This window comes from Coffea arabica, chromosome 1e (genome assembly GCF_036785885.1).
Source record: "Coffea arabica cultivar ET-39 chromosome 1e, Coffea Arabica ET-39 HiFi, whole genome shotgun sequence".
In the NCBI taxonomy this organism is placed as follows: Eukaryota; Viridiplantae; Streptophyta; class Magnoliopsida; order Gentianales; family Rubiaceae; genus Coffea; species Coffea arabica.
Window position 1 is genome coordinate 33,120,837 of NC_092311.1, and position 72,089 is coordinate 33,192,925.

At 35.5% G+C, this 72,089-nt stretch overlaps 1 protein-coding gene, 3 long non-coding RNA genes and 1 pseudogene across 5 annotated transcripts; 3 read left to right on the forward strand and 2 right to left on the reverse strand.

The window, feature by feature from the left end:
- The first annotated feature begins 376 nt into the window (after positions 1–376).
- On the forward strand, positions 377–1,003 carry LOC113689067 (uncharacterized). Of its 2 annotated transcripts, none has more exons than XR_003448167.2 (3): positions 377–579; positions 663–721; positions 819–1,003. It is a non-coding gene; the product is annotated as an uncharacterized lncRNA (long non-coding RNA). The 2 variants fall into 2 exon arrangements; XR_011825166.1 differs by having other exon boundaries at positions 828–1,003.
- Positions 1,004–2,300: 1,297 nt separating this feature from the next.
- Positions 2,301–4,746, forward strand: LOC140021433 (uncharacterized). Its single transcript, XR_011825167.1, has 2 exons — positions 2,301–2,607; positions 4,414–4,746. It is a non-coding gene; the product is annotated as an uncharacterized lncRNA (long non-coding RNA).
- Positions 4,747–6,220: 1,474 nt separating this feature from the next.
- LOC140009273 (uncharacterized) lies at positions 6,221–19,009 on the forward strand. The gene is made up of 2 exons (XR_011816687.1): positions 6,221–6,364; positions 18,830–19,009. It is a non-coding gene; the product is annotated as an uncharacterized lncRNA (long non-coding RNA).
- Positions 19,010–20,319: 1,310 nt separating this feature from the next.
- On the reverse strand, positions 20,320–52,133 carry LOC113693229 (peroxidase 1-like; annotated as a pseudogene).
- A 5,230-nt stretch (positions 52,134–57,363) lies between these two features.
- On the reverse strand, positions 57,364–59,167 carry LOC113693235 (peroxidase 1-like). Its single transcript, XM_027211800.2, has 4 exons — positions 58,883–59,167; positions 58,223–58,414; positions 57,890–58,055; positions 57,364–57,761 (listed from the first exon to the last, which is right to left on the reverse strand). The coding sequence occupies exons 1-4, from the start codon at positions 59,138–59,140 to the stop codon at positions 57,364–57,366; spliced, it is 1,014 nt and encodes a 337-aa protein (XP_027067601.1). The 5' UTR covers positions 59,141–59,167.
- Positions 59,168–72,089: the final 12,922 nt, after the last annotated feature.

Here is a 72,089-nt window from a genome sequence, read left to right on the forward strand (position 1 = left end):
GCTGCTGTCTTAGATCCCCGACAGAAAATGACTGCTATAGAATATTGCTTTCCTAAACTTTTTTCCCCTAGTGAAGCTCAGCAAAATATTGAAAAGGTTAGAAATGCTGTCTTTGAATTATACAATGAATATTTGCAAGCAAATGAACTTCGTGAGGGTGGAAATAAAAAGGATTCTCAGGTTTCTTCAAGTAGTGTTTCTGAAAGCAGTGCTTCTGGTTCGGGTTGGGATGATTTTGATGAGTATGTGAGGGAATATCAAACTGGAGCGCCTCAAGAATTTGAATTACTCATATATTTGGAAAATGGTCCAATCAAGATTGATTCAAGTATGCCGCGACATGAATTTGATTGTTTGAATTGGTGGAAGAATAGCAAGCTCACATTCCCAATTTTATCCAAGATGGCAGCCGATATCCTTGCCATTCCTATTACTACAGTTGCTTCTGAGGCTACATTTAGCGCTGGAACAAGAGTAATTGACTCTTATAGAGCCTCACTAGCTCCTGAAACTGTAGAAATGCTTATGTGTGCCGGAGATTGGTGCCGAAACATTCATGGAGTGAAAAAAAAGATAAAAGTAAGTTTATTTCAAATTCATGTTATTGAAACAAAATTAGTTTATTATTTATTGTTATTGTTACTGTTATTATTATTTTGCAGAAATTGAAGGCAGCAAAAGAGATTCTACTTCCCATAAAATGAATGTGATAATTGGAAAGGTACATTGTTTGTGTTTAACACTTCGATTCCTCTTCAAATATCTTGTTTTACATTTTACAACTACTATTTTATTACTTAAATTATTTTTTTTGATAGGGCCTGCAGTTGAAATTGGAAAGTTGGAAAGGATTATTGTGGAATGGACAAGAAGTTGTTGTTTTACTGCTTTAATTGTAAAATTTGTTTCACTTTTTTAAGTATGGTTATTTCTTGACAATTGACATTGCCTGTTGAAGACATTCACTTGAATGTTGAGTTGTTGACACTTTGTCTTTGTTGTTTCTATTTGTGTGACTTGGTGGATGTTGGTTGGCTAACTTATCTTTGAATTTGGATGCTGGTTTTGATGTTAAAATATGTATGGATGAATTTGGATATTGGTTGACAACTTGGCATTAGGCTGCTAAATTTTTTGATAGTTTGACAAGTTTGACAACTTGGAATTATGTATGAATGAAGGACAAATTCTGCTTAAGGATATTGCAGACTTACTTATTTGTGTTCTGTGTCCAGGCATTAGATGTATGATTTTAGCCTTAACATGTAACAAATGTCAAGGCCAAAAAAGATATTGCTAGCGTTCATTTCACTGGCAAACTTGTGTATCCTGGGATCCCCCCATAGTTGCCTCCTTTGTATCTTGCTTAAAATAGCACCTTGTTATGTACAAACCATACCATTGTAGGGGTTTTATTTTCTTTCTTGATTTCGTGGCCTTTTTTGGGCTAAATAACTGAACCTTAGTGGAGTATCAAGAGATGTTAACTGCCTTTTTAATGGACCTTCGAGCTCGAGCTCGAGCTCGGATGCTCGAGTTCGAGCTCGAGCTCGATCACGATTCGAGCAATTTCGAATTCGAGCTCGATCGCTCGAGCTCAAGCTCGACCGCTCGAGCAATTTCGAACACGAACTCGATCCTCACGAATTCCTTACGAATCGAATTCAAGCATGTAAAATTAATATTCGTCGATCTCGAGCTCGATCTCGAGCCTTAAGCACTTTGTCGAACTCGAACTCGATCAAACTAGTATTCGAGCTCGATTCGATTCGTTGACACCCCTAGTCATGAACATCCTTCCATCAAATCTTCAATCAACCATCAAGTTATTGTCTCCTTGTATCTTTCTCAACCTTCTTGAAAGCAAGAGAAATTGGCTAGGGTTTGCTAGAAGAAGAACTAGGATTGCCTCTCTTTTTCTTTTCTCCAATTATGCCCTCCAAGTTTTGGATCATCACATATTTATAAGAAGGTTGGAGGCGGCCAAAAGGTAGATTCTTCATGCTCAAGAAACTCTAGAAAAATCAAGTCTTGTTTAGACTGACATTAGAGCTGTTAATCGAACCGGACAGCTCGTGAGCCGAGCTCGACCCGGCTCGATAAGAGTTTGGCTCGGCTCGTTAAGAGAGACAAACGATCTGAGCTCGAGCTCTACTCAGTACTTGTTTAATACACGAGCCGAGCTATGCTCGGCTCGTTTAAGCTCGTTAGGCTCGAAGGGTAGGGGCATTTTCGTTATTTCAATGTATATGTGGTACTCTAACGTAAGTCATCTCCCGTCTCCGTCTGTAGACCTAATTTTCTTTCCTCTTTTGGTCTTACATTTTCCCGTCCCACAGCCGTCACCCTCCAGCCGCACCCCGCAGCCTCCATTCTCACGCCTCACCCAGCAGCCTCCATTCTCACCCCGCAGCCACCATTCTCACGCCGCATCCGGCAGCCGCAATCGCACGCCTGCACCCTCCATTCTCACCGCCAGGCGCTATCCTGAATTTTCTTTCCTTTTTCTGCCAACTTTTTTCCCGTTCCACACCCGCAGCCGCAGCCATACGGAGCCACCTCGGTAGAGCCAGGGGCCTCTACCATATCCCGATTCGCTGCATTCTGGTAACCATTTCTTCTCAATTTTTGCAATTTCTTGATCATAGGTTGGCATATCCAAATCGTCTTCTTTTCAAAAGATACCAACAAGTATGTTTAATTAGTTTTTCTTTTTGTGGTAAGAGATGTGTGTTTAATTGATACCAGTTCCTCTGATTTCCGTCTACTTAATTCCTTTTTTAATCACTTCTTTTTTTTTCTTTTCTTTTCAATTAGCTAGCAAATTTAGTAGTATATATATATATATATATATATAATATATATATATACATATACTGGGACCATTATATGAAGACGTGGGAGAAATTGCAGCTCCGATTGCTATTCGATTATTGGTCTGGACAAAGCCTGAGCATAGCAAATTATAACAACCTATGGCTTGATATGCATCGCTCTGTACATCATTCATTGAATTAGCTTGATGAATTTGGTCAAGTTAATTACGATTAATCATAAGTTCCTTAAAGAAGATGAATGAATGGCAATAATTAATGCCACTGCCACTTAGACACTTACTGTCCAATATGTAAAAAATCTTGGATAGTTGTCCCCATACAGCTCTGAGCTAACCTGCGGGAATTAAATGAATTTAGGATCTATATATGGCTCCATATACCCAACAAAAAAAAATCAATGAATTAGAAAGGTGGTTGAGTATGTAATAAGTGCTTTTGTTATCAATTTTGAGCAACCAACCATTCACGTACACTACCTTCTATGTATGCTTTCCAATCAAAAGAAGTAGACTGACTTCCCATTTCAATTTGAAAAATGAATTATGGTAAATATTTGTTTCTCTGAAAATAAATCAGGCAGATTATTTCCTATGTTTAAAAACCATGGTACGTAATTGATCCCTTGTGATCATTAAATGTCATCTGAGGTATTTGCAGGATATTTCTAGGCAGTTAGCAAGATAGATGCACTTTTGCTTACTAAATAGCAATTAATTTACGTAATTTGAAGTTAGTAATTAGCAAAAATCTGCTTACACATGTAGGTAGTACATGCATATATATTACTTCAATAGCAGATTAAGTTGACAATTGCATCTTAACGTTAGTTGTTTGCATTCAAAGTCAATTCCCACTATGTTTTTCCTTGGCAAAGCACTTAGGAAAGCTGCCATCTTTAAATTGATTCATATATTCAAAGCCATCCATTAAGCCAGGACTTGTTATGCACCAAATCATGAAAATTTTGATTTTAAAGAGTTCTCATCTCTTCATGTCACATCAGTATGTTATACTTTTGTATCAAAAGAGATTCCAACTTTAGCTTCCACTTTCATTGCCCATGCTCATCTTTTGTTTTTCCTGTTTCCTTAGTTTAGTAATAAACTGCTTTGCTTTTCGATTTCTGATGATCTGGTTGAGTTTCATTCGAGATGGTTGGCTACAGTCAGACCACTAGAGCGCATGTGAATTGTGTACTATCTTCAGATGACACTATTCGTATTTAATTTATTGGAAATGCCACTATACTGTCCTTTCATCACTGTCTGCATGCACAAACAAATTGGAACTATGGATTCAGTATTTCCCCGTAATTCATCACTGTCCCTTGTTTGGATTGCCATTTTAAGAGTTTTTAAGAGCTTTTCTCTGTTATTTCATTCATCTGAATGTAAGCTTGAGAATTGAGATAGGAGATAGGAACAAGTTAAAGAAATGTTAAAATTGGCTTGAAGTGGGCATTATTTCTTGGAATCTGTTTTATTACTTTTGTATCTTATTTCTTAGAAATGTTATTCTAAATTTCTGTTTTGGCTAATCAAAATTTGTATTGGTTATTAAATGTGTTTTGATTAAGGAATGTACAGCTCTCCACTCAACTCATTTCAAGGTTCATCATCAAGTCTTGTGATGGAGCAAAATATTGAAGACGTGGAACAATTGAACTACAATGAAGAAAGAGCCGATGAGATGAGTGAAGAAGAGATAGAAATGATAGAAGATGATGGTAATGAAGGAGGACAGCAAGTAGATGGAGATGGAGGAGTTGGTCCTTTGGAAATGTTGTTATCTGATCTGTTTTGGACATTTTGGTCACTGATATGTTGTAATCTGATCTGGTTTGGACATTGTAATCCGAGTTTGGACATTTTGTTTCTCCATTTGATGGTTATTGCTGTAGTTTTAACTTCTTTTTAACTCCATAATTATTAGGTTCTGGCTTTTTATATTCGAGCTTGCTGAAGTATTAGATTCTGCCTTATATTGTCATTTGGCATGGCTTGACGAATTGAAGATGATAAATCAGGGAATGTTTATCTTCTTTTGTCAGGCTAAATATGAGTGTGCCAGGACCTGATATGTTGTCTCCCGTAAACGAGCTCGAGCTCGAGCTTCGAGCTTGAAAAACTCGGCTCGAGTTTTTCGCGAGCTCGGCTTGATTTCAAACTCGAGTTCTAGCCCGAACTCGAGTTTTCTACCAGTATATCGAGTCGATCTCGAACGCCTTGTGAAGCTCGAATTACTAATCGAGCGAGCTCGAGCTAGCTCGATTAGAGGTTCGAGTCGAGCTCGATTGTCCTATGCTCGAGCTCGACTCGGCTCGTTTAACAGCTCTAACTGACATCTTAGCCGACCATAGAACCGGCAATGGTCTAATTTGAACTGGCGGTATTGGCTTCTAACCGGCCTTGAATCCTTAGTTTCTGCTCCATCTTCATCTCAACTAGTCTTGCAACCAGTAGTGTTCAATTTGAAGCCAGCCATGTTTATTTGGAGTCGGTCCTGACTTCATTCTTAGTTTCTTTTACTTGTCCATCCACTTTTTATGCAATTTGACTTGATTCCATGCACTTGCATTCTATGATCAATGTAAATTATCATCAATTCTTCTATTTAATGATACATATGTTTCAAGTACCTAAAATGCATGGAAAATTCCAACTAATCTGCTAAAGTTTACATGTAATAACAAACCTCACGTTCATGCATATATGTAAACCCTAGTTAAAAAAACTATAAAACGTTACAAAAGACACTAAAACATACGCAAAATAATTCACTTAATTATGTAAATCATTCACTTGTCAAGGAAAGTGAGGATCAATGATTTCTTAACAAATAAGTTATCTAACGAACCTCTATATATCATGACCAACAATACAACACCCAAAATGAGAAGAATATCATTTCATCCAAGCATGGCTGCTATTTGAATGACAAAGCAAAATGAACGGACTTTTAGAAAAAAAATATTTTGATATAGTCTTCTCCGTTTATTGATAATTTTTCCTGTCACAACACAAAAGCCTCGACCAAATGCATATACATATACATTTTTCTGAATTTGGACAACTCAATAACCCCAAGAATAGCTAATAATAGCAAGTAATATAAGAAAATGAAAAAATAAATCATAGTTCCCAATAAAGGATACAACTATTAGCATCTCATCTATTCTAAAAAAATAGTGCATGAATACCCTAAAAAGGACCACAAGCATTTGATACCAGTGTCTCTTAGTGAGGGAATTTTGTGAAGAAATAAAACTTTGTGGTAGAATATAAAAGATCTGAAAAATTTGAGTGGTTAGCGTGTAAATATGTAAATTTTAGATAACTATAGTAGCAGTGGATTTTTACTATTCGTCATTACCAAAACACTTTTTCTTCTCTTCCTTCTTTTGTCCTCCCCTTTCATCAAAAACACTCTCTTATCTCTTCTATATTTCCTTGCATCAAGATGGGTTTTTGGCAAATCAAGATCAAGCAAGAAGTAGAAAGTTAGAAGATTCCATTTTGCCAATTAAGGTAATTTCTTATGATTTTGAACTTGAGTTTGGGTTTTTTTTTGTTATAGTGATTGGGTTATTTTGGTTCAAATCTTTGATTTAGATTTCTTGATCGTGGTGGTTGGAGTTGCTTTTGGTCTTTACTTGTATATGGGTTTAGCATTTGCCTCGAAATAAAGATGGATAATCTTGATAGCAATCACATGATTTGGATTTAATACCTTGCTTGGAAGTTGTTATGTATAATATGATTGTCAGAGATACAGATTATGGATTTTGATGACTATGTAAGTTGAGAGATGATTTAAGATAGAAATGAAACTTAAGACCCAAACTTGAAACTTCATTCTGCCTCAAATTCGTGGTAGGATTTGTGGTTAGATCTAGCAAGGTCTTCGAGTTGGATTCGGTTCATAGCATTATCGCACTTCAGTGTTCTAGGCATATCTTGGTATAGAGAACTCGGAATTGAGAGTTGCTTACTACATTAGAAACTAGACTTAAGAGAGCTTTAAGTAAATATTAAGAGATCGTCCTAATTCCTTAACCACAAATATTGGTGAACCTTTAAATTTGACCCTTGTGTTCTACTAGTGTGGGATGATGATGTTTACTATAGGGTATTAGTTAGGAATAGTGTTAAGCGTCTATGTTATGATAAATTAGTATGGATAAGAGTTTTCAGAATTTAATTAAGTACCTTGTTTATGTCTAGGTAAATTCTATTAGGACAGTTCAAAGTTGAACTAGATGTTAGCTCGCTAGGTGAAAATAAGGGGTGTGTATATTCTTTATCTTTTGAAAATGCATTTATCTAAACTATTTTGACTATGAAAGCTATTTTATATATGTATAAAAGTGACATGAGCATGTATATGTTATTGATGTACTATAATTATATAATTGTTTTCAATTAAGAAGGAATAGTTTTTAAATTGTCAAGCTTTTGTATAAGGTGACTTTTGATGAGACTAGTTCCTTACATTTCTTTGAAATGGATTAACCATGTTGTAGTTAGCATTATCAAACGGGCTAACTATGTTGTAGTTAGTATTATGAACCGTGTTAATCAGTCAAGTTAACAATTGGATATTCAGGGTCAATGGTTAATTTTGTATCTTGAACTCAATATAAACCTAGACATTGTACTTATGATATGCAATTGGATTGTGATATTATGCATATGTATGAGTGAATATTTGAACTGTATAATGTATACTAACATGCTCAAGCCAATAAAGATATACATGTGCTACTTATTGAGTAAGTTATAACTTATCCCACTTATTGACATTTTGTAGAAATTATAGCAATTGCATGAGGCATTACAGGGAATGATGGTTGCTAGAGTGTGATTAATATGAAGGAAGAAGATGTTGTAGTTTAATCATTGAGTTCCTTGCTTTGTAAGGCGATGTTCAATGTAGACTCATTTTTTTTTGTATCAGGTTTGATTCTTGGGGTTGAAATTTTAAGTTTGCATTTTCTTTTAGTTGCGAAGAATACAAGGTTCATTATTTTTATGGATCATTGTTGATATTTGATGAATTTTAAAATAGTGCAGTTTTGTTGTTGTGTACCTTGTAGGTTAGCCACAGGGTATGGCAGTATCATATCTTGAATACGGAACATAACATTTTAGTTGTATCAGAGTTCAAGTGTGGATCTTTCTTTAGGAGTATGAATGAATATTTGATGTGGTTTATGGAATCTAGTTGGTATGTTTGGCAAGAATAGTGATTGAGTTGATTTACACTTTCGGTGGCTAACCTTAGTATGAATTGACTTTATTCATCTTAGTGGTTGAATACAAAAAAATTGTCAGATTTGAGAAGTTTGGGTAGTTTGTCAACTATACTTGTCAATTAGGATAGTAATTATGACTTATATCAGTAGGTATTTTTCTTAGGAAAGTTAGATATTATAACTTCTTGAATATGTTTTGTGTGAATATACCTAATAAAATGAACCAGGGTTGGGATGAAGGGACTAGGTAAGCTAAGCTAATTATCATAACCTTTGTGTGATATTATTCAATATTTTAGTAGAAATGTAGGATTTTGAACAATTTGAATTTCATGGGAGTTTTAAATCGTAGGTGGATACCCTTGAAAAGTGTTATTGGTTATACTTAAAAATTCTCTAATAATTTTCTCAATGTACTTGTACTATCTATTATCCTTCTACCTGATGCAACTTACAAATGACGTTCTATCAAAATTTCATTCTATAACTTTAGTTGTATATGCTTGTTGGGTGCTATTGGACCTTTTCACCCTAAAATCTAATTCATTGATATTCATATTTAGATTGTTCATTAGCTACTCCTGATAATGATGCCTTGCCTTCAACTTCACTATCTTTTTTTTCCTAATAATGATGTTTTGGATTCTGATTCATCATTGTAATGATCAACACCAAAAACATGAAACAGGAACATGGATTTCATTGCCATCATCAGTACCTTTAGTCCTTTCTTCTATATTTTTTGATCTAACTACAATAAAAGCTAAACAAAGCTCTTCATCTATATCAATCCTAATAGCCAATGACTACACTATTTGGCTTTCTTGGAGCTAGTTCTCTGTCAAAACTTATCTTCAGTCTCTCTTTAACACATAAGATGCATTGGCCTTGTCAAATTTCTTCTTCATCTCACACCTACCCATACTCAATTTTGTACTTTTCTAATGGCTCAATAATATTTACCTTCATTGTCGTACAATGCACTCTATCAAGGGTAGACTTTTTAAGGAATTCTGGTTTTTCAAAGAGAAGAAATTCCTCTTTCATTTGGCTTATTAGAATGGAAAATCGATTTTGCTAGATTTGAAAATAAGTTCTGGTTAGAGTCTTTTCTATCACTTTGATCTCTTTGCCTACTATCCCATCTTCTGCGAGGACCCAAATTTTTACTTACTTTAATTCTATTTCACTGGCTTATTTAAATATTTATTCATCCGTTTTCTCTGAATAATTTATTTCAATCATTTTAAATTTATTTATACGAAACAATGTCTCGTTTACATTCATAAAATGTCTCGTTAGCAAATTTAATTTTTCTACGGCTCGTTTAGCGAGAAATAGCGAATACACGTTTTTTGAGACAATATTCGATTCGAGAGTGCAATGGTCTTGGAGATTTAAGGACTCATGTTTATTCTTAAAATAGTTATTTTTATCATTAATTACCCTAGAGTTAGTTAATTATATTATCGTTACAAGAATTTCTTTTAAGTTTCGCTTTATCGCGCGCGAATTGGAAGTTCGCGTAAATCGAGCTGGAGCGGCTAAGTGGAGATTTAAGAAATTAATACTAGACTATTAAGAGTGAATAATTATAATGTTAAAGGAATTCCATTAGAGGTTTAGTGCACAAGTGTAATAAACCCGAGAGAAAATGGATAAGAAACGCGCGCGCTCGAACACTATTTATGGTTGACTTTTGTACAAATTATAACCACAAAACCCTTAAGCTTCCAAAGGAAGCTTCTTTCATCAGCCACACTCTCTCTCTCCTCTCATCTTGGCTGGCCGAAACCCTCAAGGGAAGAAGAAGAGAAAGCTCTTCATCATTCTTGCTCCATTCTTGCACAATTTCACTCCAAAATCTTCACTCAACTTCCATATATCTTGGAGATTAGCTTAAGCTAGAAGAAAGACTTTATCTTGGAGCCTTTGGTGGCAAAAATTTCTGGTTTCTCATAAAACTAGGAGATAACAATCCAACACCATCCAATCTTGCATTCTTGGCTTTAATGGGTTTTATCCTTGGCTTTGAAGCTTGTAGCTTCATTATTGTTGTTATTACTTGGATTGGATTGGCTAAAGTGGGCTCTATGAATTTCCACCTTGGTTGTATGGGCTGATACGATGATATAATGCTTGGTTTGAGTTGTTTAAGATGATTATGGATAGAGAATCGAAGGAAAGATCAAAGGAAATTGCGTAGGACTGCTGGCCGAAATCTATCCTGTTATTGCCGTGCCTTTATTTCAAATTTCTGATGCTCAAATGACTGTGAAACTGATGTATATATGTTGTATATGGTGTGTAGAAAGTTTCTACCAAAAATTATTTGAATTGGTTGAGCAAAACTTGAAATTTCGAAATGTAAAGAAATCTGGAATTGTGTTTAGGCAGCTTGAATAGCATCTCTTTGAACGAACATATCTCTTTGTACAGAGGACAAAATCGAGTGCCGTTTGCATCATTTGAAACTAGACATTTGTAGCATTCCAACAGTACACAATTCACTTTCTAGTTCAAAATGAGTGAGCCGTAGTGAGTCAGCAAAGTTGCTACCCTGTTCTGATGGCCTATCCGAGAGAAAGGTAGAAGCTGCATTTTGTGGCTCTATTTTCTCTCAGTTATGAATTGATTTTGAAAATGATTTGTTCTGATAAAATGTAGCATTATGATTCTAATTTCCAACAACACCAACCATTCTCAATTCCAAGTTGTATTGAGTGAGATATGGTTCAATTTCCAAACTGCGACAAAACTGGAAAACCCTTCTTTTTGCTGGCCGACTGGTTTAGTTGTTTGTGAGATGTTTTATTTTGAAATTTTGATGTCAACCAACTATCAATTGCTTATAAAATATTTCTTGGACCTTGGTTTCTCAAATGAACCAAAATGGAATTGATTTCATGGTGCAAAGTGTTTGAAAAGGGAAAAGAAAACAAGAAGACAGATTTGCTTTGGGAATTTCTTGAACTTTGGTAGTTTTGTTAACTACCTTCCCGTACGAGTTTTTATGTGAAATTTGATAAAGGAGTATTCCTCCTATGGAAGTTGAATTTTACCAAATTTGGTGTTATTATAAGATCATTTTGATATCCAAATGATGTCCCAAAGTTTACTTTCAAATCTGGAAAATTCACTGTTTAGTAGTGAAAATTTACCAAATTTGAGATTCTATATCTTGACGCTCAAAACCCTGAATTTAGTTCCGCTTGTCGTGTTTGAAACTTTGTTTAAAACTCTTATTGTATTACGAATTTCAGAGGTTAGTTCACTTTTTGTGAATTTTTCCGAATTTCCAAAGTTTGCCAAAAAACATGACCGAAACTGTCTTGTATGCTTATATCAACCACTTTGAGATGAAATTTGAATGTCTTCCATTTAGAATTTTGGAAAAGTGTCTTCTAGGAACTTTTAGTACTTTGAACCAAGTTTCCAACGGTACTAATTTTTCTAATTTTGGACCTATAGAGTGCAAGATCTGATTTTTCTAAATTTGACGCGCAAAACTGAAATTTGCCGATTTCTTAGAAAATGAAAATTTGGGAACTTGACTTCTTATCTTGATATTGGTATATTGTTTTGAACCCGATTTTGTGGGGAATACTAGTTTCTTTAGTAACTTTAAAATCCTCACTTTTGAATCTTGATTTTCGATAAAGTGAAGCTCTTATAAGTACATTGACTTGAATTTTAAAGAGTGTGTGCATTCTTCCTTATTTAAAAGGAATTTGTGAAAATGGGTGAGGGTGATTGTTGGTCGTTTTCTTTAGGTGATCAAGAAGGTTTCGAAAAGAATCCCGAAGCGGATCATAAAAGATCTTTTGCACTTACTCCCTTATTGTGATTTGGTGAGTGTCAAGTACGTGAATTGTTGATAAATGCTTTAAATGTTTAATTGAGTATTATGAAATTGTTGAGACGAGTGTCCTTAATCGTACTCATTCTCCCTTAAGTGATACTACAATTGAATTGTGCTATGTGAATTGATATTCCAATTGTGTGAAGTGAATTGCTATGTGAATTAAGTGAAGTGTTGCCATTGCAAATTACATTTGTGTTGACTTGACGTCGATCGAAATAAATCTTATCGACAAATCATATTTTACTCGTGGGGACGCCCTTGTCCTCTCAATTTTTAAACTACGTGGTACTTAAGACCTGAATACATATGATTGGTAATTGTACATGAACATGTTTAACTCGTGAGCACTGAGCGGAGGCATGTACCACACCGATTCGGGTGGGAGGTGCCTCTCATACCATTTCAGTGCTAAAATCGGTTTCATGAGCGATAGCATGTACCACACCGATTCGGGTGGGAGGTACCTCTCATGTCGACTGAGAACCATAAACAATGATTAGTAATTATACATGAATATGTTTAATTTGTGAGCTTTGAGTAGATAGCATGTACCACACCATTTTGGGTGGGAGATACCTCTCATACTGTCTCAGTGCTATAATTGGTTCTCGAAACGATAGTATGTACCACACCGATTCGGGTGGGAGGTATCTCTCATGTAGACTCAAAATCCTAAACAAATAATCGATTCTCTGTGTGATAGTATGTACCACATCGATTCGAGTGGGAGGTACCTCTGATGTCGACTCAGAACCATAAACGTATAATCGATTCCCTAAGCGATAGCATGTACCACACCAATTCGGGTGAGAGGTACCTCTCATGTCGACTTAGAACCATAAATGAAGTAAGTGAAGTTCTATGGATTTAATTATCTACCCGGGTGACGGAATGTCATCACGAGAAGGTATTGGATTGAATTTTGGCAAAGCAAGTAGAAATTAGCTCTTGAGAGCTCCTGTATCCTCATTGAATATGTTGAATTGAAAATTATGAATTGCTTGAATGTCACAGCTTTCTTTCTCGCTTAAATGATATTGTTATTTGAACTAAGTGTTTTGCATGTTTTCTTGGTCTCACGAGCATTCGCTCACCCCGTTAGATTTGTTTTCCTTAATAGGAGTTGAGATGGAAGGAATTATGGAAAAACCTACTTGATGGCTCTTTTGATTAGAATTTTGGTTGTACTGATTAGACGACTTTTGGAAGTTGTACATTTTGAAAACATTGATGTATTTTGAAAACTTGTGATGTAAGATTGAACACTTGTGTATGGAAGCGACTTTGTTTTTCAGTTCGATTTTTTTTCATTATTTGGTTATTTACCTTAAGTTTGGATTGGAATGGTATCGAGTCCTGGCGAGAGTTGGGCAAGCGTCCCGCCGATACCCTGGGGTTTGCCCTTGAGAGAAGTGGGGGCGTCACAGTTGGTATCAAAGCTTAGGTTTCAGATCTTTGTAGTCTATCTTAGGCTAAAAGTTTAGGATACCGGACCGTGGGATTCACTTGAACATTAACCTATTGTATTTCAGTGGTTAAAGATAATTGGTACTCGAGAGTTTCTTAAATGGCATTGGTGGTAAAGAGACCAGATTAGAGATCTATTTTGGAGATATACTAGAGACTTTACCTCTAAGAATAGGAATGAGATATCTTAATTATACCCTAAGTAATACTTGAGCGAGTTAGTAACTCTAAATTCTAACCCGGAAATTGTGGTTATTTTGCAGGGATGGAGAATGAAAATGGGGAACCTACTGCTAATGGTAATGGTCAGGCTAATAGCCACGTGGAGGCCCTTAGGTCTATTTAGTATCGAGCACAGGGTGGAGGAGCTCGTGTGCGTTACTCACCTTCTACTAGATTTCCTCGATGTCTCTGTAGGGAGACATACACCTACTCGAATGATCTCGTATTTGCTATTGATAATGAGCGTCACCAGTTGGTGAATACCAACAGAGCTCTACTTCAGGAGGTGGAGGAGCTAAACCTTATGGTGAACGCTCAGGGTAACAGGATTGCAGAGTTGGAGGGGACATTAGTGGACGAGGTGGCTAGGGTTGAGGCCGCTCGTGATGAGTTTCAGAGAGGTAGAGCTCGACTTACTAGGATAGGCGAGAAGATCCGTGATTGGGCTTCCGGGATCTTGGCCGATGCTACTATGCTGATTGATGAGGTAATGGAGGTCGTGCAGAGTCCAGTTCAGGAGGACAATGAGGAGAAGCTTTTCGAGGTGGATACGGAGGAGGATCCTGAGGAGGAGGTTCTGCCTGATAGTCCTACAGTGGATTAGACTAGAGTGATAACTCTCTTTTGACTTTTGTAGCTAGAAATAGTTAGGGTGATGCTAGTGCAAAGGCCATTGTATTTTGTTTAACTGTGTGGCCTACTTTTGAAGCACTTGAACTTACTTTTGACGTGCATGACTGATTGCACTTTTATGACACCTGTATGCCATATTTTTGTAAATGCCCCGTGACTTGCTAATTTTACAAATCTTGAAATGTTAATATATGCTAGTTATTTTTATTTCAAATATTTTTCATGTTGTCTTTTGTTTTTTAAAGTGTTCCCTCGCATAATTGTTTTATTTTGCATTTAGACATATTTAAGACTATGAACAGCTGTAGAAGCGACAAGGGTCGTGGGCGTGGGTTTAGGCAACCCCGCACTCCTGAGAAAGATGAGGGATCACAGAAGGAAAGATTGATGGATGGTCTTATGTAATTCAATGGGATCCTAGTGTTGGATATGAGTCGGAAATGAACAAGAAGATTAGACCTACCAGTGTTATAATGGATCGACCTAGTTGGGTACCTAGTGAGTTTTTTCCCCTCTGTGGGATTTTAATAATTATTCCTGTATAAACTCTAGTTTCATGAATGGTATAAGTAAAGTGTGATCGCTTGCCCTATGACTTGGAGGTTGGACTCCTACAAGGAATCAGTATTTAATTGTTGTTGCAAATTATAGAAAGTGTGAATTTTGGCAGATCTAGTGGACCTAGCAAATAAGGGGTATGATATTATCTTAAATGTGAATTTCAAGGGCGAAATTCTTTTTAAGGAGAGGAGGATGTGAGTACCCAAATTTTTACTTACTTTAATTCTATTTCATTGGCTTATTTAAATATTTATTCACTCGTTTTCTTCGAATAATTTATTTCAACTATTTTAAATCCATTTACATGAAACAATGTCTCGTTTACATTTTTAAAACGTCCCGTTAGCAAATTTAATTTTTTTACGGCTCGTTTAGCGAGAAATAGCGAATACACGTTTTTTGAGACAATATTCGATTCGAGAGTGCAAGATCTTGTAGATTTGAGGACTCATGTTTTATTCTTAAAATAGTTATTTTTATAATTATTTACCCTAGAGTTAGTTAATTATATTATCGTTACAAAAATTTCTTTTAAATTTCGCTTTATAGCGCGCGAATTAGAAGTTTGCATAAATCGAGCCGGAGCGGCTAAGTGGAGATTTAAGAAATTAATACTAGACTACTAAGAGTGAATAATTATAGCGTTAAAGGAATTACATTGAAGGTTTAGTGCACAAGTGTAATAAACCCGAGAGAAAACGGATACGAAACGTGCGCGCGCGAACACTATTTATGGTTGACTTTTGTACAAATTGTAACCACAAAACCCTTAAGCTTTCAAAGGAAGCTTCATTCATCAGCCACACTTTCTCTCTCCTCTCATCTTGGCTGGCCGAAACCCTCAAGGGAAGAAGAAGAGAAAGTTCTTCATCATTCTTGCTCCATTCTTGCACAATTTCACTCCAAAATCTTCACTCAACTTCTATATATCTTAGAGATTAGCTTAAGCTAGAAGAAAGACTTCATCTTAGCGGTTTTCTTGGAGCTTTTGGTGCCAAAATTTTCTGGTTTCTCTTAAAGCTAGGAGGTAACCATCCAACACCATCCAATCTTTCATTCTTGGCTTTAATGGGTTTTATCCTTGGCTTTGAAGCTTGTAGCTTCATTATTGTTGTTATTACTTGGATTGTATTGGCTAAAGTGGGCTCTATGAATTCCCACCTTGGTTGTATGGGTTGATACGATGATATAATGCTTGGTTTGAGCTGTTTAAGATGATTATGGATAGAGAATCGAAGGAAAGATCGAAGGAAATTGCGTAGGACTGCTGGCCGAAATCTGTCCTGTTATTGCCGTGCCTTTATTTCGAATTTTTGATGCTCAAATGACTGTGAAACTGATGTATATATGTTGTATATGGTGTGTAGAAATTTCTACCAAAAATCATTTGAATTGGTTGAGCAAAACTTGAAATTTTGAAATGTAAAGAAATCTGGAATTGTGTTCAGATAGCCTGATCAGTGACTCTTTGAACGATCATATCTCTTCATATAGACGTCGAAATCGAGTGTCATTTGTGGCATTTGAAACTAGACATTTTTAGCTTTCCAACGGTATAAAATTCACTTTCTAGTTCCAAATGAGTGAGCCATAGTGAGTCGGCAAAGTTGCTGCCCTGTTCTAATGGCCTATCTGAGAGAAAGGTAGAAGCTGCATTTTGTGGCTCTATTTTCTGTCACTTATGAATTGATTTTGAAAACGATTTGTTCTGATGAAATGTAGCCTTATGATTCTAGTTTCCATCACCACCAACCATTCTCAATTTTAATTGTATTGAGTGATATATGGTTCAATTCCAAACTGCGACAAAACTGGAAAATCCTTCTTTTTGCTGGCCGACTGGTTTAGTTGTTTGTGAGATGTTATATTTTGAGATTTTGATGTCAACCAACTATCAATTTCTTATGAAATGTTTCTTGGACCTTGGTTTCACAAATGTACCAAAATGAGACTGATTTCATGGTGCAAAGTGTTTGAAAAGGGAAAAGAAAACAAGAAGACAGATTTGCTTTGAGAATTTCTTGAACTTTGATAGTTTTGTTAACTACCTTCCCGTACGAGTTTTTATGTGAAATTTGATAGAGGAGTAGTTCTCCTGTGCAAGTTGAATTGTACCGAATTTGGTATTATTCTAAGACCATTTTGATACCCAAATGATGTCCCAAAGTTTACTTTCAAATCTGGAAAATTTACTATTTAGTAGTGAAAATTTACCAACTTTGAGCTTCTATATCTTGACACTCAAAACCCCGAATTTAGTTACACTTATTGTGTTTGAAACTTTGTTTAGAACTCTTATTGTATTACGAATTTTAGAGACTAGTTCACTTTTTGTGAATTTTGTCGAATTTCCAAAGTTTGCCAAAAAATATGATCGAAACTGTCTTGTATGCTTATATTAGCCACTTTGAGCTGAAATTTGAATGTCTTCCGTTTAGAATCTTGGAAAAGTGTCTTCTAAGAACTTTTAGTACTTTGAACCAAGTTTCCAACGGTACTAATTTTTCCAACTTTGGACCTACTGAGTGCAAGATCTGATTTTTCTAAGTTTGACGCGCAAAGCTGAAATTTGCCGATTTCTTAGAAAATGAAAATTTGGGAACTTGACTTCTTATCTTGATATCGGTATATTGTTTTGAACCCGGTTTCGTGGGGAATACGAGTTTCTTTAGTAACTTTAAAATCCTCACTTTTGAATCTTGATTTTCGATAAAGTGAAGCTCTTATAAGGATATTGACTTAAATTTTAAAGATTGTGTGCATTTTTCCTTATTTAACAAGGAATTTGTGAAAATGGGTGAGGGTGATTGCTGGTCGTTTTCTTCAGGCGATCAAGAAGGTCTCGAAGAGAATCCCAAAGTGGATCATGAAAGATCTTTTGCACTTACTCCCTTATTGTGATTTGGTAAGTGTCAAGTGCATGAATTGTTGATAAATGCTTTAAATGGTTAATTGAGTATTATGGAATTGTTGAGACGAGTGTGTACTTTATCGCACTCATTCTTCCCTAAGTGATGCTACAATTGAATTGTGTTATATGAATAGATATTCGAATTGTGTGAAGTGAATTGCTATGTGAATTAAGTGAAGTGTTGCCATTGTAAATTACATTTGTGTTGACTCGACGTCGATCGAAGTAAATTTTATTGACAAATCATATTTTACTCGTGGGGACGCCCTTGTCCTCTCTCTCTTTGAACTACGTGGTACTTAAGACCTAAATACATATGATTGGTAATTGTACATGAACACGTTTAACTCGTGAGCGCTGAACGGAAGTATGTACCCCATCGATTCGGGTGGGAGGTGCCTCTCATATCATTTCAGTGCTAAAATCGGTTCCCTGAGCGATAGCATGTACCACGCCGATTTGAGTGAGAAGTACCTCTCATGTCGACTCAGAACCATAAACAATGATTGGTAATTGTACATGAATATGTTTAACTCGTGAGCTCTGAGCGGATAACATGTACCACACCAATTTGGGCGGGAGGTACCTCTCATGTCGACTCAGGATCATAAACAAAGTATAAGTCGATTGGAGCAATGTCTCATCGACCACTAAGCGATAGTATGTATCACACCAATTCGGGTGGAAGGTACCTCTCATGTGACTCAGAACCATAAACGTATAATTGATAACCTGAGCGATAGCATGTATCACACCGATTCGGGTGGGAGGTATCTCTCATGTCGATTCAGAATCATAAATGGAGTAAGTGAAGTTCTACGGACTTAATTACCTACCCGGGTGACGGAGTGTCCTCACGAGGAGGTATTGGATTGAATTTTGGCAAAGCAAGTGAAAATTAGCTCTTGAGAACTCCTATATCTTCATTGAATGTGTTGAATTGAAAATTGTGAATTGCTTGAATGTCACACAGCTTTCTTTCTCGCTTAAATGATATTGTTATTTGAACTACGTGTTTTGCATGTTTTCTTGGCCTCACGAGCATTCGCTCACCCCGTTAGATTTGTTTTCCTTAATAGGAGTTGAGATGGAAGGAATTATGGGAAAGCCTACTTGATAACTCTTTTGGTTAGAATTTTGGTTGTACTGATTAGACGACTTTTAGAAGTTGTTCATTTTGGAAAAATTGATGTATTTTAAAAACTTGTGATGTAAGATTGAACACTTGTATATGGAAGCGACTTTATTTTTCAGTTCAATTTATTTTTATTATTTGGTTATTTACCTTAAGTTTGGATTGGAATGGTATCGAGTCCTGGCAAGAGTTGGGCAGGCGTCCCGCCGATACCCTTGGGTTCGTCCTTGGGAGAAGTGGGGGCGTCACACCTTCAATTTTGACTTTTATCTGCTTCTTGAATTCTTTAGATAGTGGTGGAGAATCAAAACTAACAATAATTTACTTTCCTTTTCTGCTTTAGACCATAATGATCATCATCATCATCATCGTTATCATTAACCTCCTTATTTACTTTCCTCCTCTTTTTTCTGACTTATAACTTTCTTAAATTATTCTTCTACTTTCTTTTTTTTTATGATGGTTAGTTTCTTCTACTATTGGGTCTAGTTCTGGCTTATGAAGATTATTTGAAGCTTTTTGATCATTAAAATGCTCCATTGATGTTGTGGGCTCTCATCTAATTGGTTTTTTACTTTAAATTTTGTTATGGATTCAAGTTGGATTCCAATTTTGGGTAACAAGAGTACTTGTTCTTGATCCCTTTTTTCTTCTCTTCTTCTGCTTCATCTAACTTTATCTTTTTGCTTTAGCTACTGTAGCTAATAAATCTAACAGGTACATCATCTTTTAATGCATGTTTTTTTATGCCAACAAGTGGTATCAGAGTTTTTTATTTTGATCCTTGGTCTAGTTTCAAAATTAGGAGTCACAAAATTGAAAATTTGCCATTGAAAATTAGGATACAAAATTGGTTCTAATTGAGTAATGATTAAAAAATTGAAATATTGAGTTTTTCGATAAAAAGGATAATGCCAAGAAATTTTTTAAAAGTACTGGTTTCATTTACTACCACCAATGAAATTGAAATTAAAGATCAGTTGTAAGTTGGTGTTCTACGCCATTTATATAGCGACAGAATCATCCATGGAGATTCAAGTTTGAGATAGCATTGAAAATGACCACAATAGCTAGTTTAGTTTAAGGGAGATAACAAAGAAAACTAAACAAAACTTTATTAATTCAGGGATTGCCAAATTGCAACATGGCTTGTTTTTAGCTTGTGTTCATGTCCGTGCATGTTTATACTAGTTTTGCTAGTTACCTTGTTTAGTTTATTTAATTAGTTCAAGTTAGGATTTTTTTTATTGGCAATCCCTGTACACGGGGTTGGGATTTTAGCCTAGCATTTTATTAATAAGCATAGAAGATACAAATTTCAAGTTTGGCCAAAGCCTACAAAGAGCTGTTTAGAAAAGGCTAATGCTAACACTAGTCCTTGACACGCTGATTATGACAAAAAAGGAATTCTGAAATATCTAATCTCAACAAAGCCTAAACTAAAGATGGAAGTTCTTGAATATTCGTGCAGATAAAATCCCTCTCCTGGCGTTGCAAACCTACTAACTTGTCTGCCGTTGAATTAGCTTCCCTAAAAATATGTCGAAGTGAAGAGTTAAGGGAAGTCATTAATGACCTAATCCTGCGAAGAACATTACAAAGAGGCCATTTAGTTCCAGGTTGGGACTCAACCAAATGAACTAGAACCTCTAAGTCCACCTCCAGCACTAAAGGAGTGAACCCTCTTTCATAGCAGATGTGTAATCCATGAAGCAACACTAACGCTTCGGCCATCAAGACGTCTACATCCCCAAACTCTTTGAAAAATGCAAAAACAAGAGACCTACTATGATCCCGAAGAAGTCCGCCACCTGAACGTTGTTGATTAACTTTACTAGCATATGTGTTAAGCTTCATTTTAGGATATAGTGGCTTCGTCCACCAAACTGAAATCACTCTCCGAGTAATAGATACCCATCGGATGTACCTAGACCAGTCACAGTCTAGGTCACCATGAAAATGAGTTAACTTGAAACCCATAGCTCTTCCAAGTTGATGCAAAAATTCATCAGCCCTGGAAATAGTATCCTGAGCAGAACAAAACCTCCTTGAAATCGAGCTTGGTTACTTGCCTTCCATAAACACCAAATAACAACCATAGGTACAATGGCGTGAACAAGAGTTATTGAAGCCCCAGGTGATGAATGAAGCCACGAAGTAAGCATGGTTGACACTGATGAACTTATAACGTCAAGAATACCGAATACAAATGACCGTTAGGAGGATAAAAAGGGGGAGAGAATGAGATAGTGCGTGTTGGGAAATTCTGTACTCCTAGTTTTATGTCGCTTCAATAAAGAAAACCCTTAAAGTTAAAAAAAAATACCGAATACAAATGAAGTTGAGAGATCACCTTTGCAATGTTTTCGGAAACCCACTCACCCAACTTTTGTGAATTCCAACCTTGTTCCAAATAAAAATCGGCAAGAAGCATATGCGGAGGGACCACCTTGTGCAACAAATCCATCAATGGAACATTAAACAACCAATGGTCATACCAAAAATCAACAAAACCCTGCCCTATGAACACCCGAATCTGGCTCTTAGTAGTTTCCCTAACAGCTTGCAACTATCGCCATGTTAACAAAGAGAGAGAGCATAAGCCCTCGTTGGATGAACACCTCGCACATATTTTGCATGCATGAAGGCTATCCAAATCGAATAATTAAGACAAAGCGTCTACCATAACTTGCAAGCGAATGCCTCACACATATCATCAAAGCCGTGAAACCCCAAATCTCCTTCTTGAACAAGGTAGCAAATCTTATCCCATGCCAACTAGTGTATTCGATGAGAAGCTATATTTTTATCCCACAAAAAGCTATTAAAAAACCTTCCTAGTTTAAGCCATACCACTTTTGGAGGTTGAAGGGCTTGTAATAAATACATAGGCATGGAAGAAAGAACATGACGTAGCAGAATAATTTTCCCTCCAGTCGACAAAAGTTTAGAACTCCAATGTTATACCCGGGATCTCATTTTAGCAATAAGACTATCAAACAAATAGATCCTATTCCTTCCTTTCGAAACAGGTACTCCCAAATAACTAAATGGAAGGGATTGTTGCTGAAATCCTAATTTGGACGTCACCAACTCTACTTGTTCATCCGTAGCTCTGTTAGAAATAATGAAGGCACTCTTTGATGCAATTCACCTTTTGTCCAGAATAAGCCTGGTACCGTTGGAAAAATTCCTTAAGAGCCTCCAAGCAGTCCTCAGATCATCATGTAAAAACCAGCATATCATCAGCAAAAGCCAAGTAAGGCACTCGCGTCCCAGATGAAGCAAAATATCTCCTCACATTTTGAGAAAAAATCTGTTGTGTGCCTTGACCGAAAAATTCAGCAACCAGTAAAAATAATGCCAGGGATAGTGGATTGCCTTGGCGTACCCCTCTCCTAGATTTAAAAAAGCCCATAGGTTTCCCATTAACAAGCACAAAAAATCAAGTATTCGCCAAAGTACAAAAAAGTAAGTCCACATTCCACTCATCAAGTCCAAATCGACGCAACATAAAAATTAAGAAAGCCCACTCTACTCTATCATAGGCCTTCTCCATGTCAATTTTCAGCATCAAGTTGGGATCCCGGAGCCTCTTATCCAAATCCAATGTCAATTCCTGAGCGATTAAGATATTATCAGTTATACTCCACCCTGGCACAAAACCTGTCTGCCACGGCGAGATTAACTTGAGGGGCAATTGTGACGACCCGGCCGGACGCTAGGACGTACTCTGAGGGTTAGCGAACCGCCTATCTAGCTCTCATCAGGACTTACTCACTCACATTAAGTTCAGAGGTAACATTTCTCATTAACTATCTAAACATTCATTCTTAAGTACATCACCAACTAGTGTAAAACACAAATCTGTCCATTAAGAGATACAAAATGCAAGTCTTAACATCAATATATAACATTGGACCTCCCAAAACACTCTAACTCTACTCGACGTTTCTTCTAACTTCAACTCTTGTAAGAAAAACAAAACTAAGAGGTTGAGCGAAACCTAGTGAGGTTTTTCGAATGAGCAACATTCTATAAATATTTAAACCAGTAAAAATTAAGCAAGTAAAGAACACTTCATTGTATAATTTCTTTCAAAAGGATACGGTGCTCATTAGCATCAACTTATATATAACGCTGTACATTTCACAATATAATAACTCATTCAATATAAAAGGACACAAGCTCCTTCTGGGAGTCATTTCAATATCATTGCACACTCTGCCATAATCACCCCCTTACATCCTCCAAAACAATAAACAATTCCCTACATTCATTAATCAGTTCAATAATCCCCAAACTTTAGGGCAATACTCGAGTATATAGAAACACTTACCCAAAGCTACCGGCCTATGCGACCAAGCATTTTTGCTGGTTCAAATAGTCCGTTGAATAGAGGGTTTTGGGGCCTAGTTCAGTCGGTGTGGTAAAGTACACATACGACTTACATTCATGTACACTTAGAGTAACATGTGATCAATTATCAACCTTGAAACTCAACTAACCTGAGTGCAATAAAGTACACCCTTCACTTAGAAAGTGAGGGACAATTGAGATACACTTTACAATGAATCGCTAGTAATATTCCATAATAAGCACATTTATCACATAACTTTACTTAAGTAAAACATAAGTAGTTTAGACACATAAATCTGAAAACACTCACCTAAAGTATTTTAAGTTCACATCTCGGTACTTGGATCCTCTGCCAAATCTCCCTCGGCTCCTAAGATATTTATAAACTTGTTAATTTTCCCAAATGGTGAAGTTAGGGCTTACATGATTATTTTGACTACCATATATATATATACGTGTATATATATATATATATATATATATTTAGAAGGAGTTTTAGGGTGATTATCTATCAATAAAAGTTGGGATTTAGGTTCTAAGGATCATTGAGAATCGACGTGTACAATAAGTAAGTTTTCTAGGATTTGATAGCTTAGGGATCTTATGAAATTCCTTGATTTTACCCTAGATTGTTGGATGAGTTTTATACGTAAAACTTTGATAAGGTAACTTAGAGGAATTTGATCGATTTTGGTTCGTTTCTACCTTAGAAATTTAAGGTTAAAAGCTAGAGTTTAAATACTAAGTTAGGACTATTCAAAACGGGTTGTAGCAAGACATGCTTCATGTTTTTGGTCCAGAGTTCACTATTTCTTGGTTCAAACCTCCTAAAATCCAATATGCATTTTACCATTATACCTAATGGGTTGTTCTTAGTCCAAAGTTTGGTCAAAATTTCCAGAGAAAGTTTAGAAATTAGTTTGAAATCCTCAACCATTCCAATCAGCTCAAAAGGGTCTAACTAGTTCAAACATCTCTAGTTTTAGATACCTAAAATCTTAACATTTAGTTTTCTTTGAATTGGTTCTATTTAGATGCAAGGGATTAATTTAACTCCCATTCCCCTTTTCTAATCATTCAAGTTTAAAAGTAGCTAATTTTAATGTACTCTCTTTGTCCCACAATTCCATTTTTTATTGGCCAAAAACCACATGCATGACTAGATTATTACATTAAGGTGTATGTGCAATTCATATAAAGCCAATTAAACCCGATAATAGTTGAAGATGCACTCAAATAAGCTACAAGGTCCCCCTCGAATCCTATAGTTGGTGCAGCAACCCTTTCCTTTCAATTCTTACCATTTTAAACTTTATTTCCAGCCACAAATCACACACCAACAAACTCATAACACACAAACAAGTGCGAATCAAGAATTTTCCAGCCAATTTTAATCCAAAATATCCATTCAAACTCCAAGAAATTTCCATCTGCTAAGCTGGAAATTGGTATAACAATCATGCAGCTCCCAATCAAATTTCCAGCCATAAACGATCAAATTTACACCATAAAATTCACATGCATGTCAAGACCAATGTGTTATAAGATGTATAGAGCCACAATATGAAAGTTTGCAGCCAGAATTCATAGAGGAAACTAGAAAATTCTTCCTCTCTCTTTCTCGGCTAAAGCTGGAAAATTCTAGCAACCTCTTATAATGATTTCAGCCAAATTTACCAACATTTCACTAGTTTCACAGATAAATATCTTATAAGACCAGAGATGAACATATTTCATGCATTCCTAGTGAAATTCCTCCCAAAATTTTTGAATAACAAGCTGCATCTCCAACTTTCCTACTCTCAGCCCAACAGAAGATTTTCTAGCAAGTGTCTAGCCTTTAATCAAGTTTTTCTTCAGCAAAGTTCACTTTTCTTAACTAAAATCTAACATGCAACATGAATAATTAGATATATTAGAAGTATGAGAGGTTTTATAGAAATTTTACCTCCATTTCTTCTCACAAATCAAGGTTGGAAAAAGAAAAAAAAATGCAGGTAGCTTGCTTCCTCCCCCTCCTTTGTTTCCTCAAGAAAATCACACCAGGCTCCCCCTTTTTTTTTCTACCTTGCCCTCTCACTCTCTTGGTTGTGGCTGGAAAGACGAACTAGAAATATGCTCTCTCTCTCTCTCTCTCTCTCTCTCTCTCCCGTGCAGTTTTGAGATGAAGAAGAAGAAAGTGATTCAGTTTCCCCCTTTTCTTTCTTTTGTTCCTCTCGGTCAAGACAAATGAAATGAAATTGGTGGCATGGTCATTTTTTAAGCATTCAATGGCCATTTGGTCATTTAACAAACTCTTGAACATTTGGCAAAAAAAAAAAAAAAACCTAGACATTTGTCTTTTGCATGATTTGTCTTCAAACATTATTCTACTATAGCCAAAGTAATTCTAGTAGTCACACCATTACCCCATTAATTTGTTCAAATTGGCATAATTTCCATAAAGATATTCGTACAATAATCTAGAGTATTCCCATACACTTAAATTATAAGGAGTCAATCAAAGACTTAAATCAATCAATGATATGGTATATGCAATACTTTCGACCTTTTGAATAAAATGTAAAATGTATGAATAAAATTTCGGGCTCTCACAGCAATTCATTAATCCGGTTCGCTAAAACCTTTGAAATGATTTTGGAAGAGAAGTTACACAGGCTGATGGGTCTAAATTCTCGCCAACAACATGCCCCAGGTCCCTTTGGAATCAATATAATTAGTGTACTAGTGAAACCTTTAGGTTGTTGTACACTTCTAAAAAAATCATGAACAACCTCCAATAAATCACTTGAAATCGCCACCCAAGCACCCTGATAGAATCCCACACCAAAGCCATCAGGACCTGGTGCACTGTCACAACTTATAGAGAAAACCACCGCCCTTACTTCCTCCAGCAACGAAAACTTGTGAAACTCCTCATTGGCTACATCATCTTGCAGCAGGTCAAAAAATAGTTGGGGCTTTGCTCTCCCTTCCCTTTTTGATGTAAATAAAGTAGAGAAAAATGCTGCGGCTGAAGATTTTATTTGATCAAGGTCATGGATCCACTGGCTGTCCCTCTCCTTGATTCGAGTTATGAATCTGAGCTTCTCCTTTGCTTTACCACCACATGAAAATACTTTGTGTTGGCATCACCCGCCTGTAGCCACTTAATTGCTGATTTTTGTTGCCTGTATTCACATTGTAAAGTTAGTTCTCTGGAAAGAAGAGCCTTTGCCTCACTCAACCTCACCTTTGACTGCTCATCACGACCTTCGTCAAGTCTGGGGAGGGATTTGGCAAACATTAGGAACATGGATGAATTTAACAAGACTATGTTTAGTTGTAATATGTCACGGGCTTTCGCTATAAGTTCAAGTTTAATTCCGAATTTTACCCGTTTGGACTGCAAGTATACAGGTCAATTTAGTAGTTTTGGGCAAATATCGGGTCGATCCCACGAGGAGCAACTAAAACAAGTATTAAGTCCTTTACTTACTCTATTATTTAGACTACAATCAAATTAAGCAAGAGAATCTAAAATTACTACTACCTACAAGTCTTGACTAGACAATTGCAAGATAACAAATGGAGAAAATTCACTAAATACTTGAGTCTAGGGATGTAGATTCCACTTATGGTATAAACAACACAAATGAATAGATTTACCTCTTGTACAACCCTTGTTTGACTAGGGATTCATTTCCAATATTACCAAATCTCATTCTCATGATGCAATGGCCTAGAATAATCTAGTTTTCCCTATTCTCATGGTGAATAACTAGTCGTACTCTTGTTTCCTTCATGAAATGCAAGTTTAATCCACTTAAGTGTACCTCTATTCTCATGAGTCTACTACTTAAGCTCTACTCATGTTGTTCCATCATAATTACTAATTTTCATTGAATAATAACAACTAAGAGCTTGTTATTGGTGATCAAACAACAACAAAGGCTAAGCATGCACAAGTAGACAAGTTAATACAAGGTGTAACAAGTGTAAATCATATCCACTTCATATCAAATAGCCATAAGTTTCATCTACTTCCTAGATCTAGAAGTTTAGTTACTCATATAAAATATAACAAGTAAACTCATAACTTCATTAATAGAATACATCATAAATTACAAGTAAAAGATAGATAAAGAAAGCTTAGCCAAGTTAATGAAGAAGCTCCTAAATATCTCCAATGTCTTTCACAAAATGATGCTAAGATGAAGTCTCCAAGTGTTTCTGCAAAAATTGCTAGCCCTTGGGAATATGACCAGCCTCAGTTTTATGCTAAATTCTGATGTCCCTTCCCTCTCCTACCGTATTTCTCTTTTCCCCCCTTGATTCTCCAAATCTAAGGTGTTAACAAAGTCAACAAAACAATGTTCAGCCTCTTGATTCTACCGTAGTTTTTTGACTTGACAATAAGCTATTTTTCTTCCTTTGTGTATCAGAAACATGTGTAGCCTAAGTTTTCTCTCCAACTATAGCTGGAAAGTAGTGTGAAAATGAGAAAAATGGCCTAGCAAATTGCAGAAATTCGGCTGTCATACGCATATCACTTTTGACCTCACTTCAACTACAATTTTCTCTATGATAGCCGCCGAACTGGCTGTTGTGCAAAACATGAAAGTTGTAGCCCTTTGAATTAGCGTTCCAATGCTTCAAGAATCATCTAATTTGAAGATCGGTGGATGGAGATATGGTCGAAATACCATAGACTGGTTAATTTTGTGTTTCAGCTCTCGACCATACAGATAATCTTCTGTGTTTCGACTTTTTAACCAGGAAAACGGCTGAATTGGACTTTGATGTTTTCATACCAAATATAGATCTATCTCTTAACTTCAAAATGTTACCAAGATCACCTCGATCCGATCATTGTGGCTCAAGATATAGTCGAAATACTAAGATGTATCGAAACTATCTTCACTTGCATTCCCTCAATTGAATGTTTTGCACTTCATGTCTTCTTTAAACCACTTCAAATCATCAATTATCATCCAATTCTCTTCTCAATTCACTCCAACTAATAATTGAGTCCTTAAACCTACAAAAACATGAAGTTCTTTCCGTTAAAATCCATCGAAATGCAATTTTTGCCAATTAAACCACAAAATAGATATCTTGACCAAAACCCTAGTTAATTAACTATAAAACTAGATAAAACACACCAAAACTAACTAATAAAGCACACTAAAAATACGTAAAATATCTACTTGTCAATATGTTTAGTTGTAATTTGGCTGAGGTAGATTTTGATGGTCCGACTTATACTTGGACTAATGGGATGATGTGGCGACGGTTGGATTGAGTCCTAACAAATGTGGAGTGGATGGATTTTTCTGAAGTTACAAAAGTTTCTCATTTGTCACATGGGCGCTCTGGCCATGCGTCTTTGTTGATTAAATGTGGGACTATGAATTCTAGGAGGTCCTCTTTTCGATTTTTAATATTTGGATGAAGCACCCTAATTTTTTGGCAGTAGTTAAAGATGCATGGGATGGGCCAGTTGAGGGAGTTGGGATGGTTAAATTTTTTAGGAAGCTAATGGCTACGAGGGCGAAGTTGCGAGATTGGAACAAGGTTGTATTTGGAAATATTTTTAAACGTGTAAAGTTCAAGTTAGGATGTTTAGTGGTTTAGTAGTTCAAGTCCTTATTTATTTTGTTTTTCTTAGTCGATCCAATTTCTAGTGTGTTTAGATATTAGGAAATTTAGTTGAGCTATATATCTGAGTAATGGTGCTAGATTAGCACTTAATGAGTAAGAGAGTTGAATCTTGAAGAGTGAGTTGAGGAATTCTTGAAAACTTGTTGAATTGAGTTGTGAGATAGAGCAAAAGACTCTAAGAATTGTTATTTGTGAATTGTCATAAGTGAAAGGTTGCAACTTGATTCTGTTATTGTTCAAATTTGAATTAATAAAATTATTAATTTTTGTCATATGTTTATTCCTCTTATCCTACATATTTTTATATGTATTAAAATTACTTTTGTTGTACTCGTATTTATTTATGCCAACGATATTAATTTTAATGACTCAAATGGTTTAAGACTTCAAAAACTTCAAATATTACTTGAAGCTATCTCCGCTTTGTATTAAATCCAATTTATGAATTTTATACAAACCAATCATATGGAGGAATACTCGTATCTAGAAAGTTATTCAATAGAATTAAAACTTGAGAGTCATGTATGAGTTTATTGTTATTTGTCAAGAATAAGATGTTGAAAGAAAATGTAAAAAAAAAAATTGATGATATGCTAATATCGACCATGACTCTGTTTAATCTATAATATCTTATAGAGATTTTATTAAAAATTCTACAAATAACTTAACAATAAAATACTCAAATGCTAAATGACTTGAAGGAGATTTTAGTTAATTTTATGATAAGCAGGGTCATTTAAATATTCAATTCTTGCAAAAATTTAGAACCACATAAAAAAAAATACTCAAATATGAAACTTTTGTGTCAACTCTTGAAATGATAAACCACACTATGACAATGAAACCTTATATCATTCATTTCCCATATAAAGAACTTCTACTTCAAAATTAATATCAGTGGTTCGCTAGACAAAAGATGCTTAATAATTCTTCCATCCAAGAGTTTTTTTTATTAATCATAGAGATGGAAATTCTTACTTAATTTGGAGTATAAATAGGTTTAGAATAAAATGAATAAATCCCTATAAAAGTATATCTTCAAGCGATCAGTAACAATTAAGAATCATAACAAAAAAGTAACTATTGTGGTTCAAACATCAATAATTAATAGTTCAGTTCTCACTTAAATTAATCACATACCCAAATATTGTCTAACATTACTCTTCTAGATGGCAAAGGCTCTTGCACTTAAATATTACATCCATTTTTCTATAATACTTCTAAATGAATATATTATTGCAAGAATCATATTTAGTAAATACACGTCATTTCCTCGAAATGTATCAACATTCCTTTAATTTTTTCTCTAATCTTTGATGATAGGTTCAATCTTACTAATCTATTATCATTCTCATTTAGTATCATGTGAACTTCCTATGAAACTATATGAATAACTTTTACATTTGCCGTATTCCTAGCTCATTCAATTTTTGACCATGCTCTACTAAATAAACTGAAGTATCTAGGTTCATATTTTGGTTACTAGTTAAACTCTTTAGTTCGATAAAGAACCACAAAACTCTAATAATTCATCATTAAACTCATTTACACACACACACATATATATGCCTTAAAAATACAAACATATTTATGAAAAGTTTAGTTATAAATGTTCCCCATTTAGATTTAAAAAAAGAGAGAAAATTTCAATTCAAAATGGTTAAGACTTAAAAACTCTATAACACTCCCACTTTATTCTTAATACTTAACTAAGTTACAACTACTCACATTTTTTGCCTTATCAAAACACTAAGTTATACTTCTAAAAATTACTTCAATTGCTCAATCTTACATTGTTCTACATTTTATTTCAATCATTACTTGTTTGCTCATCTCAATGAAATAAAAAAAAAACACTAAGATCCCTCACTTTCTAGTGTGACCTTCTATAATCACAAATCCAGATGATCCTTTTTTAACTTGTAGGAATTGACATATGTATGTCATTAAAAAAGTTTAGATGTTATAAGTCATATATGGAAGGTGTAGAAATTACACATGCAAAAGATCAATTGGTCATGACCTTGATGAAAAGAAAAAAGGATGTTGGTAAAATTGAAAACTTAGTATAAATGTGTGTATATGTATAATTAGAGTGCGCAATAGAAGTTTGGTGGGGCTCATAAGGAACTTGAACTAGACCACATAATTTGCTACCATAATGTCCCGATTAGTATTGTATTTGATTGCAACTCGAGATTCCATCCTTGATTTTGGGAGAGTTAGGAAATGAATTGAATCCTAGTATAGCATATCATTTTTGAACTGACAAGTAATCAAAAGATACCATTAAAACGTTAGAAAACATGCTTAGAGAGTGTGTTATAAATATAGAGGGCAGCTTGGGGGATTCATTGGTGTTGAATAAATTTTCTTTCAACAATAGCTATCACAATAGTATTAGCATGTCACCATTTGAAACTTGTATGAGAAAAGGTGAAATCACTCTTGTATTAAGATGAAACTGGGAAGAAGACCATTACCAAACTCGAACTTGTTCAAAATATAGTTGAAAATGTGGCACCATGAAGGAAAGATTGTAAGCAGAACAAGATAGACCAAAAAAATGTTGAGCTAAAGAGTGTAATGCAATTTGGGACAATCAGAATGTTAAGCACAAGGTATGTTTGACCTTAAAGGGGACAATATAGAGTTTCAGCAATGAAGAGTGTAATGCGTTTTGAGACAAGCAGGATGTCAAGCACAAGATATTTTTGACCTTTTGAGATTTTGTATAAAGTTGGTGAGTTGGCATATACGATTTTGTCAAAGATCCACATTGTATTCTATGCCTCACAGTTGAGAATATAGATATCCAGAAATTATCAAAATGCATGTATTAGTGGATAGTTATTTAGAATTAGATTTTAGTTATTTAATGGACAATGGAATTGTATAAGAATGGCAGTGACTTAGCAATTTGTAATTTAATAAATTTTGATAGCGTATAGTTGTGAATTGATTGAAGATCTAGTTAGTGTGTAATTTTGGAGACAATGATATTCGGTTTTTCAATATAGGATTTTTTTTGGAGGGTTTCTAATAGGTTCGAACAATTTTACCTTATAATTAAAGATATCAAAGAAAGTTTAAAAAATGACCACTGTATTTTAACACCACACAATGGTGCTTCCACTTTATATGCTATGTTTTGAAACTTGGACCGGCCATCGACTCGGTCAAGGTCGAGGGTCAGGGTTCAATGGGTTCGACCCCGGTCGAACCCATTCAAGAACCGGATGATGTCATAAATATATTTAATTTTAAAAATTAATATATTATGTAAATTTTCTAAAAATATACTAATACTAAGAAATATAGGTTCAATATATATTTGATATTTCTAAGATACTTTACAAGAAAATACAAATAAGGTAGTATAATTAAGTAGCAATTTATACAATTTACAATTTAGTGCATATTCAACAGGTTTAGAACCAAATTGGAGGGCTTATTTGAAAAGTAATACAAGAATTTAGGGCTATAGCTATAAGTTCTAAAATCTTTTTAGATGTAATAATAGTTTTCTAGTACTCTAAGGGTCAAATCATAAAATTGATAAAATATTTCTAGGTGAATTTTTTATTTTCTTTTTTTAATGTTTTATCCCTTTTTTAACCTAGACCTTCCATTGGAGTTGTTTGAGAGAGATTTATGGTAGGATATGTAAAGAGATTTGAGAGTAATTAAAAGAAAGAATCAAAAAAGGAAAACAAAAAGGGTAAAACAGGAAAAGATGGAAAAAATTAAAAAAGCTCAGAATACAACAACGGTCAAAGGTCAGAAATGGCACACAAGACAGAGATGTTAATTCTTGGCGGCAATTATGTATAGCACATGTCCCGTGGCTTTAGTTTTTAAGTGGTCCCCACACCATCCGTCTTTACTCTTCTTTAGACCTCAGACTCCGGTTGAAGCGGTTCTTCCGGTTTTTCGGTCAAACCCAGATTTTGACCGGGTTTGACCGAGTTTTTGTTTCCCAGTTTTTTAAAGCAACTCGGACCGGATGCCTACCCGATTCTCGATTCAACCGGTTGAACTGGCCGGTCCGATCCGAGTTTCAAAACACAGTTTATATGTGGTATAGAATTTTCCAATGGTTGAAGTTCTCTAATCTCTTCTAGATATCATACCCTCAGATTAAATTTACCCACGGATGGTGAAATAAGTGTTTTGGTCCTTAAATTATAGCAATTTCAATTATTTAAAACATGGAATACTATCATCATCAGAAATACAAAATGAGAAATAGTTCTCTAAAAAGATTATAGACTTTTCTAATGCATATGATGCTTTTTGAAAGATTAGATGAAACAAAACTGTATACACACGCACACTTTAATTATTAACATGTCTCTATAATAAATACATGGATAAAATGGTGTTATCCAATTTCATATTATTCAATATACATTAAAAGACTAATTCCATGAACAAAATATCCCAAACAAGAGAGCTACAAAATGGGAATAAAGATCATAATCTCAAGTACATTATGGGAATGATTATTTTCTTTAATATATTGAAAATTCTAGAAAATTACAAGTTTGAATTCACGACAAAGTGACACTATCATTCAAAGTGTTAGATAAAATTCTTATAGGACCATTAATGGGTCATTTTATATCTTATTTCGTCAAAGGGGATGAAGTGAGCATTAGATATTTGTTTGATTAGGGGTCATTCTAAGAGATATATTCTCAAATTCAATTTAAATGATGTGTTCTCATAGGATTAACATGTCTAAAAGGGGTAATGAAATGTAAATTTTAGATGATTTAATTGGTAAAGAATAAAAATTAAATTACAAATAATATATTTGTGGAACAAAGAGTACAAGATGGTACAAGTTTTTCTAGGTCCTAAATTTTTAACATAAAATTTTCACTTGGCAGCAACTAAGACAGATATATTTCCAGTCGGTGACTTTTTGAGCATTTGATTGTATTCTAAATGGATTTTAGGATTTCCTTCAAAAAGTTTTTGAACATTGAAATGATTCAAAAATCAGAATTAATGAGAGGGAAAGAAATCAAATTGTCATATTGAAAAAATTTCAGATGAACTAGAAAGTTAATAGAAAGATTTCAGAAAAAATACACATACAAGAATATCACTCTGACTCTTGTTAGCAAAAGTTTTCAATTTCCTAAATCTAAAAGACATAATTAAGGCTCCTAAAATAGTCTTCTGCTTCTTTGTTTTACCACTAAATGACCATAAATTAGTGTAAGAAAAAGGCTTGCTTTGAATATTTTCAAAATTTTTTCCTTTTCTTTTCTTTTGCATGTGGAAGTTGGGCATTTATTTTTAAATTGTAGATTTAAATACTACAACAAAAATGTCTAAGGATTGATTTTTAATATAATCCTTTATGTTGTGCTATTTCCTCTTCCTTTTTCATGGTTAAAAGCTTTTGATCCTTGTTTTGGGATAACTTTTAGAGTGAATGGCCAAAATAGTCACTAAATTATTTAAAATGGTATAATTTAGTCATTCAACTTTTTTTGTAGGCAAAAAGGTCATTGAACTTGAAAAAACACATCATTTAGATCATTTTGTCAATTTCTACCGGTGAACCATCTGGTAAAATGGGCATCTCAGCTAGAAGAATATTTTCGCGTGGGCAAATATGGCCTTAAATCTCTTCCACCTCAATTTCTTGATCGCAATCACAACTAGTCATCAAATTTGACATCAGAAAGAACAAGCGGATGGAACATTGTAGCTATGCCTTTGATAAACCTTTCCTATGACGAAATTGTTATACTCAGCACTTGAGGAGTGAGAATTTTTAGAACTCCTCGGCTCGATGCTCTTCTAGACCTTTTATTCATCACCCAGCATTTCATCATCTTTTACCACGTCATGAGGTATATAAATGCCAATGGCACGGGGCCTCATAAAACTGAATTTATTCATTGTTGCACTATTCATACTGATTAGTCTTTATTTTACCTATTTTTAATTAGGTTTTAGGTTAAGTTTTTGGTGTGTTTTAAGATAAAAGTGAAAGAATTGAGTTCCTTTATAAGTTATATTTCATACTAGTGTTACTTAACCAAAACTGTCATGCCCTATTTTTTGAATTAAAAGAGAAATGGTGTTTACAAATGAATTTTTGGATTTTAGAACATAAAGAAAAAGGGTCTAAAATGGGACTTTAAATAATGCAACGGTTTGGATTCAAAATATTAGTCTAAAAAGGGTTTTTAGAAAGAGAGTCACCACCTAGTATCGAATTTAGATATAGCAAGTCACCCAAAATATTTTTTAAATGAAAAAATAAATAAAACCCTTTAGATGACTCCAAATCTTTGAAAATAAGATAAAAGAGTTTGGGAGTCATGGTTGAAGAAAGGGAAGGCGAAAATTAAATCTAAGGCACCCTTTCAACCTAGCAGAAACTAGTTGTGAAATTTAGTCAAAAATTTTCCTAATCTAACCTATAAAACTTAGCACATTTGGATGTTTCTATATGGATTCAAACTTAGATCTAGAGGGGTATCGGGAGGAACGAAATGTCTTTTCAAAATTTAATTGGTGCAAATCACATTAATTATGAAACCCAAGAGTACTATATATGTATGCATGTGTACACACACACACACATATATATCATATATATATATGTATGTATGTGTATGTATATAATGTATGCATGTATGTACGTATGCAAGTGTGTGTGTGTATGTGCGTGTATCTATACATACAGGATGAATATGTTTACTCAAATTTTTAAAATTGATGGTACTATCGAGAAAACTACAGCATATAATTGCACTTCTGGGCTCTCTATACAATTAAAAGGATGGTGGGATCACTATTTAAATGCATCTCAAAGAAATTACATAATGGAATCTAAAAGAATTATAGGACAAACAAAACATGAAGTAACTGGTCAAATTATCAATCAAGTTGAGTCTAATGCTATTTTTGTCCTTATAGCTGCAATTATTAAACATTTTATGGGACACTCTTTTGATCAAGCTCATGCTCATAAGGGATTGTTAATGAATTTTAAATGTCCAATATTATCTCATTTTAGATGGCATAAAAAGTTTTTCCTTTCAAAATTAATGAGCAAGGATGATGCTTAAGTAGCCTTTTGGAAAGAAAAATTTATTTCTGGCTTGCCTTCTTTGTTTTTTGAAAAAATTAAATCAACACTTAAAAATCAAAATAGTATTAATTATGATGTTTTAACATATGGTGATTTAATAGTTGTTTGTACAGATGAAGGATTAAAATTGTGCAATGATATTAAATTAAGAGAACAATTAGAAAAATAAAAGCAAAGATCTAAATTAGATGATTTTTGTGAACAATTTGAATATGATAAATCTATACCTAAAGAATTAACAAAAAATCTTACAAAAATTAAAATATATAAAAAAATTTTATAAAAGAAAAATAAAATAAAACACAACCAATGATAGGACAAAAAAAATACGAAAGAAAATTTGGAGAAGAATGGCTTAGAAATGTCACTTGTAGTAAATGCAAGAAAAAAGGTCATTATGCCAAGGGTAAAATACACGGAACCCCCCTATGGTTTCACGAAAAGACACGAAACCCCCTATCGTTTAAAAACCCCCACATAAACACCCTAACTTTCATAACTAAAGTGGAAATTACCTTTTGAACCGGCTGAGTTACCGGCAGCAGGTCAAATACTCTCGTCTAACCCGTGGCCTGCTAAATTAGTAGGAATTGACAATCCAATGTATATCCAGAAACGAAACGTAAGCTTGAAAGCTAAGTAGCCGAACCAAAAAGAAGACCGAGAGTTCTATTTGTGGCAGAAAAACAAGTTAGCAAATCTATTCGAGTTACCTTTCAAAGAGCAGGGCAGATGATTTCACAGTTAGCAAATCTTGCCCTCACTTGTTTAATAATAAGGATGTTTCCATTTGTCTGCATCCAGTTGTGTATTGATTAGACTTTCCATATTCGGAGTCATTCCAGACGATTCCACGCAACTTTTGGAGATATATTCCGAATAGTCTCCCAGACGGCAGCAACTGCAAATTTTCCTTTAGGATCAGGTTTCCAAGGAATTTGGATATCTTTGATCTGATTAAAAGGCCCATTAAGACTCCGAATATCAGGGAAAATCTATCTGCTTTCCGAATATCGCTTTGAGAGATTTTTTGAATATGCCAAGATCTGCAGCGATCGAGGTAGAATTCAGCCAGCGGTCGAACAAAAAGTGAATAGATTGCCCATCCCCAATAACCCAGTCCCTTTGAGTTCTTTATAAAAGAAAGGAAAATGCAATCCTTTTTTCTGTGAAAGAAAGCCCTTACCGAAGATGGTGGAGAAAGTCACTTCGTACCCTTCCCTAGCTCTTGAGTTAATGAGTTCAGGAGTAGCTGAGTTCTGACTTCTTACCGAGCTATGTGACTCTATACCCGAACGAGGAGAATTGAAAGGAGAAAGAGAAAAGGGATTCGTCTTGCTTCTTGAGATGAGTAAATTAACCTTCCTCAATCGAAGGTAATGCGTCTACGCGAATGCAGACATGGTGTCTTTCGGTCAGCGCGACATAGACTCTGAGTCCTAAATAAAAGTTCCAGTTTCCAGAAGTGGTTCTCCATAACAGAAGGAGTAAAGGGAGTTACCCCAAAAGCGAATGCATTATGCCCGGTTGAATCAGTTACACCAGCAAACAAACTCAGAATAGTCGACCTGCAGCCGGTAACTTAGCCGGTTATAGGTCTATTTTCACTTTAGTTATGGAGTTTAGGGCGTTTATGTGTATGTTTCTAAACGATAGGGGGGTTTCGTGTCTTTTCGCGAAACCATAGGGGGGTTCCGTGTATTTTACCCTTATGCCAATCGTTGTCCCTCAAATAGGAATAATAGAATAAATGAATTATTAGAAAAGATAGAAACCCTAGAAATTAGTGAAGAAATAAAAAAAAATTTATCACACCAATTAGTAGAACAAATGAGTGCTTTGAATCCCAACAGTATGAAAATTATAAAAAAAAAAATTAGAATAATCTAGTTCAGAAGAAGAAGAATCAAATCATGCATCATGTAGTAATTGTACACTAGATTCGAATATTACAAAGTAATAATACAAGCAAATGGATTAAATAAGGGATATGAAATTTTTACAATATCTAAAAATCAACAACTTAATTTAGAGTTAATAGATCAAATATCAGATGAATCACAAAAATGAATATACTTATAAAAATATTTTAATATGGCACAAAATGAGAATAAGAAAAATACCTCTAAGACATATGTGATCAAAAAATAAAACAAGAATTAGACAAAGAAATTTGTCCTTTACAATTAAAGATGCTTTAAATCATATTCAACAAGAAAATGTTTTTAAACCTTTAATAATACTAATGTTAAGACAGGAAATTAATGAATTGAAAGAAGAAACAAAAATAGATAAATAGAGATTAAATAATATAGAATAATTAAACTTGCTATAAGAAATTCAAAAAATTAATTCTAAAGAAAAACAAAAAGTAGAAGAAAATGCTAGTGCTTCAAATGTACAAGAAACCAGAAAATTTCTTCAAATTAATGCTTTAATTACAATACAAAAATATTATATTAATGTAAAATTGGTTATCAATAAAGAACTTGTTCTCTCTACTGTTGCACTTCTAGATTCTGGTGCTGATTCAAACTGCATTAGAGAGGGATTAGTTCTTTCTAAATATTTTGAGAAAACTTCAATTGTTATGCATGCCGCTCAAGTATCTAAGTTGGATATTCAACAAAAATTGTCAAATGTTTGCATTATTTATTAAGAAAATAATTTCATTTGCCTTCCGTTTGTTTTAACAAAAGATTTAGGACAACATGTTACTTTAGGCATACCCTTTCTTAACATGATGCATCCATATGCGCACAGACACATATATACATACATACATACATTCCTACGTATATACATACATACATATATACATGTTTGTATGTATACTTATATATACATATATATATGTATGCAATATGTATATGTATATATACTTATATATGTGTGTGTATAGGGTGAATCTTTCATGCACTAATGGTATATATATTTGCAAGTCTAGATGTATGTCATATATACAAAATTCGATGTTCAAATTTAAATTTTGATGATGTGGTATTTATCTAATCGTGCCAGTGTGTACATTGACCATGTAAAAAAGTTTAATATGCCTAAAAAAGTATTACTATCATGCACACTAAAGGACACAATTTGATTCACCTATAAAAGTTAGCAGCACAAGTAGTAACTTAACAAAATAGTGTTTGCTTTTCTTCAAACATGATAACAAGATTCATTATGAAGATACAATTCATGACTTGTGCATAGAATTACAATACCCTTTTTGGAATTTTTTTCCTTTTCCTCTCTGTTTAATTTTTAAAATTGTCAAAGAAAAGCAGAAAAAGCTTGGAGAAATGTGTAGAAATTAACTGGAGAAATGGCTGCTCTACACATGCACATGCATGACAAGGCATCGAGATCAGGAATTAACGACTCTGCAATTCTTCAAATTCTCCTGTGAGTACTCCAATGGCTCCCATGTTTTCCATGGAGCGAGCAAACTCTATTCTGAATATAAATGGATTGCCAAGACTATTCATAAATACTCTTGTGAGGGTTAGGAGCACAGCATCAGACTGAAACATTCCCATGTTCTGCTTGAGGCTAGCAAAATAATGGGGAACAAAATCTTGAGCGCTTCCGGGAGCATTTAGCTTTCAAGAATACAGCACATGTTGAGTTCGACGAAGGGTCCTGATCTCCTCTCCTTATAAAGTTGCACAGCCTGTTGCTGAATAGATTGCAGAGCCCGATCCCAATTGTGTGTCCACCTACAAAATGATGGATTTTAACATTACATTCATGATAATTGATTAATGATAATCAATTGCCAAGGAAAATGAGAGTGCTGGTGTGGAATTGCCAAGGTGCGGGGAGCCCCTTGACAATTCCCCAGCTGAAGGAGGCTAATAACCTCCTCTCCCCAAATATGATCTTTCTCAGTGAGACTAAGAATAAAGCAAGGTGTATGGAGAATGTTAGGAAAAAACTTGGGTTTGATGAGAGTATAATAGTGGAAGCTATGAACAGGTCAGGTGGCATGGCTTTGATGTGGAAAAGGGAAGTTAAAGTGGTTCAGGTTCTCCAATCAGCTTTCACTCTGGAAGCTCATCTGAACGACCAGGAGTCACAACAAAACTGGTGGTTTATAGGTCTGTACGCTAGCTGTGATGCTCTTATTAGGAAGGAACAATGGAAAGTTATCAAGGAAAGAAGTAAATTGTGGGGTGACAAGTGGATCATTGTGGGGGACTTTAATGATATCATTTCAAATGATGAGAAGTGGGGTGGAAGAATCAGAGAGGAGTGGACCTTTAGGGACTTTAGGAACTTCATTGATACCAACAACTTGGTGGACATTGGTTTTGTGGGCAACCCCTGGACCTGGTCGAACAACTGGGATAGGGAGGTTGAAGTCAAGGAAAGGTTGGATAGAGCTTTGTCTAGTACAGAATGGTTCCAAGTGTTTGAGAGAGCATTGTGTAAACATGTGGAAAATATTGGGTCTGACCACAGTATGCTGCTAATTGACTCATGCCCCCCAGTTGGAAAAAAGAAAAAGAGATTTTATTTTGATAAAAGATGGTTAAACAAGGAAGGCATGGATCAGGTAGTGGAAAGAGCATGGAACGTGGAGTGGGAGGGATCCAGGATGTTTAAGATTAAAAAAAAGATCGCCAATTGTAGGATAGAGTTACTGAAGTGGAGGAATAATTTTCAAGAGAATTCAAGAAGGAGAATTGAGGAGGTGAAGGATAAGATGGAGAAGATCAGAAAGGGGTCAGACCAAAATAGTCGAGAGAGATATAAGGAATTGAAAAACCAACTGAGGCTAGCATATGAGGATGAGGAATTGTTTTGGAGTCAAAAGGCTAGAGTAAATTGGTTAAGGGAAGGGGATCGGAATACTCAGTACTTCCATGCATGTGTCAAAGGCAGAAGGAACCGGAATAAGATACTAAACATAAAAAGGGAAGATGGGACATGGACCAAAACTGAACAAGAGATTGGGGTAGAAGTTGAGGAGTATTATCAAAAGCTGTTCACTAGTCCTGGAGGGCAGTGTTTGGAGGAGATACTTGATGGAATTCCACACTCGATCACTGATCAAACAAACAACAACTTAACCAAAGCTGTAGATGAAAAATAAGTAAAGAAAGCTTTGTTTTCAATGAATCCTAATAAAGCCCCAGGGCCAGATGAAATGTCTTCTCTTTTTTTCCAAAAGTTCTGGTTAAGGCTATCCAAAGTTTTTTTCATTCCTGCCACATGCTTAAGGCCAAAAACAGCACAGTCATTTCCCTCATTCCCAAAATAGATAATCCTACTGATCTGAAGCATTATAGACCCATCGGCCTTTGCAATGTGATCTACAAAGTGATATCTAAAATTCTTGCTAATAGACTGAAAAATGTTTTGGACCTCTGCATAAGAAAAAACCAAGCTGCTTTTGTTCCAGGAAGACAAATACTAGACAATGTGATTCTCTCACATGAATTTTTGCACCATCTGAAAAACAAAAGGCAAGGAAATTTAAGTTTCTTGGCTTTAAAGCTGGACATGTCTAAAGCATATGACAGGGTGGAATGGAGGTTCTTGGAGGCGATAATGAAGAAAATGGGTTTTGGCAACAAATGGATCACTTGGACATGAGTTGTATTGCCACCATCACATACTCCTTCAACATCAAATGGGGAGCACAGAGGCTTTGTCACTCCAAAAAGAGGTATAAGACAAGGTGATCCACTGTCACCTTATCTATTCCTCTTGTGTTCAAAAGGAATGTCTAACCTCCTCAAAAAAGCTGAAGAGAGCAAGAAAATCACTGGAATGAAAATTAGCAGGAGAGGTCCATCAATCACCCACTTGTTTTTTGCTGATGACTCATTAATATTCTGTAAAGCGGAGGCCAACCAAGCTAAGGAACTAATGCACCTTTTAAAGATGTATGAGGACAGTTCAGGTCAAGTGGTCAATATAGAGAAGTCCTCAGTTTTCTTTAGCAAAAACACGGCTGATGCCAAGAAGGATGAAGTTTGCAGGGAGCTGGGAAAAATTCAGAAAGTCAGCAAAGGGAAGTACTTGGGGCTCCCAATGGTGATCACTAGAACTAAGGAACAGGTGTTTGGGTTTGTGAAGGAAAATTGCCAAAAAAGAATTAACTCCTGGAAGAACAAGTTCTTGAGTGCTGCAGGAAAAGAGGTATAAGGCAGTGACACTGGCGATGCCTACTTAAGCCATGTCGTGCTTTAAGCTGTCCTCCAAATTGTGCAAAGACATTAGCGGTATGATGTCCAGATTCTGGTGGGGGGAGACAGAGGGGAAAAGCAAACTTCACTGGTGTTCTTGGAAAAAAATGACACAAGATAGGGAAAGTGGAGGTCCGGGATTTAAGGACTTGCAGTGTTTCAACAAAGCACTATTGGGGAAACAGGTGTGGAGGCTATTAACAAGACCAAACTTATTAGTGAGTAAGGTTCTCAAAGCCAAATACCACCCCAATGAGTCAATTTTCAGATGTAAGGTGCCTAAAACATCCTCATGGATCTGGCAGAGCATGATGGGAACAAGACAAGTGGTGGAAGAAGGAACTCGAAGGAAAATAGGAAATGGGAGAGGAACAAGGATATGGGATGACAAATGGATACCAGATAATCCACAAGGGAAGCCAACAACTGTGAAGCCGCAAAGCTGTAATCTCAACACAGTGGACTAATTAATCTCTAATTTCAGGTGGAACAGACCAGTGGTGTTCAAGATCTTCAATAGTGAAGACGCAAACAAGATATTAAAGATCCCTTTAAGTCTAACAGGAAGAGATGATAGCAACTTTTGGATACATAGTGGGTGTGGACAATACACTGTGAGGTCTGCACACAAAGAACTGAACAAGAAGCAAAATCAGGAGAGGAGTGGCTGTGAGAACCCGTAATTTCCTATTTTCTAGGTTTTCGTATTTTTCATGGCTTGTTTTCTGCATTTTCGTGATTAGAAAAATTTCTAGATATTTTTAAGGAGCAGATATAATTTTTAGATGATTTTTCTAGTATCGAATAGATTTTGAGAAATTAAGAGCGTATACCGGACGTGGGACCCACTAGTGCGAAAAGTTCGGAAAAATTCGGCCAACTAGGTTAAGTTTTGGATACTGGGATTAATTTACCGGGGGTTAAGAGATAATTAGAGGTTATCAAATGGATGAGAGTTGGAGAGACAAAAGGATAGCTATGCATTAATAAGAGTGACAAGTGTCACTTTGTGATTGGACTTGGAATTTGACCATAAGACCATCTTACCACTTTTACCAAATAAATACCAAAAAAATTGACCAAAATTCCTTATTTTCTTCTCTCCTTGGCCGATTCACTTCAAGCAAAAAAGGAAAAGAAAAGCTCTCCAATTTCTTTGCTCCAACCTTGCTCAATCTTCCACTTCAACCGGTTAAATTTGGAATTGCTCCATAAAACTCCTCCATTTAGTGATTTTGAGGTGATTGGTGAAGTTATTTGGAAAGCTAAAGTGACCAATTGCTCTCTCTCTCTTGTTTTCAAGGTAAGTTGTGAAGAACCACCCTCCTCCTTTAATTGATGCTTAAATCATGCTTAGTGGTAATATAAGATGCAAGTTTATGGATTAATTCTTGATTTGTGGTTGAAATAATGAAGTTTTATTATTTTTGGGGAATTTTCTGTTTTAAGATAAGCATGATTGTGTGGCTATCTATGATGATTGGAAATGGTCTATAATGACTCTAGGAGGTGGGAAAAGTGTTTAATTGCAACCAATTTCTGTTTTGGACCAAAAATTGAAAAGTGAGGGTTTTGTGATGAACATTCTGTCCGAATTTTTAGGTCATATATAGAGGCCGACTTGGTATTAGCTCAAAACATGAAAGTTGTAGGGAATGACATTTTAGAGGTACCTACAAAATTTCAGGTCAATCGGAGTAGTGTGGAATGAGAAAAGTCGAAATTACTATTGCTGTTCTGGTTTACCCGAAATTGGGATTTGCGACTGTAATTGGTTGTTTTGGCTGGAATTGCTTCCGAATTGGTTGTTGAGGCCTTCTGATGAAATTTAGCCCTGTTTCTTAGCTTTCAACTGGTTTTGGAATTTCTGAATTTGGACTTGTAGAGCCTGAGTTATGATGTTTCCGCTAGAATGCATTTTGGTGAATCTGTTTTACATTGTTGATGAAGTAGCTTGCACTTTTGACCTGTTTGCACTCAAAAATGGGTTGAGTGACCTTCTGTGACGTTGTACCCTCTTATGTCCTAAATATGTCTGCAAAATTTCAGGTTAAACGGATCAGTGTAGCCCGAGTTATAGACAAAACACTAGCACCTGTTTTGGTACCCTGGATTGTGTTCCGTTTTGATTTTTGCTTCTGCCCATGTTTTATCCGTTTTGATAACATACGATCTGGGTGTTGACTCCTTCATAAGAAATGTAGATCTTGGTTTTAGATTCGAAACGGTATAAAGTGCGTCGAAATCCGAGTTCCGTAGCTTCCGTTATGACCAAAACAAGATTGATCGTCAGAACTGCCTTTGATCTGGACAGTTCTGACGGGTACTTTGGCACTCAATTTTCGTTCTGTTCTGAGTGGATTCAGGTCTCGGCTAAAACAACAAAGTTTTAACCTTATGTCTCAGCTTTCTAATGCCTTTGGAATTTCCTGATTTGGATTTGTGAGCTGGGAATTATGGTCCAGCAAACATACCCTGTTCGTCACTCTAAAGTGCAAATTTCTGGAACGATTTTCCATACTTTCGACCTATTTCTTTTCAGATCCGGACTTAGGTGTTTTCATGAAAATTGTAACCCTTCCTCTTAGCTTCGTAACGGTATCTCATGTACCTTGATCCGACATTCCTAGCCTAACTTTTGATCAAAACGGTTTGAGAAGGCAGATTTGGCCATTTCCGTTTGAAGTTTCGCGCGGGCGCGTGTGCCCATTTTGCCGTTTCCACACTTGCATGTGCCGATTTTGCCGTTTTGCTTGTTTTAAGTATGTTAGTAGCCGTTTGTGATATATTGTGACATAATCTTCAATTTCAGACGTTGGTGAGCTAGGTGGAGCCGGTGGGGTCTACTAGCTACTACTCGCGGCACGAATTTCGTACTTTTGCTCTTTTGTTCGTTGTGTAAGTATTCAGGCCGCTCTTGTGTGTTAGTTGCTTATGTGTTTCGATATGTAGGAAGAGGGTACCTAGGCGAGGGTGTACTTTATCGCACTCGACCTAAACTCTAACTTGTGCACATATTTGTACATGGCTTGTGTATATGAGCAATTTTAGCTCGGGGTGACTTTTGAATAAATTTTGTGAAGTTTGTGAGTTTGGGGTTGATCTTCCGACCTAGATGGACTATTCGAGCCGGTCAGGGATTGGTCGAAGCCAGTCCAACTTAGTCTGAGGTCACCAAGTTTGTGAATCCGGTTCACCGAGAATGTGGACCAAGTTTGTGACCCGAGCTTGTGACTCAAGCTCAAATTTGTGATTTCGTTCGCCCGGGCAAGTTTGTGAGGTGACTGGCCAAAGAGGGTGATAAGGTGTACGGTGGGAGTACAAGTGAAGTTCTACGGACCATTATTTGAGGTCGACGGAGTGTTGGCAGGAGGTCACACATGGCAAACGATCTGGCTTTGGAGCCACCTGTATCCTTATTATGTGATGTTACTTTTCTGCTTTTGCTTTACTCTTATTGTGTAATTGTTAATATGTGAGATTTACGCTTTTGCCCCTGTTTACTTACTAAGCATATAGCTTACCCCTTTCCTTTTGTTTTCCTTAGCAGGGGCCGACGCGGGGACTTTTGGCACATACACTAGCATAGTTAGGTTTGATTGTAACAGTCGGACAGTTGGGATGTTTGTTTGTTTTTGTTTTGGTGGTTTGTATAAGAACCCTCCTTAGGGTCTATCTTCTGCTGGTTGTGGTTATATTATATTAGAGTGATTGACTTGATACTTTTGAAGATGTAATTAGAACTCTTTTGGCGTTAGATATATTGTGAATAGTACGCTTGTGGGTTTAGCTAGTTTTATTGTTTTGAATTTTGAGTCCCGGCGAGAGCTGGGCAGGCGGTCCGCCGAACCCTCTGGTTCGCCTTAGGGGGAGGTGGGGCTGTCACAGTGGCCATAGGAGGGAGGATAGCCCAAGCGGGGGTCACGAAGGTAGGCAAGGGTGGAAGCAGTTGTGGAAGTTGAATGTCAAACAAAAGCTAAAAGTCTTCATCTGGAAAGGCATGAACAATGCGCTACCAGTTAATGAGTTAATTTTTGCGAGAACTAAGATAGGAGATCCCATGTGCACAGGCTGTGGAGAAGAAGAAGAAACAGTGGAACACTTATTCTTTCGATGCAAGAATGCAGAACAAGTGTGGAATATATCACCTGTAAAATGGGATGGGATAGATGATCAAAGAGGATATTTTAAGAGATGGTAGAATGCATTAGTAGGAGCAAGATACAGGAAGGAAGGGCTGGAGCTTATAGGACTAACGGTTAACATACTATGGCAGCTGTGGAAAGCAAGGAATGAACGAGTATTCCAGGGAACTGAAAAGCAACCGTTACAAGTAATACAAAAAGCCATACAAGAATGGAAGGAACACTTGACGGCTATGGAAGGGAACAGGAGTCTGAGCATTCCGGAAACAATTGATGCAAGTGACAAGTTAGGCTTTTTCACAAGCGAGGAGGAGAGCGTCAATGTCGAAGTGGCTATAACTCACAAAGGTGAAGGCCAGGTGGTAGGGGTTGGAGTGATTGCAACAGATAACAGGGGCCAGGAAAAAGCTACGTGGGCTATGAGAGAAAGGAGTATGGGACACTGCCTTTTGGACTATGCAGAAGCAGTGAAAATAGCAATGGTAAAAGTAAGAGCACAATACTGGTCAGCTATAAATATTGGAATCACGGACCAACAGTTGCTAAGACAACTACGGTCAGGAAGGTCCAAAGATATCAGGTTATTTGCACAAGTGGAGGAGATTAATAGCCTAAGATCAATGTTTAGGCAATGCTCATTTTATCTGCTCCAAGATGAACAAAGACTTAGGAGTAGACAGATCAGTTTATATGCTACATGCATTCTTTTTGATGAGGAACGGCTGGTTCCTTAGTGTCTCTGTACACTATGTATAGTGTGATTGGGTCTTTACCCATACTTTTGTAAAGTTACTATGATTATCAATATAACCTTCTAACGTTTCCGGAAAAAAAAAAAAGATTAATGATAATCTTCATATACTGACCGGCAAGATGCGTTAGAGATTTCTGGTACCTGATAATACTACAAGGTCACGAACATTAAGTCCTTTATTAGCAAAACTTTGCCGGAGGGTAGAGAAAACAGAGAAAGGAGAAGGAAGGTTTGCAAGAGCTTCGGTATCTCTGGAAACATTGCCATCTTTTCTCCCAGTTGGCGCTTCCCACAATGACTTTTTGAACTGCAATTGACCCAACATAGTAGGTTAGTACAATTACCTAAGCCACATTTTTTATCTTTTAGGAAATATATCCAATTCAGCCCAGTTAATATAATGTTGTAAGAATTATACCAAAATTATATAAGTTTATATCAAATGCTGTAAAAATAAGAATTACATCAAGTATAGAGGCCCTGGATCCGTTCTTCGAGTTTGTCCTATTTTATACACTTATGTACTAGCTAGTATCGGATATGTTTAAAAAACAGAAAAGGAAAAAGGGAAGACAAAGAAGGTTCTAGCAATATTTGGCCTTACTCTAAAAGAAACAGCATGTCTAGCTGCCAAAAAAGAAACAGCATCCCTGGCTGCCAAAGCCAAAATGTCTGCACAAGATACAATTCGTTTGACATTGTTTTTCTAGCTCTGTTTTGGACAGCATCCCTGGCGCTCTGTTTTCATGTCAATAACCTCCAAACCCACAAGAGATAGATTTGGGATTGTATCCTTCTCTGCAGTATTATTTTTTGTGGAATCTAGTAATATTGAACCATCGCATCCCTGAAAAAGGAGACAAAAATATTCTATAATGGAGAGGCACATGCAAATTTTCTTCCTGTTTATTTCTCTTGAAACTGTATTGATCAATTGTATGAATAAAAAGAAACTATGATCTATACTCTAAACATGAGACTAATACTTAGAAAGACGTTATTTACCTGCTAGTGATATTTGTTTGTATTATTAAAGAACCTAATTCAGCACTTAAACTTAATAGATTCAAATCTTAATATATTCAGACCATTTGATAACCAAAAATTGAACATCTGAACTAATTAAGTTGCACTAAATTTCCTAGACAAAATTTGCTCCCAAAATTAAGTGATAAACTATTTACTTATCACTAAATGTGATACGTACTCAAATGTATTACATTTAATACTTAACAATCCAATAACTTAACGGATTCAGATTTTAAACTTCAATTTTTAGACTTCAGTTTTAGTGACAAATCAAAGTGCTGTGGGGAATAGCAACTATATTGTCTTTTATAGAGATCTATAATGGCTTCATTTTTCATTTGAGATCCTGCGCGGGATATATAATAGACCCCGGATCAGAATAACAATATAGTGGAATTCCATGTATATGACACCACTCTCAATTTTCCTACCTAATTCAAACTATGCAAATCATGATTTATTGGCTAATAAGCCAGAAAAAGCATACGAGGATTAGTTAAGAGTAAACTATGTTGTACCAGGACCAAGATTTCTTGAAAACCATCCTAGTTCTGAGCTGTCTGAAATGATGAAATTCTCTATCAGATGACAGATGGCGGCCTGGTTGAAATTGCGGGATCGTTGACTTGCTAATTAGATATATATCTAGTTAAAAAAGCTGCAATCTCACAAGGAGACAAGAAAATCAGCATTTCATGCTCGTTAATGGGGTCTTTTTGGATTCAAATCCAACTAAGACGTACAAATTTTCAAAGTAATAGAGCTGGAATTAATTTGAGTGTTTAATTCCATATGCGTGTTATCTAATTTCCAGTTAATCAACGGCAAATCCTCCATCCTGGTTGCTCCTCCTGGCTTGGAAGTATAAGATCCGTGCTAAGATTTGTTTTTGCTTTTTATTTCGCAAGCCCTGTAATTAATTTTTGAATCTACATATAAAAAGCGACCTAAAAATGTATGATATAGCTAAGAGATATATTTAAAGAGTAAATTACTTATTATCCCCTTGTGATTTTATATAATGCCAGATGACCTCTCTAAAATTTTAAAATAGCAACATAGCCCTCCTATAATTTTATGTAAAGTAGAAAATAGATGGAATGCACAATCAATTACGGCATTTATACCAAATAGGCTTTAAGAGCAAGTATGATAAAATCTTAATATCCATGTAACCATCGTATGGTTTGTTTAAATATCCACTTCTCCCCCTATGATTTTTGCATTTACGCAAGTAATCTCCCGATGGTTTTATACAAGATGATTAAATCACTGATTGATTTAGCATTTAAATAAGGCCACTATTAATATTTTAACTAACGATGTTATATAGGTTATTTTTCGTCAAGTTTCTACTTTACATAAAACTATGGGGGGTGAAGTGCACATTTTAAAATGTTAAAGGAATCATGTGGCAATAGATGAACTAATAGGGGGATTATACATAATTTACCCATATTTAAACATGGAAAATCTTAAACACTAAGAAGTGAATCATCTTTTAATTTGTATCCATCATAAGTCACATGCGTTTAGTTTGGGACTTCCCTTAATCTTTTTCCACCTAAATTAAAGGGATAATTTCATAAACCTCCCTTGAGGTTTTTTCTAATCACACCCAGCGCCCCTAAAGTTTCTAGAATCACACTTAGCACCCTTAAAATGACAACTTTTGTAACATATCAACCCCTTTAGGTAAAAAATAGTATTAAAAATGTATTTAGGAGAGAGACTATAATATTCTTCCACATTTGCCCTTTTGCAAGTTGATTTTTGAAAACTAAAAGATGAAAATAAAAACAAGTTGATTCTTTTTTTGCCCTTTTTATATTTCTTATGTAGGAAAAGGCAAGAAAAAAGAAAAAACATTTATGTTCAATTATGTAAAAATAAAGTAACAAAAATGCCATAAATTTTGGGCATATTTTGGGGTTTTTTTTTTTTTTTTTTTTTTGCATATGCAAATGAAGATAGGTTTTAAGGTATTTAGACAATCTAAACATAGAAAATCTATCTTTTTTTAACTACGATTTTATCTTGTTATCTAGTTTAATCAGTAAGAGGTGAGGGAAAATTAAGTTAAAATCATTCATTTGGTGAAGAAAAAGACTAGGATGCTGTTGAAATCATGAAAAAATGAATATTAAATATACTTATAATGGTGTTCAATTATCAAAAACAAAATTTTTGAAAAATTGGTTAATAAATAGTATTCAAAAAATTTTATTTCCTTTCTATCCAAAACTTTGGCACAGATCTTATAACGGTCATAGGAATCAACAAAACTTATACAATTCAACAGTTATTATACTTACACCCCCTTAATTTCTATGTAAATATTGCAGTCCTATTTGTTTTTATTTTCATCTTCTAAAATTCAAAAATCAACTTACAAAAGGGCAAAATTGGAAGAATACTATAGTCCCTCTACTAAATGTATTTTTAATATTATTTTTACATAAAAGGGCTGACATGTTACAAAAGTTGTCATTCTAAGGGTGTTAAGTGTGATTTTAGAAACTTGAGGGGTGTTAGGTGTGATTAGAAAAAACCTCAAGGGAGGTTTTTGAAATTATCTCTAAATTAAATTAGTCAAAGTAGTCTACTATTCTATTCAGTAAAATTTTGAAAATTGCCCTAAAATACAAATAGCCGTCTAAGGGTGCATTTGATAAAACTAAAAACTAAAAACTAAAATCTAAAATCTAAAATCTGAAATTTGAATCTGTTATGTTATTGAATTGTTAAGTATTAAATCAAATACATTTAAGTGTATATTACATTTAGTAATAAGTGAATAGCTTATCACTTATTTTTGGAAACAAGTTTTGTCTAAAAAATTCAATACCACTTAATTAATTCAGATGTTCAATTTTTGGTTATTAAACATATCTGAACATATTAAGATCTGAATCCATTAAATTTAAATGGTGAATTTGGTTATCAAACATGGCATAAGTATGTGATAGTGTTCATCCCACCAAGTATAGGTTTTAGATTTTAAAATTGTTGAAATGCTTATTTTTAATCTATTGGCATTAATTCCATCATTGTGTGTGATTACTGTAATCTTATCACAAGTTTGAAAATTGCTTTGATTGCTCTTTTAGTTACACATAATTAAATCCGTACGCGTATTCCCTTTCTCTAATTGGCTCAATTTTTCTCTTTAATTACCATTAGCAGTTGCACCTCCGACCAAATCATATCTCCTCATTTCTTTAATTTCATGTGAGACCATGTTTTGTTTTGCGTGTTTCGAATATTAATCCAAGATTCCTCCAACTTATCGGGGGCCTTGTTTTTCCAAACCAGTAATATACGTATCAGTTTGACTAATAACGTTGTAAAGAATGGAAACGAAATAGGAGATTGAATTATGAGTTTATCGATTTCCATGCATTATGAACTAATATTGGAATGCGTAATGGATCTTCTGTTCCACTTCATGTGCCACACTCTATCCCACTTTTTGTAGTATTGTTATTACTTCTTTATAAACATCATATTTTAATTTTTTTATTTCCTTAAAATTCAACAACTATTAGCTAAGTAATACACAAAATTTAACATATTCAAAAAATCAAAATACATAAAAAATGAGATTTTTTATGAATTTTCTGCTCTATTTTTAAATTCTCTATTATATATTGCTTTTTTGAGATGTTATATTTATTTTTTACTCAATTAATGGTTGTTGGATTTTAAAAAATAACAAAGAATTAAAATATGATATTTATGAAAGAGAAATAACAATATAATAAAAAGTGGCACAAAAAGTGAGACAAAAGATCCTTTGCAGCGTCCATGTCATCAAAATATTGAAGATCTTCTTTCTCACTCCATGTTCCATTCTTTGTCTCACTTTTTATTATATTGTCGTTTCTTCTTCATAAACTCTATATTTAAATTCATTTTTGTTTCCTTAAATTCAAATAACTCCTAGCGAAATAAAATAATGTTTCCAATGAATCGTGAGAAAACGTGAATACCGTCATCTACTTCTTTTATCTCTCCGGATTAAACTAATTGCTGGGGATTAACTATGATTAAGTTTGAAAGTCGTAACATGAATGTTGTTAAATTCTTTATTTGCCATTACAGCATCTGCAGTTGGGATGTTTAGATAAACACACATAACAATTTGAATTAAAAATGGTGGAACTGGAAATAGTTAGGAAGTGGGTTAATGTTATTAATTTTCTTTGTGGAGAGTGTCAAATTAATTAATACAATTAGTTTATGTACTTAAGTGTGCTTGTTCGATCGGATTATCTTGGATGAGTAAATTTCTTGTTTAAGCTGATGGCCTTTATAAGTACGAATTGATTGTCTTTCTATTCAAGATGATTAATGGATAATTTTTCCTCCTGTCAGCCAATGCAGATAGATTGAATAAAGGATGACAGATGATTGTTCTTTCCTAGTACATTTAGATAGTAACAAGCTTTAATTTCCACTTGGAATCTCTTGTACTTGGAAAAAAATCCAAGAAAAAATTGTAGTTTTTTCTTGCAAATAGGGGGAAAAAAAAGAAACCGTGCTTGAAGATTGAAAACTCGAACTATTCTGTTAGACTTCCTTCTGAACTTATTTTTGCATGATTCCGGTTATTCGCTAGTACGTCAAAATTGAAAATGTTTTCGACGATTACGGAGATACTTTTAGAATATTATTTACTTTTATAGGAGGGTTTCTCTTTAACCTTAATATAAAATTTATAGCAGTAATTTCAATATCCATTAGATATATTGCTATCTTGCAATATATGTAGGAAGCGTATACATTCTGGTGATTTCTTTTCATCAAGTATTCATTATCTAAGGTAATGTGGTTTTTTGTATTGGGTAACTTTGAGGCTTTCAAAACATCACATAGTTTTTCTATTGCATAATTTTCATTAGGAAAACGAAAAGTGTTTAATTTTGTGATAGTAAGATATGTTGCATTTCTCACATTGACTTTCCAAACTGTAGCTGGAAAGTAAAGGAATATACTTAAACTAATAATATAGTATATAAGCCACATTGTTATCGTCCTCTATTAGATTAATTCCCGTTTTACTTGTGGAACCAATAATTTTTCTTGGTTGATCTCTCCATAGATTAATTAATGATACTTTAGCTTCTTGGTGGTCCAATGCTTCTCAATCAGTATGTAAAGCAAGATTGAGCACTATTTAGTACAAATAACTAAGCAACTACGAAGAAATTATCTTTTTCCCCCCTTGAACAATATACTTCTTAATAAACCAAAAACAAGAAGAAATGTTTGGGAATTCCAAAACTTGGATTTCAAATAGCACTTTTTGAGCTACTTTGGCATGATTTTGTGGTTCCTCTGTTCAAGTTTTGATATAAACATATTCATTTAGAAAGACGCTTTTAGATTTTTCAAGCCTATCAACCAGCGAATTGGAAAATTCTCTATCTTCTTCTCTCTTTTCTTGAAGAGAATCGCTTATTTCTTTCACATTGCTCTGATTCCATCACGTAGGATTGAATTTTCTGTTCCACTTTTTATTATGTTATTCTATATATTCAAAGCATACCTAAATAAATAAGACACAGTTAATGATACATGTATACACACAAATATAAATTGAAACATATTTGATCTGAAGGTTGCTTCAAACAGGCAAGACAATCATCCAACCATCTAAGAATTATCAAGGCAAGCATAAAGCCACAAGCAGTTCTTTTCTTCCTTTTTTGTTTCCCCTTTTCAACATTCAGATACGTAACACTGTCTTTTGTGATGTGTCAAAGCTTGCAAAAAAAACTTGTTTTGTGTATTATGAGTTTGATTTGAGACTATAGAGAGCTAAGCTAGGCTGGGCCGGTTGGCAGATAGTAGGGCAAGATAGCCGATATTGGTGGGGTTTAGGTGAGAAAAGAGATGGAGAGGAAGAAGAAGAAGAAGGGGAATAAACCAAAAGAATAAACTTTACGTAAGGGATCTATGGAGGGAAGAGAGCCATTGAGAGTGGTGGTGGAGGGGATGATAAATATTTTGTAGTACCATTTTTAGCGCGAACATAATCTTTGCGTATTGAGGTACATTTGTTATTTAGAAAGATAATTGTTGGCCATTAAAAGTGAGTTAGGTTCTTCTTCATTTATTGGAGAGGATTGTTTCTCCATTACACCTGAATAAATATAATTCTAATATTAGTTTTTGAAAATCAAAACCATCCATATGATAGTTCTCCAGTTGTTTAAAGTATATGCAAATATTGAGATTAAATTGATTAAATTTTACTATTAGATATTGTGCAAATCAAATGACAAAACATTTATAGATGAGTTTGATTTTTAAGTACGTTGACTTACTTGTAAAATAAAATTATTGACATAAGCAGATTATTGTCAAAAATTTTAGTTGTATAAATATAAATTAAAAAAAAAGATAAAGAAATGGAGAGAAAGGTAGTGGTAGGGGTGTGCATCGAATTCGAAAGCGGTAATTCGGAAGTTTGAAATCGGAAATTTTCGAAATTTTGGCCTTAATTTTCCCGACCGAATTCGATTTCGAAATGCCTAATACCGATTTCGAATTCGCTACCGAATTGAATTCGGAACTCGGTAAATTCCGAATTCACCGAATTCATTTTTTTTTTCGCACAAAAGTCACAGCAGGAATACTAGGCAAGAAAAACACTCACGAAATGCACCTTTTCCGCAAAATTAACAAAACCACACAATGCAAACAGAGTCATTCAAGAATATGATCGCGAAAAGAACCCAGAAAACCCAAACTCGATCAAAAATAAAAAATCTTTCCTGCAGAAGTTCATACTGCAGCTTGCAACAACAATTAGTCACCGGCTTGAATTACATTAGGTGCACCACAGTGTACCCAGTTTTCAATGTACTATTTAACACCATAAGCCAACAAATTGCACCAAATATGGAACGTTCATCTCTAATAAGAACAGCTGAAACAAAAATCATAACCAAAGATCCAACCAAAAATCATAACCAGAACCTATACCGCGTGCTTGGAAGCTGCTTGATGAAATGCCTAAGAAAAATAAACTAGAAACATAGATGAAAAAGGTGAGTAAAATCACTGGCATACCTCAGAATGTCCTCTTCAAGTGAAGGCTGATGATGGCTTGAAGATGAAAAGTGAAGATGCGTGAAGATGTCCGACGGTCTTGAATATGAAGGCTGATGGTGTCTGTCTCTGTCGGGATTGAAGAACTGGTGAGAAAGATGAAGGTGTGATGCGAAGGACAGTGGAAATCTCTGAGATAGTGAGGTGAAAGAGGCGATGGATTCGGTGAGTGAAAGAGGCAGTGAAACTGTGAAAGAGAGGGAGAAAGAGCAAGCTGAGTTGGTGAGTCAAGCGGTGGAGGCGGAGGAAGGAAGGTGAGACTCTGAGGAATGAGGCGGCGGAAGCTCAAGGTGAGTTAAGAGATTAGGACTTTTGGCATCTGATAGGGAAGCAGACGGAAGCTACTTGTTATGTTAAAAATTATTATATTATAATTATATTTAAATATTATTATTAGAAATCGAAATCGAATTTCCTATTTCGAATTCCTCAATTCGAAATCGATAATTCCGATTTCAAATATTTTGTTTTCGAATTCGACCCGATTTTGACCAATTCGAAAACGGAATTACCGATTTCAGTTCCAAATTATCGAAATTTTGAATTCGAAATTCCGAATTTAATTCGAAATCGGTTCCGAAATCGAAATTTTTTGAGTTTGCACACCCCTAGGTAGTGGGGAGGAACCACGCCAATATCATTTGCTGCTGGTAACCGGTAATGCTGATTCACATGACTTGGTCAAGAGAGAACGGGTGTGTAGCTAGTTTACTTATTAATTTCTGTTATTGACCTTATCTAGTACCACATGGTTTGCACAAGCTATCTTCAATGCTCTTAATTTGGTCGATTTTTGTGAATTCGAGGACTACAAAGATTTTTGTTCATTTTGGTAATTGGGGGACTAAATAGGATATCGCTAAAATTTTGGGAAGTATGACCTCGTCTACTCTTGAGTCTAAGTTCGTTTTCCTAATAATTGTAACAAACTTAGAAGATAAAGAGTAAGGGTGGGTTTTATAAAATTGAAATTTAAAATTTAAAATTTGAATCTATTAAATTATTGAATTGTAAATACTAAAATCTTAGTATCTGAGGACATTTTGCATCAAGTGATAATTGAATTACTTATCATTTATTTTTTAGATAAATTTTGCTTACACAATTCAGACTCAATTAATTAATTAAAATATTCTTTTTTTTTTTGCTATCAATTACATCTGAACATGTTAAGATCTAATCAATTATTGAATTGGGTTATCAAAGGGCCTAAATTTATTGACCTTAATGACTTGGGTCTAGTCTTAATTCCTCGTTTTTTCAAAGGACTTCTTTTTCTGCTATCTCCTTTGCTCTTCTTGCACACTGCTAATTCTTTTTTTTTTTTTCTAATTGATTATTCATGGAGCCAAATTTGTATATTTAAGGACTAAATAGATTTTTTTATTCAAATAAGGGGAGTAAATGGGAAGTATGAACTTATTTACCTATACTCCTGAGTTCGCTTTTCGATTCCGTAAAATAAATTTATAAGATAATGACTGACCTCATTGATCCTAGTGACTAGGCTCTGCTCTTAATTCCTCAGTCTTTTTAAGGATTTCTTTCTCTTCTATCTCCTTTTCCTCTTCTTGCACGCTGCTAATTTTTCCTTTTTTAATTGATTGCTTATAGAGCCATTGTACGAGACTTTAAATTAATAAAATGGCAAACCATATTGCCACAGCCGAATTTTATTTTTACAGATTTTTTTTTTGTTAAAATGACAAAATTTTTCATTTCAAGTCTGAATTGTAACACTAGCCTAGTAAAATAGTTTATACTTTTCTTCAAAGAGCATGATAGCAAGATTCAATACGAAAAATAGAACTCATGAATTAGCACAAAATTACAACGCAATATCCAAAAGTTTATTCTTTTCCATTCTACCTTCAATTTCAAAATAGTAAAAAAGAAAATAAGAATAGACACCTAATTTTGCCCCCTTTTTACCAGAAAAGAGAAAAAAGCTCATAATTGCTCAAGTTGTATAGCTTGTTTTGATTTCAATACAAGTTTTAACGTTTCCGTAAAAAAAAAAAAAAAAAGAGAGCACTTGGAGAAATCACAAGAAACCCAACAGGAGAAATGACTGCTGCATGCATGCATGTGCACGTACATGCATCTTGATCAGGAATTGACTACTCTGCAATCTCGCCTAATCTCTCCAGCATTTCCTGTGAGTATTGCTCCCATGTTCAACATGGACTTGGCAAATTCTGCATTGAACACTTTTGGATCGACGAGGAGATCCACATACTGACGTGCCTCGGCATCAGTTAAGAGGGCGGCATCAGATTGGAACATCCCCGAGTTCTGCTTTAGGCCAACAAAGTAATGGGGATCAAAATTTTGAGCGCTTCCAGGATCCATATCCACCTGGGATGTGGCTGCAAGGTTAGGGCATTTAGTTTTCAAGAATGAAGCGTATGTGGAGTTCAAGGAAGGGTCCTGGTCTCCTTTCCCTGTGAAATTGTACAACCTGTTGCTGAACAGATTGCAATGCCCGATTCCAATCGTGTGTCCACCTGCAGGACACATCATTCCTTAGCCTTAAAGGAAAGATTAAAATATTAAAGTCATGCATGCATGGAACTGCAGATTTGTGGGACTGAGCAGAAATCATTTAGTTCATCATGCATGGTATTGACCTAACCTGATAATACCACAAGGTCACGGACACTAAGTCCTTTGCTAGAAAACCCTTGTTTGAGAGTTGAGAAACTGGACAAAGGGGATGGAAGGTTTGCCAAGGCTTCTGTATCTCGAGAAATTTTGCCATCTTTTCTGCCTGTTTTCACATCCCACATTGACTTTCCGAACTGCAGCAGGAAAATATAGTCAAGTATTACACCATATAAGCCACTTAGTCTCATTTTTCATGAGAAAATTAAGTCCTATTACATGATATATCATACAGCTAATTGCGAAAGTATAAACAAGAAACCGAAGGATGAAAACCAAAGATTCTTTTGAGATTTTTAAGTACTTGATAAGAAACAGCATCCCTTGCTGCCAAAGCCAAAATATCCGCACAAGACACAGTTTTTTCACATTCTGATTCGAGCTTTCTTTTGATTTCGTCAATAACATCAAAACCTGCCAGTGATAGATTTGGAATTGCGTCCTTCTCGGCAGTATTATCTGCGGTCGAGTTCAGTAATATTGAGCCATCACATCCCTGAACAGCAAATGTTAAGGTTAATGGTCTATATACAAAGGCATAAAAAATTAACCAGTCTTGTTATATGCAGTAATGCTAGTCTATATATTTGTCGATATAGATATTTACTTATGTGGGAACTTATAATACCAAAGTTGGCAATTTTGTTATGGATCGGGTTAGGAGTGACCAAGGTTCTGGTTTGAACTGTTCTTATATCTGGAACCGGAATCGGGAAAGTAACAACAGATAAAAGTTTCGGTTCTGGATCTTATACGGAACCAAAATAGGAGTCAGCAATTCTGATTCCGGTTCAAACTGCTAGATATACACAGATTCAGCACACATGCCAGGGATGCAGATGCATGCATATCTTAGAATTCAGATTCTTGGGTTCGAATCGTAGGAGAACAACAACAATTTGATGCATAACAACACACAGAAATACTAATAATAGTACTAATCAGTAACTAGTTACCCACTTACCCTGACGAAACAGTCATGGAAATGCATTCTCAGAAGCTTAGCGGCCAAGGCAGGATTCTTGGACGTGTGGCTCCACGTGATTTCTCTTACAATCTCCTGGGCTTGAGGACATGATGTCTGGTAGCAATTGTCAACTAGAAGATGTCCTAAAACAGAAGAAACTTCTCCTAAAAGAGAAGAAACTAGACCACCTCGACCCCCTAAAACAAATGAAGTTAGAAATGCCCCCAAGAATGTCAAAACATGGCAGAGCTTCATTTTTAGGAAAACTTGATAACCAGTTAACCACACTATAATAATACTTGTTCTGTTAACCTTGCTTGTAACTTGGGTGCAAATTGCGATTAAGTATGTGTCATTTTATACGTGGCCAATGGCGTCCTTTGGATCCAAGAACTTGGTTGTTTAGAAATGGAGCTGGATCAGATCATCAGAGTAAGAATATACAATTCCATGGACTGTGCCACTATGTTAGTCCGTGTTTCTTTCCAAATTTAATAGACTCTACCAATCATGATCATTTGAATAACGAGAAAGGTCATAAACAAGGATAATTAAGAATAAGCTACATGTGCTGAGATATTCTGAGCTGTCTATAGGATTCCATCAAATGTCAACAATGTTGAGAAAGAAAACAATCGTGAAGTATCGTCGCTCCGAGAAAAATTAGGGTCTTCTGTCAAACATTTTCAAGTGACATTGTGTTACACAACTTGTTACGGTGACAAGTGTCCGAACAAAACAGATACATAGAAAATTCCAGGCAAAAATACCCAAGATCCAACAATCCGCTTAACACATCCATTAATTTGAGTAATTGGATTGGGTCAGTTGAGTGTTGGGTGAGAACAATCCAAATGAGTTTTGGGCGGTTTGGATTTTTAAATTGGATATCCATTAATCCAAGTACCAACTGATCATTTTTTCTTAAATCACTTTTTCTTGTATTTCACCCTTGTAGAATAACATTAGCCTCACATATGAAAATCATGGAAAGCTCCAACTGATCATTTATTAAATCCACCAAAATTCCAACGATAGCATGGAGAATAAATGCTACATAAATAAGTATTTGTTTATGCTTTCTCCTTACCCTTTAGTGAAAATTTATCATTAGAAGAATCTCCAACTTACAAAAGTGTTCAGCCAACAGACTAAGACATATATAGGATTTTTTCAATTGCCATTGCAAAATTTTTTTGCAATACAATATATAAGGAAGTAAAAACATACGGTGCAAACATAATTGCAAAAATATTTAAATCTAGTAAATGAAAGAAAATTACTTTTCTCCTTGTGTGTTGAGTAATTTTACAAAACACGCATAACAAGCTACCGACAAACGATAAAAATACCCAGTCAAATCCACTGTCTTTTCAAAACTTTAATCTCTACTTGTTTTTAATATCTTATCCATGTTCATTTTTGAATTGACACTGCACCAGAGGAAGGTAGCAATAGGGTTATCGAGAAACTATCAGTTAATTAATTTTGTGCTGGAGCAAATGGAATCTATCCTTAACTATTTGGAACTCCGTAATTATATTACCGAATTATTTATGTTATCCAAAGTAATTAATTTTACTAATGTCAACGTATATTTTCTACAAGTAACAAAGATTTACACTTTGAGTGACTTAACTTATAAAACTTTATATTTTTTTATATTAACTTTATGTTTTAATTACTTGAATGACCATTTTGACTAAATAAAAAGTTTAGTGATACAAATAGAAAAATTCAAATAGTTCATTGACAATTTCTGTTGGTTATACTCTTTTGTAATTGATGAGGTTGAAAACAGTATTGAATAATTTAACTTGTTCCACCAGAGTAGTTATTATTATCCAAGTTTTCCTATAGGATTTTTTGTAACAAGTGTCCAAATAGAAACTCGTTAATGCACCTAAATTATACATAACTTACCTTATGAATACAATAATTACAATTATTACACCCCTGCACTTAAACAATTTTTCAAATATATTACACTTTTTTAAAAAAATTTAACATTTGACACCTCTCTTAACGAGTGACCATTAGACAAGCTACTCGTTTTAAAGTGGTTTGTCAACACCAGTAAAGTAGTTTAATTAAATTAATGTACCAGTGGGAAGTCCAAAATTTCTCTAGTAGGGGCACTTTTCAAGTTATTATCCTAAATCTTTAAAAAAATATATAGAGAATATACCGTTAGAGCTCTACATATGCAATAAGGATATCAAAAGGTCACGATAATTTATCAAGAAGTTCTCAGTATCAAATACAATAAGAATAAACATGGCTATTTGATCCTTTGATTTTTTTTTTTTACTTCCTTCAAACTACCATTTTACTTGAGTTATCTATTAATATTTGATAATGGACGCACATAAGGAGTACAAGTATAATCCTAATTTTTCTGACAGGGTCTCTGCATTTGTAATAATATTTGTACCATTTTTTAATAATTTTAGAAAAACTTTTCCCCAGTTTAGTTTTTGGAAGAAATAATCCACCAAAATTCTAACAACAATTTTTACAGTAGTTGGAGTTTTGATAGCATAATATTTAGCATATTTTGCAAAAATGATTGCTCCTTGTGAATCATTAAAAACAAAAACCTTTTGGATGATTCGACTTGCTTGAATTCTACAATTCTTCAATTCAGTTTGGTGATTCTTTTGATTGCATTTTACATGATTTGATTTACTTTTGATAAAGGACTTTCCGCTCTTAATTGTCCATCCGAGTAGTTTAAAAAATTAGTATGTTAGTGTTTGTACGTGCAAAAGTGTGTTAGTATGTGTTGTAGTGTGTCTCTGTGTGTGAAAATGGTGTGTTTCCATATAAGAAGGTTAAGAGGTGAATGTGTATTTGTATGTATGAAAGTGTCTAGGTGTGTTAAAATATGTCTATATATGTGAAACTATGTTTATGTGTAAGAAAAAATCATTTTGTACATGTAAATGTGTGTGTCCAAGAGTATTATATATCAAAATGTGTTAAATAATATGTTAGGTCATGGATTTTAGTTGATTCAATATGACCAAACCCAACATCAAGGCAATCTATATTTGGTCGGATTGGGTATAACCCATCTAAATGAAAACCCAACACCAACCCACCCAACAACCACCCAACTCATCCAATTGCCAGGTGCAGATAATTCTTTTCCAAAAATGCATGGAAATTAATTTATGTAGCTATCCTAATTTTATATTTCCTTCCAGGAACCTCGGGGAAGTTGTTGGAAAGAATCCTGAAGCTCATTTGCAGGAAGTTAGACAATGCTAACAGCATATCATTACCTTGTTGGACATCATTAATTATTTTTCAAAAGCACATTATTTGAAAAGTTAAATATTCAACTTGTCAAATCCGCGGCATATTTGGACTAGCAAGCTTTGATGCAAATGAGCGATTACTGGTGGAGCTTAATTTGTTCAGTTTAATTAAAATACTATACATGTTTAGAATAGTTTAATCCCCGTTTTTGCTGTGTGACGTGAATAATTTATCAGATACAACATCGTTGACTGGTTGCTCCCTCAAATAATTAATTAGGGGTGTTATCATAGCTTGTTGGTTATATGATCGTGCTTCAATGATCGTTTGACCAAAAAAAAAAAAAAAACGAAAGATGATCAGTGACAGTTGTTGCACATATATCCTGCCAAATGTTTCCTCCGATCAGCTCCAAGATGTACCAAAATGAGACGCTAAGCTTCTTACGTTGTACTAGCAAGTTCTGGTTTTGTTTGGTTAATGTCCTACAATAATTGAGATTCTCTTGAGAACAATAAAAAAGACTTTTTGGAAGCGAGGCCGAAGAAAGTTTACAACAAAAACGTTATTACTTGTAACCCTTAACTATGAAGTAAACTTACACACAAACACGAAAGTAAAAACCAAGTCAACAGCCAAGGCAAACTTGAAGTTCACGAAAATGGGCCTCTCCAGACCAGCAGTTCTAGTTATTTCCAATATTATGTAAACTTGTATAATTTTGATGCAAATCATGATTACACCATTTACAACTGGATGGAGCTGGGCAAAGCCTCAGCTAGAGAGGCCTTGGATCCAAAGTTTACATGTTTCAGATGTAATGGACTTTCTTTTAAAATAAGATAATGCTAAGACTATAACAGCCCTACTACTGGCTCCATTTGGATTTCCAGCTCTCCAGAAACTGTTTTTGAGAAAACGAAAATAATTGTGACAATCAAAATTACATAATTTGAAGAAAAAAAATGTAACTTTTCTCTTATACACAGTAGAAGAATTATTTTGCCAAATAACTTTGAGACAAAGCATATTTAAGACAAACATTTCTAATCAATGAAGAAGTGTAACATAAAAAAGTATTTTTTTTGGCACCGAATGAATTAGACACTTTTCTACATATTGGGCACAGATACAGTAACACACTGGGCGATCCAATGAAAATATTAATCAATCTGTTTTTCACCAATGTCTTCACAAAAACAATAATTCAATATGGTTTGTTCAACAAAAAAAGAAGTCACGGTTGATTAGAGATTGCTTCTAATTAAACAAATAAACTGATAATTAAAAGTTTTTTAACCAAAGTGTATGGGAGGTACTAGGGACACTAGATTTTCTTTGTTCACTCATTGAGCCCAAGACTAGGTGGTAACTACAACGAATGCATATAGTTCCCGATTTGAGCATAATTGTTTACAATAACTGATTTTTTAAAACACTAACTTGAATATTAGCGACTATTACAGTATGATAAAAAAATCATAGTGCTAATAAAATGAAATATACATTAAGGAAATATAACATGATTGACAATCATCAAGCAGCTTATATAAATATGGTTCTAAAAAATAAAATATTTTCCATTTTTGGGTACAAATACATTTATTATCCCCTTCAGCATTTAGACACTTCTCCAATTTTGCTTAATTTTTTTTTTTTTTTGTAAAATTGGAGCCCTATTTAACTTGGGCACTTGAGACAAACTCATATCTGCTAGCTTGAAAATGTAGTAATTATTGATTTGGTAAAATCTTGTGCTCCATACAAATAAGTGATAACTTCCATTTTTATACACTCAATAATTTATGTTTTCTCTTTTTTGTTATTGTTGGAAATTAAATAACTAAATAGTAAATTGGGTGCAAGTGGTACTATTTAGTCTATATCTCTTAATGTGGCTAAAAAAAAACAAAAAATGGGGAGGGGATATCCATTTCTCCCTCAAAGAATATAGCGGCCGAGATTGGTTCCTAGTCCCGCCGAGAGCCATGAATGTCCTAAGTTGGAACTGTTGGGGGTTGAAAAACTCTTGGACAATTCAGGAGCTCCGGAGTCTCATCAGGAGAGAGAATCTTTCAATTATTTTTCTCTTAGAAACAAAGTGCAGCAATCAATATGTGGACAAACTAAAATTGCAGCTTGGATGGTATGGCTTTGGAGTAAGTGTTCAAGGAAACTCTCGTGGTCTAGCTCTCTTTTGGAGGAAAGATTTGGATATCTCCCTTAATTGTTACTCATCTAGCTCCATTGATGTCACAATGAATTGGGATGGTCTCTCTTGGCATTAATGAGTTTTTATGGGCACCCTAAAGCTACAAAAATGAAATTATCTTGGGACATTCTTCGCAAGCTTTCAACTATGTCTCATCTTCCATGGGTGTGTTTTGTAGACTACAATGAAGTTTTAAACTAGCAAGAGTTTCATGGTACTGGATCGAGACCAAAATGGCAGATAGCGAAATTTAGATAGGTATTATCTGATTGTAAACTTTATGACATGGGATATTCAGGTTTTCCATATACTTGGTGTCATAATAGAACAAGCCCGAATATGATTTGACCCAGATTAGACCAAGCATGTGCAAGACAAGACTTTATCGATTTATTTCAAGGAACAAGAGTGGTTAATGTTCATGCATTATTCTCGGATCATATTCCGATTCTGCTAAAAATTAACAAATCAGATACTTTCCTAGAAATAACGAAACTATAAGTAAGAAAAGGCAGTTCATGTTTGAAGCTATGTGGATTAAAGCTAAGTACTGTGAGGAGGTTATCAAAAAATCTTGGGAAGAAAAATCTGCAACAAATGCCTCTGATAATTTGCAAATTAAAATTGAAGAATGTAGACTGCGTCTTTTACATTGGAGTCAGCGGAAGTTCAGTAATTTCAACAAAGCATCTGACGCTTTAAGGAAATGGATTGCTCAACTCCAACAAGGGGTAATTACTGATTCCACCAAATCTGAAATTGAGGTTTTAACCAATCAACTAGAAGATCTTTTAGATAGGGAAGATCTCATGTGGAAGCAATGTAGCAAGGAACAGTGGTATCATGAGTGGAATAGAAATACCTCATTTTTTCATGCTCGGGCATCTTAGAGAAAGCATCATAATCAAATTGAGGAACTTCTAAATAAAGAGGGCAAATAGTGTTAGTCACATGGAGATTTAGAAGGTATCATCTTAGACCATTTTGGTAAATATTTTTTCTACTTCACAGCCATCAAATGAGATGATTAATGCTGTTTTGGATAGAGTACAAAGTAAAGTGTTAACTGAGATGAACAACTCGCTTCTACAACTTTACTCATCTAATAACATAAATAAAGCTTTGGGTCAGATGCATCCTCTTAAATCCCCAGGTCCTGATGGTATGTCTCTAATTTTTTACGAAAAGTTCTAGCATATTGTTAGGAAAGATGTCATTCATTGGGTTCTTCAATTTCTAAATCATGAGGTTTTTTATGATTCTTTTAATTACACATATATTGTTCTTATTCCAAAGTGTCGGTGTCCATCCAATATTTCTCAGTTTCATCCTATTCTTATATGTAATGTTGTCTATAGGTTAGCATCCAAAGTTATTGCTAATAGGTTCGATAAAGTTCTCTAAAAAATCCTTTATCCTTTTCAATCAGCTTTCATCCCAGGTCGTCTTATTACTAATAACATTTTAATTGCTTATGAAGTGAATCATTCTCTCAAAAGCAAAAATTCTGGCAAGAAGGATCCATGTCTATTAAGTTAGAGATGAGCAAAGCTTTTGATGGGGTGGAGTGCTTTTTTTTGAGAGGCATGATGTTAGCTTTAGGTTTTTCTCCTATCTTTGTTAATCTAATTTTTTGATGTGTCTCCACAGTTTCATATTCTTTTTTACTTAACAGAAATAAATTTGGCCATCTTCGACCTCATCGTGGCATGAGGCAAGGAGATCCAATTTCCCCATACTTATTTTTAATTTGTTCAGAAGCTTCTTCTTGCTTGTTGTAGGAAACTGTGCTTTGTGGTAATATTTCAGGAGTTCAAGTGGGGCACAATGGCCTGAAAATCTCACATCTACTGTTTGCAGATGACACTCTATTATTTGCAAAGGCAACCCTTCAAGAAGCCCAACACATAAGCTCTATATTACAAATCTACAAAGCTGCCTCGAGTCAAGAAATCAACTTGGATAAATCAGCCATTTTCTTCAGCGCCAAAACTGATTCAGAAGTGAGGGACAATAGTACTAGTTTTCTTAATATCAGAGAAGTTCATGTATATGACAAATATCTTGGTCTTCCCACAATTATTGGTCGTTTCAAAAGTGATGTATTTGTATCTATTCGAGATAGAATCCGGCAAACAATTAGTGGTTGAAATAAGCAGCGGCTTTTCAAAGCAGGAAAGGAAATAATGCTGAAGGCCGTGGTTCAGTCTATTCCTACTTATTCAATGTCATGTATCAAATTTTCAGATTCCTTATTATCAGACATTCAATCAATAATGACAAAATTTTGGTGGGGTGATGGTAATAAGGAAAGGCCTATTTATTGGATAAGTTGGGACAAGCTCTGTAAAACAAAGGAAGAAGGGGGAATGGGATTCAGGCAACTTCAGGCTTCGAATTTAGTGTTGCTAACTAAGCAAGCTTGAAGGATTGCTACACAACCTTTCTCCCTTTTACATCAGATTTTTAAGGCCAAATATTTTCCGAACTCTGATTTCTTTTTGGCAAGATTAGGTTCTCAACCCTCATTTACTTGAAGAGGGATATATGAAGTGCATAAATATTTGGTTGTAGGAAGCAGATGGAGGGTTGGTAATGGAAGAAGTATCCAGACTCGACCTACAACTTTTAAGATTGTATCTTGTTCGGATAGGTTGCCTCAAGATACAACATTAGATTACTTGATTGACAGTGATAGAAGAACTTAGAAACAAGATCTTTTACGAGAGACTATGGCCAGATGAAATAGAATTCATTAAGAGTATTCCAATTGGTGATACTCATAATCAAGCAAAACTCATATGGCATTGTACAAAAAATGGATTTTTCAATGTTCGAAGTGCTTATCATTTAATCAAGCAACAATCCGGTAATTGGGAAAACATAGCCTTTGGGAGCAAAGGAATGGCAAAAGGAATCTTGAAATGGTTATGGAACTTAACTTTGCCAGATAAGATCAAGATTATTGTCATGGAGCAGAAGTTAGCTAAGAGAAGCTGGAAGCGTGAAATGAAGTATCACACCTTTAGTAGGTAACTTCAAACAAGCTGCAGACGTGGAATACTGGCATCACGCCTTTATGAAGTAAGAAGACGTGCAAAATAAAGAAGATTGCAGGTGAAGGTGTGGAAATCAGAATCACGCCTTTCTTGGGAACAAGCTCAAGCAACGTGAGCTTCTGAGCAAGTAGCTCTACAACAGATTCTGTTAACCCCTCACATGGCTGAGCTAGATTAGGAAGCGATAAAGGAGCTGGTTGTTAGCTAACTCTATATAAAGATAGGATCAGTAGTAGAAGAACAGGATTTGTTAGCCATTGTAAGGGATCATTCCCTGAGAATTCTTTTCTTCTGTTTTCCTTCATTTCTGTCATTTTCTTTCCTTCCCGCCAAGTCTGTAATCTTCTTATTTGATCAATATCAATATCATTTCATTGGGTTATTCATCAGTTCGTTATTTGATTCTTCCTGTTATTAACCTTTTGCTCTTCACTAGTCTTATCAATCAATCCCATTGGGAGCAGTTCTGTTGCCTAGTTACTGTTTGATACCATCACAGTGGTATCAGAGCTAACTACGAGCCATTGGGAAATGACTAAAACTTAGGAGGAGGCTCTGAGGAGAGAGCTCACTGAGTTAGGGAGTGTGGTGAGGACTTTTGCCAATAGGAATGATGGGATAGAACAGTCTGTAAGGGCAATGGAGTATAGGCAGGAGAGCACAGATAAAGCCATCAAAAATTTAGATCAGAAATATGAGGGGATGATGAACATGATGGCTCAGATCATGGCCAAACTGAATGACAAGGGAAAGGAGGTAGAAGGGGGTAGTTCTGGGAGTGAGACTAGGATAGCAATTGCCACAGATACAACTGAGAGGGTGGGGAGTAAAGGGGGAGCCAGGCTACCAAAGATGGACTTCCCTACATTCGATGGGGATAATCCTAGAGAGTGGGTTAGAAGGGCTAACAAATACTTCCAGATCCATGGAGTGGAGAAAGGCCTGAAATCAGACATTGCTCAACTCCATTTCCAGGAGAAGGCAGACATCTGGTTCCATGGCATGTACCACGAAAAGGGGATAGTTCCATGGAAGGAACTAGCAATGGCAGTGTGTGAGAGGTTTGGGGAGGGAGATCCAGAGGAGGCCATAGAGGAATTCAACAAGCTGATGCAGACTGGGAGTGTCACTGAATACCTAGAGAAGTTTGAACAACTGAAATCTATGGTAATGTTATCTCTTCCTGGTCAACCTGATTCTTACTACAAATCATGCTTTCTTTGTGGCTTAAAAGGGGAAATAGTAAGTATGGTTAGGATGACCAGACCCCTCATCTTAGCAGACACCATTGAAGCTGTTAAATTACAGGAAAGGAACTTAGAAGCCATTAGGAAAACACAAGGGAAGATGATGCACAAATACTCACCCTCACCTAGTTCCCCACCTATTAACAAACAAATTTTACTCCACATACCAAAATGAAGTGGCCTAACTTCCAATATAAGAAGCCAGAGCCTGTTTTCAGTCGAAATACCAAAACAGGAACTCATGCAATAGACCAGTTCAGAAAAATCACCCCCTTTGAACTAAGTTACAGGAGAGAAAAAGGGTTGTGTTTCAAGTGTGTTGAACCGTATACACTGGGGCATGTTTGCAAACAAGCTCACCTGAATTACATACTGATAGATGATCCTTAGGGGGTAGGGGAGACCTCAGATGAACCAGGGAAGGATACAAAAGAATTCTGTGATTGTCCAGAAGGGGAGTTAAGTAATGAAAATATTGAAATATCCATCCATGCACTGGCAGGGGGAACGGAACATAAGACCCTTAAGTTAAGAGGGAAGATAGCAGGGAGAGAGATCATAATTCTGGTAGATAGTGGGAGTACTCACTGTTTTATTGATGAAAGGTTAGCAGAGACTATACAACTACCAGCTATTGGGAATCCATTGACAGTCAGGGTTGCCAATGGTGAGCGGTTGGAATCTAGGCAATTGCAAGGAGCCTTACAGTGGGAAATGCAGGGAAACAAGTTCACACATCAATTTAATACCTTGAAACTAGGAAGTTGTCACATGGTTTTGGGAGTAGACTGGCTAGCTAGGTACAGCCCTATTGAGTTTGATTTCAGGCAACTCTCCATGAGGTTCCTGCAAGGGAGTCAACCAGTGGAGCTGAAGGGAGAAGTCAGTGAGCTTAAGCTCAAAGCCATCAGAGGGAGTAAACTAGCAAAATGGAGGAGAAAGCAGGCATATGGGATAACTGCCCAGCTGTATGTGATGGAGGAAGAAAAGGAGGACACTGAAGTAATTCCAGCAGAGATGAAGGATTTGTTGAACAGGTTTGAAGTAGTGTTTGTTGAGCCCCAAGGCATGCCTCCAAGGAGGAGCCACGACCACAGCATTCCATTGAAAGAAGGAGCTACCCCATTCCAAGTCAGGCCATATAGGTGCCCCTATGTACAAAAGTCACAAATAGAGAGGTTGATGAGGGAAAAGCTGCAAATGGGAATCATTCAGCCTAGTAATAGCCATTTTGCATCCCCAGTGTTACTAGTCAAGAAAAAAGATGGAAGTTGGAGGTTTTGTGTGGACTACAGGCAACTTAATGAACTCACCTTGAAGGACAAACTTCCTATGCCACTAATAGATGTGCTTCTTGATGAATTACATGGCTCAAAATACTTCACCAAGATTGAATTGAGGGCTAGTTACCATCAGATCAGGGTCAAAGTGGAGGATATACACAAGACAGCCTTTAGAACTCACCAAGGCCTTTATGAGTTCAAGGTTATGCCCTTTGGCCTGACAAACGCCCCAGCAACATTCCAGTGCCTCATGAATCACATTTTCAGGGATCAGTTGAGGAGGTATGTCCTGGTTTTTTTTGATGACATACTGATTTACAGTCCCTCTCTGGAAATACACCTGCAGCAGGTAGCAAAGGTGCTGAACATATTGCAGGAACACCAGCTGTATGCCAAGAGGAGTAAATTCTCCTTCGCACAAACAGAGGTAGAATACCTTGGCCACATTATCTCAGGAGAAGGAGTAAGGGCAGATCCAAAAAAGGTGGATAGTATGTTGAAATGGCCCAAACCAGCTTCTGTTAAAGAGCTCATTGGATTTCTTGGTCTAAAAGGATATTACAGAAAATTTGTCAAGGGGTATGGAACTATTGCAAAGCCTCTCACCATATTGCTGAAGAAGGATGGATTCCACTGGAGTACAGAAGCTGATGAGGCTTTCCAGAAGCTCAAACTAGCAATGTGCAGCATCCCTGTGCTAGCCTTGCCTGATTTCACCAGGCCATTTGAGGTAGAAACTGATGCCTGCTATGGAGGAATTGGAGCAGTACTGATGCAGGACAGGAGGCCAATAGCATTCTTGAGCCAAAGCCTGGGTCCCAGGAACTTGGGAATGTCTATTTATGAGAAGGAACTACTAGCCCTGGTAACTGCTGTCACTAAATGGAGGCACTACCTGGAAGGGAGTCACTTCATTATTAAGACTGACCATCAGAGTCTTAAGTACCTCTTAGACCAAAGAGTTACAACAACACTTCAGCAGAAATGGCTCACCAAGCTACTAGGACTTAGCTATGAAATTCAATACAGAAAAGGGAAAGAAAATGTAGCAGCAGATGCCCTATCCAGGAGGGCAAGCAGACAGGAAGGGAATTGTACCGAGCTGACATGTGTCATTCCTAAGTGGATGAAGGAGGTTATATGAAGCTATCAGGGGGATAAAGAAGTACAGAACCTGGTTAGGCAGCTAATACTCACACCTGGTAATCCATCAGAACACTCTTATCAGGATGGAGTACTCAGATACAAAGGCAGGATAGTGGTTGGCTCAACAGGAGATGTAAGAAAGAAAATCATTGCTGGAATACATGATTCACAGCTGGGAGGTCATTCTGGAATCCAGGCTAGCTACTTAAGAGCCAAACAGCTGTTCCATTGGCCAGGGATGCACAGGGATATCAAGGATACCATATTGCAGTGTGACATATGCAAGAAATGTAAGGATGAGCACATTGCTTATCCTGGACTCCTGCAACCTCTTCCTGTACCACAGTACTCATGGAGTCATGTCACAATGGATTTTATTGAAGGACTACCAATATCAGAGAAGAAGGACACTATTATGGTGGTGGTGGACAGACTCACCAAATCAGCCCATTTCATCAGCCTCTCACATCCTTTTGATGCACCCACAGTAGCCAGACTTTTTTTGGATTACATCTGCAAACTACATGGGATTCCCTTAAGTATGCTATCTGACAGAGACAAGGTGTTCACCAGTCAATTCTGGACTGAACTCTTCACCTTGTTGGGTACGAAATTGAAATTAAGCACTGCCTATCATCCCTAAATAGATGGCCAATTTGAGAGGGTAAATCAAGTGCTGGAAATGTACTTAAGATGTATGACACATTTGGAGCCAAAAAGATGGAATGCATGGCTCTCCCTTGCTAAGTGGTGGTATAACACTACCTACCACACAGCCATTCAGATGAGTCCATTGGAGGCCTTGTATGGAATGGCTCCCCCCCAGTTGGCAATAGGACCCTACTTTCATTCTAGAGTAGCAACAGTAGAGGATCATTTGAAGGATCGACAGAGGATGGATGGAATTCTCAAAAACAACTTGCAGGAAGCTCAAAACAGAATGAAGTTCTATGCTGACCAAAGTAGGACCATGTAGGGGATTGGGTCTACTTG

Excerpts from the sequence above, each read along its gene's own strand:
- LOC113693235 (XM_027211800.2), bottom strand. The coding sequence starts at position 59,140 with ATGAAGCTCTGCCATGTTTTGACATTCTTGGGGGCATTTCTAACTTCA. Across the intron at positions 58,056-58,222 it reads GGGATGCTGTTTCTTATCAA|TTCGGAAAGTCAATGTGGGA; the intron begins GTACTTAAAAAT and ends TTCCTGCTGCAG. Across the intron at positions 57,762-57,889 it reads TGACCTTGTGGTATTATCAG|GTGGACACACGATTGGAATC; the intron begins GTTAGGTCAATA and ends TGTGTCCTGCAG.